Consider the following 71,032-nt stretch of genomic DNA (forward strand, 5'->3'; position numbering starts at 1 on the left):
ATCCATGCAATGCTGGAAATCACTTTGGAGGCTTCGGAGAGGGCACTTAGAGGCTTCGTGAGGCTTCGGAGTTGTCTCGTCACATTTTCTTGAATAGTTGGTATGTCGTCAAATCTTTCACCTTTCATTGTCAATTTGATTTTGGGGAATAGGTAGAAGTCACATGGTGCTAAATCAGGTGAATAAGGGGGGTGGTTAAGCACAGTCGGCTTATTTTTTGCCAAATACTGACGTACCATCAATGAGGTGTGAGCCGAAGCATTGTCATGGTGTAGGTACCAGTCGCCTGAGAGCCACAAATCTTGACGTTTCCTTCTGATACTGTCTCTTAGTCTTATCAGAATGTCTTTGTACACATGCTGATTCACAGTTTGACCATGTGGTAGAAATTCAGAGTGTACCACACCTCTGTTGAAAAACGTTATCAGCAGTGTTTTCACATTTGAGCCAGACATTCTAGCCTTTTTCGGCCTAGGAGAACCAGGAGATTTCCATTGAGAACTTTGTGATTTGGTCTCTGGGTCATATCCATAGACCCAACTTTCATCCTGTCACCACTTTTGAAAGAAAGTCAGGACCTTGTGCTAAAGCATATTTTATTTGAATACAACAGCCAACTCTTTTTCTTTTTGGTCGTCAGTGAGCAGTTTGGGTACCCTCTTTGCAGAGATCCTTCTCATGCCTAAAGCTTCAGTGAGAATAAGATGACATGTACTATAAGAAAAACCCACTTTCTGCTGATATTTCATGTATAGTCAATCGCCTATCTCCTATCACCTGCTGCCTCACAAGGTCTGTGGCAGTTGTGGTCGTTGAAGTTGCTGGTCTGTCCCTGCGGTCATCATCTTTATCACTTATTCTACCCTCTCTAAATCTTTTGTGCCATTCATAACAGGCTGTTTTCTTAAGGGCAACTGCAGGGTTGTTAAAAATTGATTTTTTTTATTTAAATCGATTTTTTTGTTTCTAAAAGATGTTTTGTGTTCTAAATTGCAAGTTATTGCTATCAATTTGGAATTTATGATTTGTTGGGGTATTATGTAGTTTTATTACAACAATTAAGAAATGAAAAAACATTTACACAGTTAACACACGACAAAAAGGACAGCATAATTTATGCGTTGGACATTAAAACCCAAAAACGAAGATGGAGAATCACAGAGAACAGATCACACAACCGAAAGCATCATTACATGTTAACATTGATATTCCCAAGTAAGAAACCAAAATACATAGACTTAACTCCTTAGTTCAATCGCAATTTATCTAGAATGCATCAAGTCTTAAGAATTTAAAGTTTTGAACAAAAGCACTAGTTTTCCGGCCTTCTCGGTTTCAAGCCTATTTTTGAGTTTGCTATGTACCAAGCCCAATGATGAAAAAATTCTTTCCACATTTGCACTACTGCATATGGCACCAATCATTCTCAGAACTGCCGCTTTGTGTTCCTGATCTAAACCGATAGCTGACTTTCACCAAGTTACTGTGTCGACTGCTTCGACAACTCCTTTCTCAAACCGGTAAGCTTGAAATGGCCCAGTTCTGGCTTGGTAATTCATCACCATGGGCAGCAGTGTTGGCCATTCATCAGAAAGAGATTTGGTCACACTCTATAGTACCTCATCAGAAAGCGTAAACGAGCTGGCATACTTAGGAGTAAGCATGTATGCCAAGTAGTGGTAAGCTGGTAAGTTTTTAGTCATTCTTAGTTTTAGCTTCTGCATTTTTGCTGCATCAATAGCTACCTCTAACTTCTGCTCTAATGACAGCCAGATTTGAACACCATCAGCTATGGTGCAGTTTTCGGCTTGCGCTTGATCGATGGCTATCGCTACAGGTTTCAGTAAAATGATGACATCTTCGACATTTTGTTTCATTGACATGTCTCCTACTTTCTTAGCTATCCCCTTTTCAATCTTGTCTCGATGCTCTTGGCATGCTGCTAAGAGCTTTAGCCAGTTTGCGATATAGGCCTCCAACGTATTTATAACACTGTTCCATCGAACATCGCAGACCATGGGCAGTTTCTTTCCACCCGCTGCTTTATACCAAGTATTGGGAAGATGGCAGTTTCTGAAATATTCGACAACTTGAACCACATGCTGCTGTATGTTGGTTATTTCCATACCTTTAGCTAATATATTTAGAATGTGAGCAGTGCACCCATACTTGATAACCTCTGGACAGCTGTCTCCAAGCTCTTCTCTCATCTTTGCCATGTTGGCGGCATTATCTGTAACGAGGGAGCCTACTTTACAGCTGTACTGCTCCTCTATATTTGCAATGGCTTTCTGCGTTACATCTTTTAAATACTCGGAGGTGTGGGCATGGCCAGCAGTATCTATAGTGGAAGCGAGGTATGATTTTCCGTCTGAATCTGTTGCAGTCACACATAGTATTGGCTCGCTGTGAACATTCGACCATCCATCAATTGAAGCGTTGACAGTCTTTCCTCTTAGTGTATCTTTGCAGACTGCCTGCTGCTCAAGGTGAATCTCATCCAGTAACTCGCCGCCTATTCTATGTCTGTTTGGTGGCTCATAACTGGGTCGCAGTTTTTTCATTAGTGTTTTGAATGTTTCGTGTTCAGCATGGTTGAACGGAGTGTTAGTGGCGAAGAAAAATTCAGCTACCTGCAAAATACAATACGTAGTTATTATTTCATTTCATATTTCTGCCCTTAAAGTTAACCTGATTAATCGTAGCAATTATAGACTTTAAACCATTAATGGAAGAAAGGCACAATATAAGAAATTAGAAAAGACTTATTATAATTATATTTCATTTGGAATTTCTTAAACCTTCAATCTTTGAAAAAATAATCTGTAAAATTAAATGTTAGGTGTGCATATAAAATTTAGTTGTTCAATGAATTGATGAGTTTAATATCAATCATTTAATACCAGAAATTATGAGCATGATTTATGCAGGTGAAATATCAAAATTATGAATAACCATGTACCGAACCAAGTTAGTGAAACATGACAGGACAGACCCTGTCACATTTCAATTCTTGCAATTTGATTGAACTACATCAACCCACAGTCACAGGTCCTTAAAATATAATCAAAAATTCAATACATACCAGCTTATCAAGCTTTTTTTTCGTCTGTGGTAGTTGATGATAGCCAGCCGTCTACTTTACGTTGCTTTTTTCGCAGTTGTTGATCAGTGGGTTGAGCCGGTTTTCTCGCTGACTGAGCAGTGGAAGGTTTGGCAGCCGGAAGAGTAGCAGATGGTGTTGCTTCCTTATTACGACTAATGGATGATTTGGAAGTTGAAATCACGTGGGACGAACCTTTAGAAGAAGGTGCTGAAGCTGATGCAACATTATCCACTTCAATAATCTTGGTCTCACCACTGTCATTTTCGATCTTGCTTTATATGAGATTTTAATCTTTCAACTAGCCCTTGCATAACAGTACCACATTTTTTAGATTTGGCTTTATATCCAGTGCCGACTCTCTCCTTGTGAAGCTATTCCAGACAGGGTCTTGTTTCCATCCTCGGCTCATAATTTAAATTTATCACACCGCTGATTAAGTCGATGCTCTATGATTGTCAAGTAGGGTATTAAGGTACAAGAATACTCCGTAGGTGACCAGCTATAGACTGACAATCTATAGCTTAGCAAATGTATTTATAGGACCACTCAGGAACTTGACCCTAAGGGGCGGAGCCTATCCCACAGGCTTTAGATAAATACATGACATCTTTTCTTTTACATAGCAATGATATTAATGAATAACTCCAAAAGCAACTGTTAGGTTTGAACAGGGTGGCCCTGGGTGATTCCTTAGAGGGATACCAGCTGCTGTTTGTGGTCTATCCCTGGTGTGAGGGCTTCCTGATGTGGTCAGAATCCCAGGAGCCAGACCGCAAATTTTCAAAGCGATCGGTCAAGCGGTTCGGGAGATCTTAGATTACATACACACATAAATACGCGCCTATCAAAACATAACGTTCCCCAACAAAGTCGGTGAAGGTAATTAGCTTAATGTGTTTGTCATCAATTGCCCAGACAGGATTAATATAAGTGCTAATTGAAGTGATTATAAAAGAGGTTGAGATTTGGTATTTATGACGCAATATATTGTTCAAATGAATAACTGCAGATTTCCAACTTTTGGAAATGAGAAGCAAAATGTTTTTATAAGCAAATGCCTAGACATCTAGTCTTTTTACTCAAATCAGTGCAGTCATTAAAGATTGAAATAAATTTAATTATCTACCAGACGACTTGTCTTCCTTTCCATTAATTAACGAAAGATGCGATGCAGTTTATACCCTCATCGTTATAAGCTATGGACATTAGCAGGCTTTTAACCCTTCCCTACCCACTGTATTGCTGCACACAATGAGCTAGATTGCTAGAATGGTCTGCAAAAGAGCCATTCTAGCAATCTAGATTAGCCTTCAGTGAGCTCAAGATACATAACAAGGTTTATTTCAACCATATCTACCGCGTTATAGAATAAAAATCAAAAAAAATTTTTTTTTAACGATTTAAATCAGATAAAAATCGTCTGATTTAAATCGGTTAATTTAGATCGTAACAACCCTGGGACAGAGTCTCCAAAAGCTGTTCGTAACTTTAGGAGTGTCTCAGCGCTAGACTTTCCAAGTTCTCCACAAAACTTTACACAAACACGTTGCTCTTCTACATCATTCATTTTGGAAAAGTCCGACGAACGATACAAAATGATCTTGACATTGCCTACTATAACTTCACTGCGCATGTTCTCACAGGCATGAAACTTTAGCTATGTGGGAAATTCCATGCTGCTTAGCAACATAGAATGATCAAAACAACTGCACATGGTCTCATATTTGACTAGGAAAACCATTCCGGGAACTTTATGATCACCCCTCTTATATTGCACTGTAGCGAATCTCCACCCAGACTTTTTACAACCGCCACACATATCTTCTGCTATCTCAGTGTTTGCCAGCAGCCTCTACTTAACCAGCAAAGAACTATACAAACAACGGGTATGAACAGCCAGGCCAAATAGACAATAGTGGGGAATTTGGTGCCCAAAGCGACAGAATCACTAACCAGACTGATCTCATTATTTTTTATGTACTGCGTATGTGTTGTTTTTTTAAGCTACAAAAAAAATTTCATGTTAAAAAGCGGCACCATAAAAAGATGACGGCACTGGTGCACACACCTACCAGCAAACATACACATTGCAATAATACCAGCACAGGTTAGTAGATATTGTTAGTTGCATATAAAATAATTGTTACAAAGACAAAAGAAATATAAGATGAGACAGCAGATATACAAGAACATACTATAAATCCGGAACGCTAGAAAAAACACGGCCGCACTGGTCGAGCAGTCACAATCGAATCAAATCATGAGAGCAGTCACAATCTCATGCACACCTTCAATTGTCGCAAGCAATGTGATTGGTTGCTCAGTATGGCTTTTTATTAGTCAAACTCGTCCTGTTTTTTTACGCTTATCTGTAAAGTATTTCTTTGCTTTGTAGTTCTTTAGTTCCTCGTTTGCAGTTCTTCGTTCCGTTTCACTAGGCTTTGATCTGTGCTTTTCTCCCTCCTTCAAAACACTGGATTGCTGCTGCTTATATTGTGAGTTGTGTGTTGTTTCATTCAATTTCCGTGAAAGCTGGCTTGCAAATTACTGGGCTAATACAGGAAAGCTGGGCGTCACAAATCCAATCACATTCTCCATCACTAGATAGTGTCAGTTTTGAATATTGGATTACCAGCTTTATTGAGGGAGTATAGATGTAGCTCTAATAGTGATAAGAAGTTTTAATCGTTACGTTACAATACCCAAGGCTGGTTCACACTATATCGCCGTATCTCGGTGTCGTCCTTTCGGCGTTCATTATTGATTATGTGAACAGATAGTTTGGACAAAGCAACGCGGACATGTCGAGAAAGTTTGCAGCTATCAAACTCTCCTGATAGTTCCTGGAGCATTGGCGACAGCTTGTATAATGTGAACTATTTCGGCGATGACAATTCGCGGTCGCAAATAGCGTGATTGATTTCCGTGTGAAGTTTATATTTGTTTATGATAGTTGCTGTGGGACTAGTATTTGGTTGGAACACATGGCAACAGTGAGATTCTTCAGAGCGAAATTAAGACAAATAAATATGAAAGCAACAGACTGCGACATACTAACCAGGAACATCAAATCAATGACAAGGCATTAATGAAAATTGTGAGAATCTACAGAGTTGTGTAGTATAGAGGCTGCACAAATTTCAAAATTAAGAATAAAAAGGGAAATGCGTGGAGAGATTGCGCGAAAGACTGGATTGGAATTGCAATTAGCTATTACCAGATATGGAACGCTGCGAACCAAATTGAACCGATATGTAAACAAAAATAAACCAGCAGGGAATCAGCAATATTTACTTCGGAACTCGAACATGTGCGATAGCTGCCTCCATTTATTCAGACAAAGTAACACAGCATTCAGTAATTCAGACACAGCAACTTACTGATGCAACAAAAGCATTAGTTATTCACTTATTTAACCAAGCCAAGGTTTGTTATTAAATAATTCAAGGGTTATGCAAAAAGTGTTTTTGCAGTTTAAACTATGGTATATTACAGTATTAATTGATTCAGCAAAGAAGCATGCAGAAAATTATCAGTCATGATATATTATGAATGGCTACTGGAAAATTTGTGTAAATCATAATTGTACAAGGTATTAAAAAATTTAAGAATCCAAACGAGTTGTGTCAGTATGAGACAAATGACAGATGCTGTTGTTACTATTCGCGGTCTGCATCTACCTGGCCGCAACTGGTTACATGAGTTTCCTACCAGTTTACAGAATCTTCTGTACTATTTATGTATCTACACAAATGATCTCTTTTTGCTTTTAGCTTTATAGCTGTAGTTGCGTGTGGCTATGTGTGGAGGAGCATAGAGAGCAGGTTTAGCATCGTCTTAAACCAGAAACCACCAATTTCCTGGCTGCATTCCATCATTGTTCTCAGTTCAGAGTAGGTAATTGTGCAAGCAGGTCGTAGCTTTTATTATTAACTCAACTAAGGTTAAGTCTGCCTTGATAGGGCGATGGAATATCCTCCATGTTGCGGATAAAATGTCGCAGACATTTTCAATTGTGCGGCGAGACCGAAATGGATGGTAGTTAAATACCTGCCGCTCAGTTGTCAGGCCGGGACTACTATATGGTTTTATGAGCCAGGTTTTTAAGGAAATTATCTCAGCACCCAGTATATAATACAGAGTGTGCACTCTACTAATAGGTGCCGTCAATGGCAAAGGAAGTCCGTTATTCTCTAGCTTGTTAGAAAGCTCACTTTGGATGAAGATACTAGCATCACTGTCTTTGCCATAGTGTCCTATGTCAACATATGCAAACTTGTATTGTGCATCGCACATGGCCATTAGTACGGTACTGTGAAAGTTTTTGTAGTTATAATACATAGATCCCCCAAACTTGGGACACTCCAATCTCACATGCTTCCCTGTAACAAAGTATAATGAAGGTTAAGCAGGTTTATTTGTGCTTCAATTTTTGACAACAGGTTTACACCTAGTGCAGCTCTGTCCCTATGCCCTCAACAGCAACTATAGGATTGAGTCTAACTATCAATACCGACACCCCCACTTGAAGAAGCTGTATGCTTGTAGACAAAGTTTCTCATAGCAGAGGTGTGAGTGATGATAACATATACACTGTACAGCAAATCTCTACTGAGCAAAGTCATACAATACTTTGCTACAATGAGTAGTAAAGATATAGTATAAAGACAAAAATAAAGATGATAAAAACCACGCTTTAAAAAAACTGGTTATATAACTTTTGGCACTACAGATACTAGTATGAATAGTAACAAGGCTTGTTTGTTTACTCCACAGTCACTATAAATCAGGACTTTAAAAAGGCATTTGAGGAGAACTTATGACTACTGTCTATGGTACCAATCACATGAAGAAAGTTCCATGTTTCTTCATATTCGCTAGCAATCTGACTCCACTCTTTGAGACAGAAAGGAAACTTTAGATAAGTCGCTCCAAGTCTACTCCATATAGATTCGCCTGTCTCTGATGCTCTTGGAGACAGTAGAGCGGCTTAGCTGAAAATTTAAAAACTGGCTGTGCTGTGAATTGCCAGCAGCCAGGTAACGCAGTGTGACCAGAAGTTTCTCCTCAGCAAAAATACCTTGCGGAACTTACAGTAGTTCGATTGAAATTTTTTACTTGATTTGTTGCCATACTTAACTCGTTAGACTAGCAGAAACCAGATACACGACAAGAATTTTTTTATACAGATTCGGTTTTTAGTTTATGATAATTTTGTTAGGTTACTCACCGAAAGAACATTTTACTGTCTTCATTGACCAATGTATGATAGATTGTATGAAACTGTGCTTCTTGATCTCTTCTCTTCAAGGCTGAACGTACCTACCATCTTCTTTCATTCCTCTTTTGTGTGTAAAGCTCTGCTGCTTGTTGTTTAAGTCGATTTCTTCGTCTGAGCAATGCTCGGACAAGTGCTTTTCTTAATTTTAATTTTCTATCCATCTTCAATAAAAGCGATCACCCAATGCGGGTGGTACTAGTTCCTACTACTTAACGGAAATGCGAATGTTTCCATTCATCTCAATGGTCTCTTATTAATTAGGCCACATCCATTGCTGACGCTTCAGCGCCAGCGTTGTATATGAGAACATAATGTCGACGACTGTTCCCTGATACAAACTCGGATGGGTTTGTGCTAGTGTGAATATTGTCATTATCGACAATCATCGAAGTATTGTGGCATCAACGCCAAGATACGACGATATAGCATGAACCAGCCTTTAGTTGTCTTAATGATGCAGCTTGTTTTATTCTTTAACTAGGATGTTGTTCAAGTGTTATTTTTGTCAAAGTGGTGTTGCAAGTTATCTTATTGGAAAAGCAGTGTCATGTAACTGCTTTGCGTTTTATTCTTTTCTTGAAAACTACACCAAGGCTCTATTTCAGTGTATACTTCTAGTTAAATGGCGTGTGAAGTTACTTTGCATATTCTCTAGCATCCAATTGATTGGTTGTTAAAGGTGTATGACTAGTTTTGCTAGTTTTTTTACTCAAATACAATGTGCTGCTACCGTCCTTAAAGAGGACAATGCTGCCTACTTTTAAATTTCGGGTTTCTTTCACCCATTTTTGGCGAGATTGGAGTCGTGTCAGGTATTCACCCCTCCAACGATGCCAAAAGACATTAGCCAAGTGCTGGATGACACGCCAGCGTTTCCTGCAAGAGATGTCTGCGTCTTCATATCTACCTGGTGGGTGAAGTATGACATCTGACTTCATTGTCAGAAGCATGTTCGGTGCAAAAGGCTTGTCCTCATCTGTTACTGGAGATAGCGGTCTCGAGTTTACAATAGCCATAACCTCGTATAGCATGGTTCGAAGGCCGCTGGTGTCTAGCCTCTCACCATGGTTCTTCAATAGGCCCTTAAGGATGTTCCTGGTGGCTCTAATCATTTTCTCCCATACACCACCCATATGGCTAGCGTTAGGATGATTAATTGAACTCCAGGGTTCTTTTCTCAGATATCTCAAAAATGGCATCAACAAAGTTTGTTCCTCAATTATAATGTACTACTCTAATTGGACCTTTAATAGCTATGACATTTCTGATTATAAAGGCTGAGGAACTGAGGTCGTCAACCTTTTCTATATGTATTGCTCCGCTTGCTAAACAAGTTACCATTAAGCCAAATCTTTTCAGCTTTGATCGCCTCTCTTTCACAGTGAAAGGATCAAAGCAATCCACACCAACTGCTGTGAAAGGAGGTTGAGAAGTGACTCTGGCTTCAGGCAGAGCTGCCATCTGTGGAGTCATTAGTTTGGGGTGTAACTCTCTGCAAGTAGTGCAGTGGTATATCAGTGATGAAACTGCAGCACAGGCATTGACTAGCCAATATCCTACAGATCTAATCTTTGATAGCGCGATGCTGCTGCCTTGATGTGTTACTTCCTTGTGAAAATGCCACCGGAGCAGCTTAGTTACATGACTTTTTTGTTGGAGAATCACAGGGTGTTTCTCTTCAAAACATTTTGTGTCAGCGTTGACCAACCAACCCCCAACTTTCATAAGTTCAAACTTATCTAGAAAGAGGTTCAGTTTGAAGTGGGGGCTGTTCTGAGGAACTGGCTTCTGTTGCTTGAGCAGCTTAATTTTTTGCAGATGATCTTCTTGGGTCAGTCTAACAATTACAGTGAATGCCTTCTGATGTGTAACTGTTTGACTAGCAACTGTGTTCTTTATAGAGAATAGCTTGTTTAGGAAAACAGAGACCACCTTGACAGCTTTCTTCTAGTTAGAGAGTCTCTCTAAGTGTTTGGCCAGACTTGTGTAGTCCTTTTGGGCAAATAGGCTGTGAGATTTTACTTCTGGATCCTCAACCTGTACAGAAGGTTGTGGCTGTTCATGGAACTGGACAGGCTCATGCCACAAGAAGTCAGGTCCTGTAAATCAGTTAGAGGTGGTTAGTTGGCCAGCTGATAAGCCGCGAGAAGCATGGTCAGCAGGGTTTGCAGATGTTGGAACATAGAACCAACCTGAAGGGTTGCTTCGATCTCTGATCTGTTGTATCCTGTTCGTCACATAAACAAAACTTTTTTGTCTCATTTTTGTTATAGCCTAAAACTACTTGAGAGCCAGTCCAAAATGTTTCAGTGACATCAATGCCAAGTTCACACTAAATAATGGCACTCATCTGTGTAGCTGTAACTGCTGCTTGCAGTTCAAGCCTAGGGACAGTCACAGCTTTCAAAGGAGTGACTTTGAGTTTGCTGATGAGAAGAGTGCAGTGAACCTTACCGGTACTGTTTACTAAGCGGATATAGCTGACTGCGCCCTAGCCACTGTTGCTAGCGTCTGAGAATTGATGAACTTCAGCCTTTGAAACCATTCCAAAATCAGTCGGCTTATAACGTCTAGCAATGGAAACAAGTGGTAGACTATCAAGACTGGATTTCCAGTCCTCCATCGTGTCAGAATGTTTGTTGTCAAAAGATCATCTCAACCTGCAGATGTCCTACATATGTATGGTAGGATCCCTTTGCCTTGTAGAATGTAGGGTGACACAAATCCTCTCCTTGTGTTTGCGTTTTCATTGATCTGTGAGGTAAATTTGAAACAATCGGCCTTGATGGACCAAATGGGACCAAGAGTTCTTTCATTTAGCTGAAATTCACCATCTGCATCAAGCAGTTGTATTTCCTTTAAACTTCTCTCTGTGTTAGGAAGTGATCTCAGAATGACTTGTCAGTTTGATGCAAATTTATGCGAATGTAAGTTTCCCTCTCTGTATATTGATATGGCTTCATTCACTAGTTTTACAGCCTCTTGCGGTGTGGATACGCTAGTGAGTTCATCATCAACATAAAAATCAGCGTTAATAAATTGCTTAGATGGGGTATTGGTATTAGAGCTTTTATTGAACAAGGCTCTGAACCCAAATATAGCACAACCCAGAGAAGACTTTGCACCAAAAAGGTGCACTTTCATCCTGTATGTGGTTACTTCACATTCTTCATCCAACTACAGAAAGCGTAGGTAGTTTCTACCATAGTTTCTAGTTCTTTCATTTTTATGAACTCGAAGCATGCGTTCCACATCACATCCTATACTGATCTGTTCCCTTCGGGACCTAATTAGTATCTCAATCAGACTCTTGATGCAAGGTCCTGATCAAGTGATCAGGACCTTGCATCAAGAAGTCATTGAGACTTGGCCTCATACTTAAGCACTTTCATTAAAGACTATACGTATCTTCCCGGGTTTCTTTGGGTGGTACACACCAAAGTGTGGTATGTACCAAGAGTGAGGATCATCTAGCTCACAATCTGGAACTAGTTCAGCGTTTCCGTTTTCCAAAATTTGTTTCATGAATGAATGGTAGTGCTCAGAATATTTAGGGTTTTGGAGTTTTCTCTGTAAGTGTTTGAAGCTGCTTGTTTCCAGCGCTTTGGAATTACTGACAGGTAGATATATTGCTTAAAAGGTGAAGGCATGGTCATATACCCTTCCTGGTCTTTATAGATTTCCTTGTGCATAACTTCCAGAAATCTTTTGTCAAGGGATATAGTATTGTGATGGTTGTCATGTTCATTGATCTTGAAATCAGAGCTAAGAACTTTCAAAATTCTGCTGGGCAAATCATCTTGAATCTCTCTAGAATTAGCCTGAAAGGTGACGTATTTTCTCTTAATCAGTTCGATGACAGCCTCGTGGACCGTAATCAGATTACTCTTTGTCTGGACTGTGTTACCCATGATACACCAACCAAAATCTGTCAACTTGGCAAATGGTTCGTGATCTGCTCTCGATATAACCTTTTTAGGTATGAAAGCTTGTGTAAGATTATTGCCAATCAACAAACCAAGGTGGACCGACTTGCTTTCCTCTTGCGAGCTAAGTTCATGTGAGATGCACCTGAGATGGGGCCAGTCTTAAACGAACATGGCATTAGGGATGTGCTCCGGATTGACTGGTATTTCTGTTTGAGAAATGCAGGCAGGAAGTTCCAAACAATTGAAACTGCTGTCCAAGCTGTTTGAAACCTCAAATTACTAATTCATTAACTTCTTTGCAATGCACATGTGAACCTTGAACATCTGAGAGTGTACTGAGTTTGAGTTTTGTGTCTGAGACTTTTGCTGTGAGATTAACCAGTTCTATTTGTGATAAAGCTAGTGTTAGACCCGTGTTGCTGGAAATACTCTTCAACGTTTTCACAACCGGCTAGTTAGTCAGGTAATCAACTAACATTACATAGTGATCGTCATCAATGCTAAATAGGTCAATTCCAACAGTTTGAAATGGATACTCAAATGGATGAAACAGGATACGAAATAAGTGGCTCTCTTTTTCCCGCTCTCTCTCTCTCTACACTCATGCAAGCTTCACAAGACGTACACCTCTCTTCTACACGCTTTTGGATACCAGGCCAAAACACATAAGATTGAGCACGCTTTAGGATTTTTGTAACCTCTTGATGTGCTGCATGTAAGATATCAATAACATCAGCTTTCAAAGCAACACGAACAACCACACCGGACCCATACATAATAATGTAAAGGTCTGACTCCGGTAGCTGAGTCAGCTTTACTTCACTAACAAAGGAGACGTAATCTGAGCTACTGGTATGCCTTATCCGAGGCCTGCTTGACGCGCCCAAGGGTGGTCAAGTCAGTCCACAATAAGTTCCTGATAGTCAGGCTTACTCCGCAACCAATCTGGCCTGCCCTCTAGGTCCCTATATCAGGCTAGTCTAGACCCACTAGCAGCTCGCTCTAGGACTTGATTTCTTATGCCATGGCATACCCTATCAAGTCTAGATAAAGCTGTGGATCAATCCTTAGCCCTATAGAACCACCCTGGCAGTTCCGTCTGACGTTTAGAATGAGCCTGCTTCTGCAACTGTTGAGCCAACCAGGCAAGCGTAAATATAATCAGTTCTGCGAATATAGTAGTTTTACTTATGATAGCTTAGAAACATGCGTACACAAGATCGGGTGATATCAAGCACACCAGTGCAACTCGTGCACTGGCTTATATAGCGGTATGACTCCGCCCGCTATTCTACTTATGTCACAAAAGAATTGCACCAGGTTATATAAGAGTACATGTGTATGATAAATATGAGATTACATAATACAAGGGAAGTTCGGGCAAGTTCTACCAGTAATATGAAGATAATCAGTATAAACAATCGATGTGTACTAATCTTCGTCCTCTACACTCTCCCCCTCCCAACTGTTTGGCCCAGGGGTAAACAATTAAAGATACCTGTTCATTTGTACTGGCGAGCACGGGCTTTCAGTCGCTGGGCCTCTTTGGCATTCGCCGGCTGTAGCGCTGATAGTGCTTTTTCTCTTGTTCTGCTCGGCGGGTATAGGTTTCTTGTCTGCGCCGTTGGTTACTACTGTCTCTTCTATGAGGCGCTCTGTCTCTCTACCAGCCAGTTTGTGGATTTCTGGTTTGGGGTCTGAGTAGATGCCCGCCGTATCGTCAGCACTGGCATGGACTTCCTAAGCGGGGCCATCGGTTCCTGGTACATCCTGGCTTCTCGCAGGAACTCCCTTGAGTGAAGAGTCTACCCCTGGGCTGGTGGATCTAGCTTGTTCCTGGCATACCTTCCGGCTCAGCTTTAGAATCGTGTACCCGTGTGGGAGTGGCCTGTTGGGCATCTCTCCCCTTTCGGGCGATCTGCAGCTATTGACGTAGACTCAAAGACTAGGGTGGCCACTCTTCTCATCCTTGCTGGTCCCTTGGTCGGCGTATACAGTCCTTGCTGGTAGGGTGGTCTTTGTTATTTTCTGTCCGGCCTTCCTGCCTTTTATCCATCCACTCCCGTCCTTCACGGGACGGCAGGCTCCGAATGGGGGGCATTCTTCCCACTTCATGTAGGTGCAAAAGTCTGGATACCATTCTTGATCGACCTGGTATATGACACAAGGATGAAGCTGGTTATTTCCTGCCTTCCTCTGGTGTTTGTAGATGGTAAAGAATGAGGAGGAGCTTTTTTGACACTTACACCGGAAGCGCCAGTAGTGTTGCTTTATGTGCCTTCTGACTACCCGACTTTCTTTGTTTTGAAAACCGCAGAGCCGGCATTCTCTTCTCTGGCGGTCTTTTGCGGCCTCCATTTTTTCGTAGGAGGCGGGGAATACCAGATGTCCTTAGCTATCCCCTCAATTGTCTCCTTTTTTCCTGTGCCTTTTTGGTGGAGATCAGCTTGATTCTGACTGAGCAGGCTCTCATCGGCATTGGCTTGTTCATATCAGTCATCAGTGGAAGCTTCAAGTGATGTTTCCCTCTGGTCTTTAGTGGAGAGTTACCCTTGGGTGGCTCACCCCCACTCCCGACCCGAGAACTCTGTTCCACGGGATCAGGCCTGCCTTTATTTGGACCGACTGTCCCGGGGCTCCCTGTTCTCTGCCAACTGTATTACTCTAGTGGTGCAGCTGTGGTAAAATGGAAGATACAGTTTCCTGTATATCTACAGTGCTACTCAGAAATAGGAGGCGCTCATAGTATGGCCACGAAGGCGTATACACTTGAGCTGCTCCCGCGCCAGAGCGGCTGCTCTGCTGCACCATTTTGTATTTCTTTACAAAATAGGTTCTGATATTAGCATATTTAGCTTTCATTAGTTGTACTGTAAAATACACAGAATGTTATATATAGTGACAGGGATAACAGTTGGTGAGTAGCCATGTAAAGCCTGACAGAACACATGGTGATAGGGTTGCTATGTCCATGCCACATCTACACAACGTCATTATGAGGAAAAGTGAATAAACAAATTTTATTAAATGCATAATAATTCAAGGAATGAATAAAATACCGAGCAATGAATGAATGATGAAGCAATGAAAGAATGATGAAAGTCCGAACAAAGAACTGTACGTACAGTTCTTTCGTCTGAGTTATTATAATAAATAAAATGAATAATGAAGAAGAATGAATGGTGAATGTATATTAGTGGTAGTAGTGTGGTGGATGCCGGGCCAATACTTTACACTTGTAATTGTATGTTTGTATATATTTTATGTCTGTAAATATTTTATTATATGTGTTGTCCTTTTTATTATAGAGCTAACAAAACATTGAATGAAATCACACGCAATTTATTTCTGTATGAAATAATCTAGATCGTGCCAAGTAAAGGCCGGCAAATTCCTTTACAGTAGTTCTAGTAGTAGAACTAGTAGTAGTATTAGTAGTAGTCGTACAATTGGCTATTCACTTTTAATCAATTTAAATAAAAGTTACAGCAACTTACCAGTTGAATTCATTGATTGGGCCAGCGAAACATAAGATTCTTGAGCGTTCTGTTGTATAAATGTGCGTACTCACATGTGGTTGAAGCAAAGAAGAACTCCGTCTGGATCTCCCCCACGCTTATGTACTCGCCTTGAAACTACCGCGTCCTTGACCACTCGTAACTTCTCGTAACCTCTCGTTACTACCTGTAACTACCATGACCTCGGACTTTAGCGTAGCCCGCTGTCCAACAACCCGATTATACAACATGCCCTTTTTCTTTTCTTTTTTCTGTATGGGCCACTAACTAGAAATGCACTTGAACTCATTCAGGAACTCACCTTGCTGGTGGAGTTTACCTTACTTTTTACCCCTGGTTCTGGTCCATCAACTCTTCCTGTGTACCATCGCTCTCGAGCAACTCGGGGCTGCCGTCGTACTCGGCGGCACCACTCTCCTCACTCTCCTGATCCCCTCCACCTCCGTCACCACCACCGTGACCGCCGTCACCACCACCGTGACCTCCGTCACCACCACCGTGACCTCTGTCACCAACAACACTGCCTCCACCGCTACCGCCACTACCCTCAACTGGCTCGGAAACTGGTGGTTGGGCCGATAACGTCTCTTCGACCTCAGATTCCGCCCCTTCCTTCTTGACCCTGCTCTCCCCAATGGAGACGGGCCTAACAGGCATCCTGTGGGAAGTCTCCCCCTGGGCCGTAATCGGCTGCTCAGGGGATGGCGCCACAGAGCTGGGAGTTGGTATAGGCCCAGACCTATTTACCTCGGCCTGACCCTCCTTCGGTGCAAGCCTACTACCCGCAATCCTCCTCTGAACCTCAGCCAACTGCTCACCTTCCTCTGAGGCGCTGGTACTTACCAGGGCGTAAGCAAGGTATTGCGCTGCAAGCATTACCAGGGCGATTCACCGCCAAGTGAACTCTACAGATCATGCACCAAAGCTTACCACTACTGCCATATGCCACAGGCTTCTTAGCCTCACTACCGTCCTTCCTCTCCCCACTCTCTCCTCACTGCTCTTCTCCAGTCGTCCGTCACCTCTAGCATCACCACCTGAACTGCTTTCCGTCGAGATTGTATAGTTTTGGTTTAAATTTCTTTACAACAATCTGCAACATGGCAACAATCTTTTAACAACGGTTAATAGTAAAAACTATCTTTATCTTGCCGGGGTTTACTGACCCGACCACTCCTTGTAACTGTGCCTTTGGCTATTGCCTCATCTCTAGTACCCTGCGAGGTTTGGGTATCTCGACTACTCACATCGAGGTCCCCACTGGCTAGGCCACTTCCAACCGTGGCACCGGGTGGTTCATCCGATTCATCATTTAAACCACCTATTCTCTCCCCACCCCCGCTAGGCCTAGGCTGGTTGTCTACCCAGTACTGTGTTTCACCTTCCTCACTATCCTCAAACAACTCACAAAAATCATTAGGGATGTTATGGTTAGCACCCTGACTACCGGTGTTAGTATCGTTAGGGGAACCCCAGGAGAGATTGTTATTAAGAGGAAACAGATGTTTTCTATTTCTCCTGATCTCACCCGAACCAACCCGTATCTAATAACTCTCTGGTGTACTGTCCCTTCTTACCACCGTACCTGCTGCTCCTGTGTCAGTAGGCGCTTTCACGTAGACGACCTGTCCTGGTGCTAATTCCTGCAATTTTGATATCCTATGCTGGATATCCCAACTACTTTTCAATTTCAACTTTTTTTCACTTTCTCTACTTTCGAACTCCTCGTAATTTACTTCCCCTTTACTGCTCACACCCAAATTCGATTTAATCGCTCTGCCAAACATTAGTTCCCTGGGTGAGTACCCAGTTGGCAAAGGGGTTGTTCTATACACTAACAATGCCATATCCTTTTCCCGCTCTTTTTTCCACCAACTTTTCACTGTTTTAACTGCACTTTCTGCCAAACCATTACTCTGCGGATATCGAGGGCTACTAGTAATTACCCTGATACCGTACAAATCTGCAAACTTTCTAAACTCTCTACTATCATAACAAGGCCCGTTATCTGACCGCAGAATGCTAGGGATACCGAATCTAGCAAACACTTTCTTCATAACCGTTATTACCTCCCTAGATGTTTGAGCGTTGATGTGCAGTGCCTCAATCCACCTGGAATAGTAATCAACTATCAACAAATATAACTCGCCATCTAATACAAACACATCACTACCGAGTACTTCCCAAGGCTTTGTTGGCAACTCATATTCAACCATGGGTTGGTGCTTGACTGTCCCATGGATGACACAGGTATCACATTGCCCTATGAACTCATAGATGTCTACACTAACTCCTGGCCACCAGAAGTGGCACCTAGCTCTCCGACGACATTTATCAATTCCCTGGTGCCCAACATGACACTTCTCTAAATACAACTTTCTCATAGACCTAGGTATGTATACCTTGTCTCTAAAGAAAAGTAGACCATCCCGTACAGTAAGCCATTCCCTTGCACTATAAAGCTTTAGAAGCTCACTGCCCAACCTTTTGCCGCCTCTCGGCCAACCTTCCGTAACAAATTTCAAACATTCAGCAGCTTCATCATCTTTCAACATTTCCGACCTTAATTCTATCGTTAAACTATCCGTAAAATTGTCAGTAGTCACACTGCTAACCACAGCAGTATTTTCATCCTCACTCCTAACCATTTCACTTTCGCTGTCCAATTTGCCATTAGGTCTGCTCAAAGAGTCGGCCAAATACATTTGCTCTCCGGGTGTGTGAAATATCGTGTAGTCATATCTCATTAACCTCATTTTAAACCTCTGAACCCTGACTGGTAAGGCTGACAAGTCCTCACCTAACAGTGAAATAAGGGGCTTATGGTCAGTCTCAACCTCAAACTTTCTGCCTACTAGATAGTAGTCGAACTTCTCACATGCCTATGTAATTGCCAATGCCTCCTAATCTATCATCACATACCTTTCCTCTGTCTCAGACATTTTTCTCGACGCATATTCCACTGGCTGCCACACATTACCCTCAGTCAATTGTAGCAATACTGCCCCTACTGCATTTCTACTGGCATCTGCAGACACCCTATGTCTCCTACTCAAATCAAAGGCACACAAAACGGGTGCTTTAGATAAAGCTATCTTAACCTTCTCGAAAGCCAGTTCCTGATCTGGACCCCAATACCACTGTGATCTACTCCCTGACACCTTGTAGATAGGCGTGCATAACTCTGCTAACTCTCTACTGAACTTGCTCAAATAATTTACCATCCCTGTAAACCTCCTAGCCTCAGTTTTATTAACCGGCGACTTCAAGCCTAGAACTGCTTCTACTTCACATGGGTCTGGCTTAATGCCAGCCGCACTAACCAAATGGCCCAGGAATAGTGGCTACTAATGCACCATATATGGCCACTCACGACCCGTGAGATTAACCATCTCCCGCTTCGTCATCGCTATCCTCTCCGTGATCGGAACCAGCCCCACTCTCCACTTCTTCCCCAACATCCTCCACAACGTCTACAGCCCTCTGCCTTATAGCAGGGAGAGCCCTTTGTTGGGCCTGATCGGTACGGCCTTCTCGATAGTCAGCAATCATCTTCTGTCTCATTGCGCTGGCAAGCACTGTGGCTAAGCTCTCGGTTATTGGACAATTGTCGGCCTCACGTTGTAGTGATAAGGACCCAATGAGTGTGCTCTCTCGTGCAATCCCACGATATAGTCCGAGAACGACACTGCATAACTTTCTGAATTCTTGCAGGTCCAACACCTCTTGTTGCATACCATACAGTGTCGTCGCATTGATGCTGTATCGCCACCTTCCATCTCGGCACTCACGGATCCGCGTTTCTAGGACTCTGGAGAGTCTTCTAACATCGCCTATGTTCAGGGAATAGACGCCACTCAGGAGATCTTCACAGTCGGCTAGACCTGCTTTTAGTGCAAAGACGGCAGCAGTCCCTGCGGCTGCAGAATGTATCCTGGTTGATAGTGTTGCAGCAACGTGCCCTTGGGAGACACAGTACCTCCAATAGTTGTCCAGTATTATAGGAGGGATCGCATGCAACGCTGTTGTTGCAATTTGGCTCCATGAAGCTGCCAGGAGGTTTGCACAAGAGGCATCGGATATCTTGGCCCAGATTCTTTCGTACACTTTCGTGTACCCGTCCATGTAATGGTGTCCCCGTATCCGGAAGACATATGCAAGAAGGTGCACTATATTGGAGAAGTTTCTCCGAAGGACGACTAAATAGCCTGGGCATGACTGATTGGCACTTGTCATAGCCGTTGTGATGGCTGCCTGAAGCTGTGCAGGTAACCCATCACCCAAGGCTTGCCCATCGATGCACTCTTCATGACGAATGAACACTGCCCGAACGTTCGTGACTCGTGCAATGAGGCGATGAGAGTAGGCCAACAACCGGATCGTGCAAATGTCTAACAACTGTCTGTCAGGCACAGCAGCGGCAGTTAGATTTCTAGCAGTCCTTAGGTAGTGCCAGTTCTGCAACATGAATGAATGCTTCTGAGCTGCTGTCAGCACAAGTAAGGGCACAGTGGTTGAAGTGTGGTGTGGGAAGTGTCTATAAAAATGATGTGCAGCAACAACATTTCCAGCATTTGCTTCTCTTACTACATTGTGGTATGCCAATGGAAGGTATGCTTCGCCTGTCTGATTTAAAATGTATGCGTCACCATCAAGATCTTGTAACGCCAGCGGTAGAGCTGCCATAGTGTCTAATAGATGTATAGCAAACTAACAGAGGAATTGCACAGCTCACATCACATCCTCCAATGGTTGGGAGTGTCTCATGTGGTGATAAAGGTCGTCAATGACTTTGATCCCTCCTCCACCTGAACTTGCCAAAACCCTGAATTCGCATCTAACTTCGAAAACATCGTTCCCTTAGACAATTCACTGAGCAGATCTGAAATCTTAGGCAAAGGGTAAACCTCTCGCTTGACAGATCTGTTTAGTCCAGTTAGATCTACACACATCCTTATTTTCCCCTCTGCCATAGGCGCTATAGTTAGCCCTGAGCACCACTCAGTAGGTTCTTTAACCTGCTCAATCACTTTATTTTCCAACATGTTATCTAACTCCTGCTTAGCCTGCTCTCTTAAACCTGCTGCTATAGGTCGAGGCGAGTACAGCCTCACTGGCTCTATACCTTCCTTCAACTTAATCTTAAAAATACCTGGCATAGTGCCTAGACCTTTAAAAACTTCCCCGAACTCCTTTACTGAGTCAAACTCGCTGTTGCTCACCGCGTTGACTACAACCAACAAATTCAGCTGCCTCAACTCGGTTATACCCAACAAGTTTGTTCTAGATCCCTTCATCACGTATACCTCTGTCTCCATAAATCTATATTTACTTTCCAACTGAACACCTGCTTTACCGACTACTCTTAGTTTACGACCATCTATTCCCGCCAAGACAGTAGATGGCTCCTCTAGCCGTAGGTTCAGCCTTTCGGCCGTCCCCTCGGTTACAGTCGACACCTCTGCCCCAGTATCAAATGTAAATTCAAAGTTCTTCCCATTGACCTTTAAAACCGGTACAATTCTCCTTCCTAGTCAACTGTCATCCTCATACTTATCCCTAGAACCAGAGAACCTAACACTTCTGCCCTTACAGCTATCTCGGTACCCTTCATACCAGCTCGTCGCGCGCCTCTCCTTATACTTCTCCCCCTCAAACCTATCCATACTGGTGTCCCTGTATCTGCTAAATTTGTCTCTAATTTCGCGGGGGCTTTCTCGGCCCCTGTACCTCTCCCTACTACTATCCCTGCTACCATATCGCTCATAGCTATTATCCCGACTGTCTCCTGACCTCCTGCTACTACCTCGCCTGTCATAACCTACATCTCTCCTATCCTTACAATAACGGGATACATGTCCTCGCTGTCCACAAGAAAAACATTTAATGGAGGGACAACCCCTTATCTTATGGCCACTATGCTTGCAATTGTAGCATACTCTATCTTCACTGCCTTCTCTACTGCTTGCTCTATATCTAGAGACATGCCTCTCCCTGCTGTTATCTCTATACTTCCTACTGTCACTGTCCTTGTTATACTCCCGGCCTCTTGTCCCATATCTACTAGTATCATGCTCCTCACTACCATAATACCCTCTACTACTCCTAGGGCTACCCCTAGGGGAAGATCCACCCGCTGAATCATAACTTCTATCTCTGTCATTATTCCTGTACTGCACTCGGCTATCAAACTCTGATACCTTTGCTACTTCTCTCTTAACCTCACTTTTTAAATCAGTACTTCTACCCTCATTTCTCAAAAATCTATCCAAGTTGTTGGCCATTTCACGAGCCCTCAATGCCTCATGCAATAACGCCCAAGTAAGATTGGCGTTCTTCATCAAATCTCTACTTCTCTATCTCTCAACCCGTTTACCGCCACTATAAGGGCAAACCTTACTCTATCATTGTTATTAGCCACCTCAGCATATCTGCTCAAACTCTCTACCCGTTGTAAGTATTCTCTATCACTTTCTCCAAGGGCCTGCCTAGCCGTAAGAAACTTATGCCCCTTTACGAACATACTCTCTTGTCTACCATAATAATTCTGCAAAACCTCCACTGCCTCTTCATAAGTAGAATTTACACCATCTACGTTAAACCCTGCACCCCTCAATACTTCTCTACCATTGTGCCCAATAGCTCCCAATAGTGGCACTAACCTAGCTCTACCTCTCATAATAGGTACTCTATTGCCATCCTCGTCATTCACATAACCTCTCCTCTCGACAGCACTCTTAATACACAAATTCATCTCCTCTATAAATCTCTCCCACAACCCATCACCGTGCTCACCGAACACCAGCTTCGGAAAACCACTCTCCATCCCTATACAACACAATATATATCTCTCCCCACAAATTTACTCTACCCCACTCGATAAATTTAATGTAATTCTCACCTCCGAATACGTGATAAATATTTACACCTCACCAAAACCGCTACAACACCGCTGCAACACCTCACAACACCACCCTACCTCACGTCACCTCACCTGCACGCCCGTGAAAGGGTCTAATCAACCGTTTAAACTTAACCCCGTAACCAAAAAAATGTTCGCTAATGATAACAAAAAAGGAAAAAATCAGAATTTTGTCAACTGCGCCATGTTGTATAAATGTGCGTACTCACATCTGGTTGAAGCAAAGAAGAACTCCGTCTGGATGTCCCCACGCTTATGTACTCGCCTTGAAACTACCGCGTCCTTGACCACTCGTAAATTCTCGTAACTACCTGTAACTACCATGACCTCGGACATTAGCGTAGCCCGCTGTCCAACAACCCGATTATACAACACCTTCGTGTGGGCTCCTGGAAGCTGATGGTTCCAAATAAACCGCCTCGATTCTAGTTGCTCTATAAACAAGTCTGTATCGACTTGTTTTATTAACGAACTCACTTGAATTTTTGGAACTCTCGCGTTCACATCGTTGCTAGCCATGCTGGTTAACTATCATAAAGAGAGCGAATAAACCTAACCCTAGACCTCTCATTAAAGCCTAGGCTCATTTAATCAGAGGCTCCTAGCTTTTGATTGGCTGATGAGCGTCCGAATTGTCGGTGCAACCGGGCACTGCTGGGTTTTACCGACACCGACTTTCAGATCGGTGCCGACACCGATCTTTCTGTTCACACCTACCGGCACCAACTCATAAAATTTGTCTGTGCACGACAAAATCGGTGACAAAATTGGCCAGTGTAAACGCGCCATTAGAGCGAGTAGTTAGCTCTTATTAGTAAGCTGACTCAAATTATCCATTGGCAATGTGTCAGGTTAATAGCAAGTGGCAGGCAACTACATTAATTCTCATTGTTTATAAGCTAATTTTTAATACCTGGGCAACGCCGGGTGTCCAGCTAGCAATAGCAAATGTTGTTATACGTTAAATACAAATAGATTTTCTGTCCAAGGACTTTTTTATTACCTGGGAAACGGCGGGTAGTAAAGCTAGTAATAATATAAATATAAGTAGTAAAACTGACTTTTCTGATCTTCCAAACATGAAAGTTCTTAATATATAAACAAGTTTGTTTATTTTACTACATTGTTTATACTTTCTAATACATACTGTTCTGTGTTAAGTATGTAAACTAAACATTACTATTATTAGAATATATTAGGATAACAACTACTGATAATAATAAATATTACATAGCTATATGGAGTAGAACTTCATCAATCTTTCAAGTTGTTAGTGTATAAAAACAAGTTTATAATCTTAATATATTGGCATAAACAAGGTGTCTGATACAGATCTGTGCAAATAAGTTTCTGATAAATATTTACTACCCTGCTTGCCATAGACGAATAAGGAGTTCTTCATCAGCCATGACCTACTTGCTTGTAAACTTCTGCTCGTACCACCGAAACTTAACTTTTTTACTCAAATATTGTCCTGGAAATACTTCAACATCTGATTATCTTATTTACACTCTGCAAGTCTTATCACATAACAATATTTATGTTCGTATTTTCCAGCTTTTAGTAAAGGTTTTACCAGCTGTTAAAACATTCAGACATTTTATATTATTAAATTATTTGATATTCTTTATTTATTTCTGCTATCCATTATTTTTTAAGAAACCCTCTTTTTAAGTAAATAACCATTTTGGTCTATCTGCAACATTAGTATCTCTTTAAAGTCTCGCTCAACCACGAAATACATATTTGAAGCTTATAAAACGGGTATGTTTTTGAGATGCTCTTATTTTCTGTTGCTAGATTTGTCTTCCTTCTGCAAGTTGAGTCTATAATTTTAGGTTGTACAAGTTGGGTGAATGCGGTATCAGAGAAATGGTTAGAGGATGGTAGTATTGTGTCTATACCAATCTGGTAGACTGAGGTCAATGAGGCACAGGAAACATGGCTTTAGGTAGTGATGGGTTTAATTGATCCTCTGAAACAGTACTTTCTCCTCGCAATGTTGTTTTTTATGGTGACTGCAGCACTCTGGAAATGAAGAACTTTGGAATAGACACGATACAAATAATGTCATCACAAGAAACATGCTAAATTATTTCAGAAAAACTAAGTCATAAACCCGAAGTGTTTGTCATAAACTAGTACTACGATAAGTTTTATATTGAGCTTTGTATTGGCCTTTCAATTCACGTGAGAACATACGTGACAAGACAATAACCAAATTTTGTGGTTACGTCATCGAAATAAAGAGATTCTAATCTATGGCGGCTTCTCATTTTTGAGCTTTTAAGAGCTCGTAATCACATTTCCACATATTTGGCACTTACAACACAACAGAGTAAGACATGGTGAATCTTTTGATACCAAATAACTGTAATGTGAATTTTTTTGCAAGTCAACCTTTAACATAATTTATATGAAGTGGTATGTTAGACTAGTTGCATGTTCAACAGTGATTTCTCTTGATTGTGTATTTTAATCATCTTCAACTGTCAGTATTCATGTATTGGTAATTCTGTCATGCTTTGTGCTTCTACAGCTCTTGAAGGCAAGCATTAGCGGTGAGGTGATTCAAGGTTCTCAGAGGTTCTTAATTGTGCCTAAACCTACGTCTAAACCTAATGTCTACCATGTAGAAGTCAATCACAAGTGGTAAATATTATATTGTCTTAAATTGATAAGTTTAGAATAAGTAATGCTAAACTGCCAGTTTCAAAATTAAAATTTGCCAGTTGCATTTACCAAATTGGCATTGCCATGAACTATGACTAGGTTTGAGGCTGTATTTGTCATGTTGTCTAAAGAAATCAATCGCTCAGAGCAACTCGCCTGCCGGAAGTTTTTATTAATGCTAGGATAGAATGAGACCATTTGTGCTGGCTACAATTGGGATGGGTTTAATAGCTTGCTATCTACCTAGCTAAACTATAACTAGCTACATAGTTGGAAACCTATGACAGAGTTGTGTACTCTTCGCTTAGCGAAAGTAATAGCGAAAAAGACTAATGCTATTAAGGTGTGACAACTCCTTTCAACTTTTTAAATTTTTAATTGAATATATACTAAATTGGATTAGACCATTTGGGTGTGGTAGGATTTGTCTGACAACAATTAATCCAAACTGATGTAGTCTTTCCAAGAGATTCCAAACAACCGCGTTTTTGTGATGGCTGCAATTAACTGTTTGTTTTTGAGCTTTCAAGAGTTTGTAATCACATTCCCACATATTTTGCATCTACAACACAGCAGAGTAAGACATGGTGAATCTCTTGATACCAAATAACTGTAATGTGAATTTTGTTGCGAGTCAACCTTTAAAGATATAAATATGAAAACTGCAAGCCTTTAATTATAATTAGACTATGGACATTTACCACAATATGACAAACATTATTATATACTGCAAGCTCAATTTATTTAGATCATGTACCAGCCCTCATAGAAACTTTAAAATATTCGTTCGGTATATGTTCTCTTGTGCTCAGTATTAGATTTCTTTCTAGCATTCAATCTGCCATCTGGAGCTAGTTTCTTCTTTCTCTTTTGGATGACACAATTGCCATTGAGAAGACCCCATGATAAGGCTTTATGGGATAACAATAAAAAATGGCAGTTAAAATAACGAAATTTGGCACGTTAATTAGACTGATCATATATCTGGACCAACTAGCTTTAGATCAATCAGTATTAGAGCAAACTATTTATGATGGCTATAACTAGAACAGGTTTACATAGACAATTGGACATTTACAAAAGGAGTCGCCTGCTCTTGGTTGTGTGATAAAAACAAGAAAAGGATAGTGCTGTTAAGGTTTGACAACTCCTTTCAACTTTGCGATATCTCAACTGTAAGCAGGCATGTGAACTTATAATGCCATATCGTTTTGTAGTATTTAAAAGTGCTGATGGTAGCTGGTCAACAGCGGTAAAGGTAGCAGGACTTGTTGCCGTGGGATATGGGGCGTACCGCCTTCTGCGGAAAATGGGAGCAAGCGGAGAAGAAGCAGTCCATGTATGTTTGACACACTGATACACCTACTATGAATACCACTTCCAGATATTGTAACAAATAGCAACTTTTCATGAAGATAAATAATAAATCCATTTATTTCATCACCTAAACCTTAAATTGTTATAATCTTGATAACAGTGTAACTTAGTTCAAGTTTAAATTTGAAGATGGAGGAACGAGAGGATGAGAAAAGCAGAGTTGCGGAAGGTCCAGCAGAAAAAATCAAAAAGTTTGATCCAGGTGTGTAATACATTGCTACGCAAACACTCGTGTTGCTTTTAGAGTTGCCATAAAACAAATCCAAATCTTGGCTTGCAACATTCTAAAAACTCTATTTGTCTCCTAAATGCATTAGGAAGCCAAAGGTATCTGTAATGTAGTACTGCATTCGGTGTGTAGTATCTCATGTTATCATGCAGTACTTGGTATATTCTCTAGTGTGTAGTATCTGATGTTGTCATGTAGTACTTGGTATATTCTCTGGTGTGGAGTATCTGATGTTATCGCATAGTACTTGGTATATTCTCTAGTGTGTAGTATCTGATGTTATCATGTAGTACTTGGTATTTTCTCAGGCGTGTAGAATCTGATGTTATCATGCAGTACTTGGTATATTCTCTAGTGTGTAGTATCTGATGTTGTCATGCAGTACTTGGTATATTCTCAGGTGTGTAATATCTGGTGTTATCATGTAGTACTTGGTATATTCTCTAGTGTGTAGTATCTGATGTTATCATGTAGTACTTGGTATATTCTCTAGTGTGTAGTATCTGATGTTATCACGTAATACTTGATATATTCTCTTGTCTGTAGTATCTGATGTTATCACGTGGTACTTGGTATATTCTCTAGTGCGTAGTATCTGATGTTGTCATGCAGTACTTGGTATATTCTCAGGTGTGTAATATCTGGTGTTATCATGTAGTACTTGGTATATTCTCTAGTGTGTAGTATCTGATGTTATCATGTAGTACTTGGTATATTCTCTAGTGTGTAGTATCTGATGTTATCACGTAATACTTGATATATTCTCTTGTCTGTAGTATCTGATGTTATCATGTAGTACTTGGTATATTCTCTAGTGTGTAGTATCCGATGTTATCATGTAGTACTTGGTATATTCTCTAGTGTGTAGTATCTAAGTTTATCATGTAGTACTTGGTATATTCTCTAGTTTTTATTATCTGATGTTATCATGCAGTATTTTATACTTTTTCTGCATTGTTGTGTGATCGGTATTTGCTACGAAGTTTTTGCATACTTTTCTAATAATAGGCTGTAATATTACATATGTTAGCAATTACGCTATGTAGCTCATATCTTCATATGGATGTGTTTCAACATTTATGAGTTGTTGTCTTATTATTTTTAGAAAGTACAGCTCCTTTACGTTTGAGTTTTGAAGCCATAAAGGAGACTGTTAATTTTATGCCATCTGATCCTGTGCTTACCAAGTTGCCAGAGTTTGCCCAAGCTAGCAATAGGTAACAATATATTTGAGTATATCAGCGATGTATTTGATATATTTCCTATGCTGACCCTAGTCACTCGGTATGAGATACTGTTTAGATTTTAAAAATTTTTACGATTTTGTAACTATTTATTGTAACACAGTAATTATTAAAAAGGATTATCATTAATCTTTTTTAAGCAAAAGTCAGTAAACAACAAGCGTTTTGTTTTTGTTCATTGTCTAATTTGGAATTATCATATATCACATACAGTATAGTACAGGGGTCGACAACCTTTTCCACTCAAAGAGCCATTTGGTCTCGTTTTCCGCAGGAAAGAACACAGTTGGAACCCTTTGATATGTTAACTTTTAAAAAGAAATATTACATGTAACGTTTTTGTTTAGCTTTTAATGCTTTTATACCATGTTTACACCGTAAAACGAAAATGTGTGGCATGTATAATGATTTAACTGCTGAGAAAGCAAAATTACACTTTTGCAAAGAACAATTAAATAATTTTGGCGGTTTTATTGGCGCATAAATTGTTCTAAGCTGTACTACCTGTTTTAGTGTTGTTGTTTGTCAGTAGTCTCGTTGAAGATATTGTGGACCTAAGTGCTGGCCAACCATAACCCAGTTCGCTGACATAATATCAGAAGGTATCTCCTAGCGATCTGGTCCTCCACGCGAATCTGGAAATACGTTTTTCTGTAATTTCATGTTAAAGAATAGAGAAAGCATAATATTATTATGCTTTATTATTTATCTTGAGGTGTTGACTGATGTTCTAAAAAAAGAATCAAGGAGATTGACCAACCAGAAGCTGAGATATAGCCAGCCAAACACAGGTCTACCAAAAAACATAAGTGTTTTGGTAATCATCATATTAGCATCAATATATGACGTATGAAATCGACTTGTGTGCCATTGGTCAATCAAGCCAACTAATGCGCTTTCCTATAACAATCATGGCGTTTTAATTGGTTTAATCCCTGGAAGTATAGAACAATCAAATTGAGCCTAACAATCATTGCTCTGAGAATTCCGAACCAGTCCCTCTGACGTGTAGATTAGTTTTAGAATAAAATAATTACACGCATCTATTATTTCGCAACATTCTGCTATCACTTTCTACAAATTATTTTAGTTACATCATTTATTTATTCTATACGCAGTTATACTATTATTTTGTATAATATGCATTATGATTATTATATTAATCATAAAAAATAATCATAGATAAGATAATAGATCAATAGAAAAATCAAATCAAAAGTTATCGTTTTCTTTTCTTACAGCAAGAGCAGCACGGTCAAGTTATTCTTTTTAAGATTATGACTGTAGTGAACTTAAAGTCTGTTAATAGTGACGATAATCATGAAAATCAACTGAATGCTGCAGTAGATACACAGTAGAAAAATGATGAATGAACAAAAATTCACATTCCATTTCTTATTCTAAACGAACTGCAATCGCGGATGTCGCATATAGACTATACACGCGCCGTTCGTTGAACAGAGGATCTTCGGAGCATATCCGTGGAGATCGAGTTAAAATTTGAAGCACAATAGTCAAAGTCTGCTCTTCTGTTTTGAAAAATCACGGCGAGGGGTTGTGGGCAAATGCCTTTACCACACAATGTTTGCTTGATTTTCCTGAGAAACCAGAGCTAGTCTGTAAATTATTTACTATCGCGAGAAGCGTTTCACATCTCGTAGCCAAAACAATCATTATACATAACGGCGGTAAGGGTGGGCAACTCTGGCACATGAACATTAAGTCGATTTTATACGTCACAGTTTTCGGAATTTTGGAAGGGTTTTCCTCTGATTCATTATTAGGTAGACCTGTGTTTGGCTGGTTATATCTCAGCTTCTAGTGGGTCAATCTCCTTGATTCCTTTTTTATAACATCAGTCAACACCTCAAGATAACTAATAAAGCATAATAATATTATGCATAATAATATTATGCTTTCTCTATTCTTTAAAGTTAAAGCCGCGTGACGATCATGTAATAAGGTACTAATAATAATATAACATAAAGAATGACGCATAACAAGCAATAATGGTTGATCTATTACCATAATTACAATTTTTTAAATTATATTACAAAATCTAGTGACAAAACTTCTATTTTTATGAATTACTGAGCATATGGTAAAAAAAGGAAAAGATATCCAAAGGTGGAAAGAGCTGTAGCGAGAGGATGAAAGAGCCCCATTCGGCTTCGGAGCCGAATGCGGCTCCGGAGCCGAGGGTTGCCGACCCTTGGTATAGGACAACATTTGTTTCTAGCCTTTTAAATTCTGTGTTTTCTGTTTAATAACGCAATATGTCTCCCAGCATCACAGATTTCTTGTTCATTTATTGATACATATATCAAGTAATGGTATAACTGGAAATACATTGGAACCTCTCTTTATGAAAGTTTTTACATATGATATCTCCAAGTTTTTGGCAGAAATTTTGCTTTGACTTACCAAAAATGCTTCTAGACACAAAGAGCCTTTCGTTCCTTCCTATCTTTGTCTGTTTGCTCCTCTCAGGTACGATGTATGACATATCTCACCTAGTTTGATTTGATAGCGAAAGTCAGTAAATAACAAGCGTTTTGTTTTCGTTCATCGTTTAATTTGGAATTATCATATATCACATACAGTATAGGATGTAACATTTATCTCTAGCAATTTAAGTTCTGTGTTTCTTGTTTAGTAATGCGCTTTTTGGTTCGAATCGATGTAAATAAATTATTCAACGTGAGTTTTAAAAGACATTTGTTCTCAGCAAAACTAAACCAAGACAGCAATACAGCACCATCTTATGGCCCTCGTTATCCCATACTTCATGGTCCTCACTCAGCCTTGTCTAGACGGCCAATGCCAAAAGCAAATAAACAAACAAGTAGCCTATACCGTTCGCATTTTTACTCATAATTTGCCTGTTCTTCTTCCCATGCGTAGCTATTAATGGTTTATGTAAAAATATGATTCTAGCTAGTAGTTAGTTAGCTAGCTAGTTCTAGTAGTTGTTACAGGTTTTAGCTACAACATGTATTTATAATTTATATCAATGTTGTGTCGGAGTTTTGCAGGAGCTTGGAACAGATTAGAGCATTTATATGGTAAAATTGGTTTCTATTCACGAAACGTCTTTTGAGTTAATTCCGTCGTTAAAAGTTCCACTATATTAGTATCTGCGGCTATTTTCTTACAGGGCATTTCAGAGAGCTTGTGCAAAGTTACTGGCAGCGCAGCCGATTGCTGCTATTCTGGAAGACCTGAACAAAGACCTACGAGATGAGGAGAGCATTTTCCACCCAGAAGCCTTGTACTTGCGAGCCATTGTTTATTCTATCGGGGGCTACCCGGGGAAGGCTGACCAAGACTTCGAAGCTCTTCTCTCTTCAGCTGCAATTACCAATAGAGTATGTTTAACAACTATGTCAAGTATTTCTAATTTGTGTCCTTGTATATGCCTCTAGCTCCTTGTTTGCAGACAAATTCACTTCATTCACAAAAGAGAAACATTAGCTCTATAGTTAGGCTCTGGTATATTCCGGTGAAAATCCTTCACTAAGCAAAGTTGTATTAAAATCGACCAAATACATTGAACGTACCGAGTTAGATGGTTAAGTTTTGACAGAGCGTACAACATGCTATTGTTAAAGGCTGGTGGCTAGCATGTCTTTTTACTGTATACAGCTATTGCTTTTTATGTTTAGCTCCGTTCAACTGTCTTGCTTCGGAAAGGTGTAAGCCAGGTGACAACAAAGTATGCCTTGGAGTATGTGAGACAAGCGGTGATGGCTGATGAAACTAATCCTGACGTTCCTTTTATAAAAGGCCAAGTAATCCTCTGCAGTTGTATTATACAACTCAATCCTCGCTATGCCTTTTCTACTGACACGTAGGTCTTCTTTTATCGGTCATCTTTGTAAATGATAAATGCTACTAATATCAAGTATGTTGATCGACAGGTGATATACTAACTTAGCATTTCATGAGAGATATTAAATTTTATAGAACTTAGGCTTGAAGGATTTTGTAGCCTTCACATCTCATAAATGGCACCAAAGGAAGCCAGTACAGTATTCTCACAAAACACGCTGTCTCTTTAGATCTCAATGCTAACTCAGAAGGTCCCATTAGCAGCGGATGAGTTCTGGCAAGCCAGTGAAATATCGCCTATCTGCCATCCAATAATAAGGATGCATCAGCTTGTGTGTGGTAAGATAATCTTCAACTTATATTATCTCCTTATAGATGCATTAGAACTCCCTTGCACCGTAGACCTAGGATACGGGTTTATTGAGTTACACTGTGCAATACATGTACATGTAGGATGATTTCCCTACCCTCCGTTATATTTTCTGCGACTTATGTTGTGTCCAAAAAATTACTAAGTTGCCAAAACGTTATTGGTCGAAATCTAAATCTCTCCCACAATTCCCGAGAGATCTGAGATGCTGGTTGTTTTCAAAAGCTGCCTAAAGTTCAGCGGAGGGTTGACCCATGTTTATCTCATGTGAGCGCTTATAATATCGTTTTACCTTCTGCTTTTGACCGCCTTTACCAAAAGTTAATTTGTTAGCCGTGGGTCTCAAGTTGCTAGCGATGGTAAAGAGTGAAGTGAAAAGGCTATTATTATGGAAACAACTGGAAATAATAAAGAAAATCAAAAGGGGAGAAATTCAGAACTAATGTCAGCAGCAAAAGTAAGGAAAGCTGTCGGTTGATTTGAAAACCTTGCTAGATTTATTGCACAAAAACACCCAAAAAATCTCCAAAGTCCTTTAAAGGGCTAATGATAGATACGGGGGTAATTTTATAAATATTTTTAAGCAATAGAATTAGACATGACGTATTTCTCCAAAATAGAATCATTGGAAAGGATTCCAAGAGGCTCTGACATATAGCTATTTCACCTTAGGATCCTAACCCCAGAATGGATTAATGCCGTATCTCAGGTTTCTAATGGACTAGAAAACACACATTCCATCTGATAGTTGTTAGCAGTTTAGCAGAAATATTTTGAAATTGTTTAACTTAATTATTACTAGTCAAGTCACTCGACTATTTTTTTAGACTTCCACTCGGAGGATAACTTAGAGGAAATAGAGCAATTATGCTGCTTCAACTTAGCATAAACTTATGTCAGGTTTGATCAGACTGGGGGGGTGCTGCAGCCTAGCATAAACTTCATCAATCACAGCCTCGGCTAGCAGTAAGCTGATGAATGTCAAGTTGTGGAATTAGAGACCTACATGTTTCTTGATCACTCGCTGTACAAACATCTTTTACTCTGTCTCTTCATAGAGAGACACGAATTGTATGGATTAAAGCTGCTGAGACAGCTTAAATACATTATTTTATAATAGTTTTCATGTACTGCAATAATATCAATTTCTGTTTTAGAGCTTTAGCTCTCAATTGGAAAGGCGACAAAAAGCGAGCCTATGACTGCCTTCTCAGGGCTAAAGAAATAGACGAAGATTTGAATCTCGTATATGAAAACTTGGCAGCTCTCTTGCTTCAAGAGTGAGTACCAATATTGTACAAGTTAGTTTAATACTAGCAATAAATAGTCCAAGATTAAATTATAGATTTTCATCTGAACTCGGTATACAGATATGTATACCGAGTATACCTTTTTTTTCTGACCGAGCCTTGTCTGGTTCTATGAACAACCCAAGTTTTTATAGTATAACAGCACACAATGTTATGAGCCAGTCAGTTTTACCAATTGTTCTATGTTTAGCTTTTTCCATGGAGACTTCTTTTTAAATTCATGTCTGTATAAGTGTAAAAAAGAGTTCTTTTTTGTATTTTTTAATCTACAGTACATATATATTTCTCAAAGTATGTCTGTCATTCCGGCTATAGACATAGCTATAGCGCATGCTGATTATTTTACCGATGCGACCACGTGTTACGACGCCCCTGTTGAGAAAAATTTTTCAGAAGGTTCAATTACTCTATCTGGGGTCATGGCCAATTCTTCTCACACGGACAATTATATCGTCTCTGTGGGAAAGCCTCAACATTATCACTCTGTTCGCTCAGACAAAGACAGTACAATATCTCATTTTTACATTTGTACAGGTATCGAGAGATGCCAGTATCGACATATTTAAAGGTTTGACGGATAGCTTCTGATGGAACAGTAACCTATTTTATACACACACTCTTCTATGCAAGAATTGTTATTATTAATTCAACATATTCAGGGTTTTTATTTTGTTTTCTCAATTCATATTAATTGTATCATTACCAAATCATCTTTAATTGTAATCGTAACAAACCGACTCGGTTTAGCTCTTGCTAACTATTTCACATCTAAACCTTTTTTTGGTCGTTTTATTTTTTTTAATTTATTTGACCTGCATAAAAAATTTTTCTCATGATTTTAAGTTTAAAAGTTCTTTGACAAAGTTTGAAAACCTTTACAGTTGTTTTTATTTTCTCTCTTAATTGATTTCAATTTTACAAAACACTTTTCTCATGATATCTAGTTTGAAAGTTACAATGGCAAATGTTGTCATATGTTAAATGCAAATCTATTTTGTGACCAAAGACTTTTTTTATTACCCGGGCTATGCCGGTCAACACAGCTAATTTTGTATATAAAATTGTGTCTCCACTGAGGCTTGCATGACATTTGGCTATAAAACTGTTGCGAGTGTATTTCATGGTGCTATTGCTAAGGACATCACATGTGTATACGGCAGTTGGTTTGTTTGTTTGACCAGTACAACATTTTCTCTACACACTTGGTAATTAGCCAATCATAGGCTTACCAATAAATTTTATTTTCATAAATCTCTTGTTAATATATTGGTAGACCCATTGAACTTAAAACCCCTGGAATGGCAAGAGGTCACTCGCGAGTACGGAAATCCGGTCGACGCCATTATCAGTTAATGTTCAAGTTAATTTCATTGCGTTCAATGTGAGAAAGAAATCTAATTTCAGATTTAACAGCTATGGAAGGTCACGAATACACCGCTCAATCAAAGGAACAGACTACTGAGATTACTACTAATAATTTATGCACGAGGGATAAGGGTGTAGGTGCACAGTGCTATTGTTATTCCATGAACTGCAAAAACCGCAAGAATGGACTTTTAAAGGAAAAGGCATGACATTTCACAAGTGAGTCACTTCTACTACTAGTTCTATTACTATTGCTCAAGTCTACGACTACTAATAGTTGTGCTACTACTAGTTAGTACTGCTACTAGTTAGTTCTACTACACTAGTCACTGGGTGAGTGAGAGTCGATCAGTGTCACTACTGATTGTACGAGTTTGACTGTATTTTGTCGGTGACTAGATAAATTTATAAGCTAGTGAGTGAAATGCTCTTCCTTCAGAACGAAGGTTTTGTATTATTTAAATTTTGATTTTTTTTATATTAATATTTTAGAACTACAACCCATTAGGTTATTTCTAAATATTTATATTTGAAGGAAGTGTTTGTCGTGCTTATAATATTATTTATTGTTGTACCTAGATCTAGCTAGCAGTAAGGAGATAAGAGTAATAATACTATTGTAATTACTACTGTTGCTAACTAACTACAGTTTCATTTTTAGATTTCCAAACAAAGCAACTGAGAACTCTCGTTATTTACAATGGTATCGCAACCGCAGAAGAGTGAATAAGCCTGATCCTTGAGCACTTATCTGCAACGAACATTTCAATGATCTATGTTTTGACAGCAGGTTAAAACGTTCGACTGAAGCCATTTAAAGGTAATATTTTTCAATGTTGAATGATACTTTTCAATGATTGAATTTAAAACCATATTGTCAAGCACAGTGCTGCAAGGTTGCTCAACTTAAAGTAGCCATACATATTTGAAAGAAATTTAGAAACCTCAAACAGCACCCAAAACAGTGACAGCTGCCACAGCAATTGCCTATGAATATGTCTGCAGCTTAGCAGTTGTGTGATCTGTTCTCTGTGATTCTTCATCTTCGTTTCTGGGATTTAATGTCCAACGCATAAATTATGCTGTCCTTTTTATCAAATGTTAACTGTGTAAACGTTTTTTCATTTCCTAGTTGTAATAAAACTACATAATACTCCTGCAAATCATAAATTCCAAATTGATAGCAATAACTTTCAATTTAGAACACAAAACATCTTTTTGGAACAAAAAAAATCGATTTAAATAAAACAATAGAAATCGATCTTTTTGATTTAAAAAAAATCATCGATTTTTAACAACCCTGCCTACAACACAACAGGGTAAGACATGGTGTATCTTTTCATATCAAATAACGGTAATGTGAATTTTAGTTGCAAGTCAACCATTAAGCTTTATGCCTAAGATGGGTGTGAATGACTTCCAGTGAAAATTGCTACATTTTCATTTTACATAGCGATATGGTAGCATTTTGAGCTGTTTTATTTTCATTTATTTTATTAGTTGTATTGTTGTTTATTAAGGGTACTATGTTTATGTGAATAAGACATTCATTTTTGTTGATTTTATGTAATTGTTATAATTGATGCTTTTGTTTAGGGGGTTGGAATAATAATCCTACTGTTACTCAGTTTAAGGCTACCTTCACAAACTTATCATCAAATGTGGTGCAAAATCAGATGCTAGTAAGACAGGTAATGTTACTGCTCAAAACGAGATTCTCATCATACAGGCTACTCCAGAAGTTGATCAGTTTGTGGAACTCAATGATTTCAGATGTCAAATTTCTGTTATAGGTAACAGTATAGTCTATATAGCTGGCTACATTGTGCAAAAGCTAACTAAAGTGCTGTCGTGACATTGGCCGTCAGTCGCTGGTTACGGACTAAGTCAAATATCCAGTACCGACATCTCTATACTCTACTCAAGCTACAAAACAATGGAGGACTGGTGCTTCCATCAGACGATGTCATCAGGATCCTGCTAGTTGCAGATCAATACTTTTGTATTCATACAAAGCCAGATCCACTCCATTGTGTGGTGTATTTTATCAATAGTGTAAGGTCTAGTGATGTGTTATGCTTTGGGAAACACCTTACGGATATGGCAGATGGCATATCCAACCACTGCGTCATTGTCAAAAACCTTATTGAGTCGTTTTATGATCTCCGACAGCATCATTATGCTAAAATCCTACACTCAAACTGCAAGGTGCATCTTTGTGGCATACAATACTAAAGTAGTACTTTTTAAAGGCCAGTAACAATATAATCACTGTAATATTCATCTGCAGCTGTTGTTGTGCTGTTATTCCTAATCTAATTTAGTTCTAAGAAACTGATGCACCTTGGCTCAATATTCAGTGGTATACAAATCTCCTTTTACACAGTTTCTGTAACGTGTATGTATAAGTTTAATCATCTGATTACACTAATTCCTGCATTTCCTTGTTTGCATTATTTTGATTATTCTCTATTACAACGGTTTTTAATTTCCGTTTAGTTGTTGCAGTAGTTCATTTTATCTTTTACAAATACTGTATTATACATATCATGCATTCATAAGCTATTATCACTTAAATCTTGAAAACAGTTTTTGTTTTGGCAGCATACCTCTGTGTTGTTTTTATCGAAATACTTCATGTGCCAAGTTTTTCCATATGCATTTATGCATATGTAATATAAATTTTAATATAATGGAACAGTTGTTATTTGCCTGAAGATATCATTTGCTGGGTTTATGCATTTGTAATACAACAGTTTGTATGAGTAACATGGTCCACGCAAATCTATTATACATCTACTTATCATTTGATATATCCTACTCCATATGTTATAAATAGGTTTTCTTCTGTCAGGGCACTCTAAACGTTGTGTAGGAGTAGCTTTCATTAACACCCAGCTGGAAAATAACTATTCAATATGTACATTTCTGTCATTTTTCTCCGTTTGTTTACAAACGGAACTAGCATTCGATTAGCTCTCCAATATGGCGCATACGTTTACGTATTATTATCAACGTAAAAGTCACGTGATTGCCATTCCAGGGGTTTTAAGTTCAATGGGTAGACCTGTTTACCCATTGAGAATACAACTTCTAAATAAATCTTGGCACATGTACCTACCAAGTTCATACGCTTATTGGACCATTTCAGTCGGCTTTATTAAATAAAGTGTTTGCCTATTTTAGTGGAAAAATCGAGGAAGTTGTACAAATGCTCAAAGAACAGGTTCGCACATCAAGAACTGTGGAAGAGCGAAGATTTGGTCTGCAGTCTTTAGAATCCGCAATGGCGAAGCTACAACCATAAATATGCTTCCCTTGCCAGCTCAACCAGCTTGATTATAATGCCACTCCACAGCTGAAACCACAGCTTCAGCTGACTTCTTTTCCACTATTTTTTTCTTTTTCATTTCAAATGTTCTACTCTCAGCACATCCACCATATAGTTTTTGTTATACGTGTAATATAAATTTGACTGCTACATGTCTGTAGCGAGTTCCCAAAATCTCAAAGTCTGTGTGTATGTCCAGCTGTAGCTATTAAAATTTAGCGAAAAAGATCCGCTTTATGGTGGATTTCAACTCGGAGCCTCCAGTTGTGCAGCCAGGAGTGCTTATCCATTGGTTAGTTACTAGTACGCTTACTACGTTAAGATTGCTAGCGTAACGTAACAACTATAAGCATAATTATTAGCACAAACTGGATTCTGACACGTATGATGCTAAAGTAAAAGTTTAGACTAGCTTAAGTTACTCAAATTCATTGGGTAAAGAAACTTAGACTCTGCATAACTTGTCACTGTTTATAAACTGCTTTAAATCTTGAAGGAATGTGTGGCATATACCCATGCAAAGCCGGACATTCAACTAGTCAGTATATGTGTACAGCTCATCCTCTCGAGTTAGTCATAGAATATTCTTTAAATAAAAGTTTCCGAAGCATCTTAACCAAATTGTTGGTAATAGATGTGGGCCAGATTGGCATGTGGGATTTGAGAGTCAAATATTGTATACAAGTAGCATACCATCTCACTGTGCAAAGGGTTGAACTGTGCATAAGAGCCATGTTTTCCTTAAGAATATCGAAATGCTCACTAATTTAAAACCATATTGTAGAAACCAGCAAATACATGGTTAGACTTTTCTGTGTTGTAAGTTTAAGCAGCAATCGTAAGTATTTGGTACACCTCATATTTTATAGAAGTCACTGTAACCTTTCATGGATATCCCACAAAGTTAAAATTAGTTTAATAAAGTGGTAGAAATTTTATATCGTCTTTTAGCTTTCCTTAACTAATCAACTACCTATTATATTAGGTTGTTATGCGTGGTTGTGGAGAAATTATGTTATGCATAACTAATCCGAATCCACACACAACATCAGTGTTGAATTTGCTTGTCATATTATTCTATTTTGACTATGTTTAGTTTGTGCACTTTTGCTTAGCTTGTGAGAACTAATTTAATTATTACTGTTTCGGGTATAGTCAAGGTGTTAAGCTATTGTAAGCAATACTAATATCTACCAGTCAAACTTATTTCTTTATTTTATAAGTCAAACAATAAAATACACAACTAACAAAATTCTAAAACAATAAATAATATTAATGACAAACAATTAGAACAGCTAATAAAAATTATAACTTTACTCAAACGGTCATCAATGGTTGTTGATCAGTCTTGTACAGCTGTGAGTTTTGACAGTCAAACGAGAGTCGTGAGAGGCCATATGTAGAGAGTGTCAGCAGTTGAGATAGTGGTGTAGAAGAGGCTCAGCTGATGAAGGAGAAAGAGGCTCCATCGGTAAAGAAGAGAAAGAGAGGTTCCTCAGCAGGCAGATGAGAAAGCGTTCAAGGAGGCCTCGGGAAGAGAGAGCGAGCGACAGCCAGAGCTCAAGCTAGAGCAGGTAATAGAGATGGGGATAGAGATATTGAGTCATTGGAGCTGTTCTCTTTTATAGATGTCTGGCATGTGGGATGGTTTGCCTGTGGGTGTAGGTCTAGTGTTAAGGTTTAATACTTTCTGTTGGGCGTGTGAAGATATCTTGTTTGCATAAGTCTTCAGCTGGTGCACGTGATGTTGACATGTAGGGTAAAACTCGTGACTTACTCCTGGTGTCTAGGTCATATTTGACAGGAGTGGCAGATCTGTATGTGACTCATTTGACTCGTCTCTAATGTTTCTCTGGTGGCTTTTTGATGATGGTGGTTGGTAGGTTTTATTGCTTCGACTTCTCTTTGGCATGTTCCCCATCTGGTGTTCACGCAGTTTCTATGATTGATTTCTTCCAATTCTGAAGTTCATAATTTTCTTTTGACGTTTCCAATTATCGAATAATTTGATCTCTTTTAGGCGTCTAGCTGCTTGTAGGTATTATATGCTTATTCTGTGGTTTGGCTAAATTTCCTCTTGGTATCTTGTTTTTGCAGTATTTCCATACAACAAGGTACCAATGATATACAGCCCCCATGTGGGGGCTGTATATCATTGAAGGTACTCAATGCAGCAAGTTTATTAGAGATAAACAGAATCCTAAAAAAGTTTTCTATGTTTATGTTGGCATATAGTATTACGAGCATGTAGTATCCCTGACATACAGTATTGACCTTTGAATTTAATTCCTAACACGACCATGCTATAATAATAATAATGGAACGCTCACATACCCGTGAGCTACCCACGAAATGACTTTTATTTTAATGGCAAAGTTATCTTCTCTTGTAAACAAACATCATTTCATTTCTAGATATCGGATTTGTCTACGCATAGAATATCCTCGTTTATTTTAAGCCTTAGGTTCAAACAATAATATTAGTTTTATATTTACTTGTTACCTTGTAAGAAATAGCTAACATAATCACATGCTTCGTGCCGTTGCCATCTTGCGTTTAGTTGCAAAAGCAGCTGGACGTACCTTCAAGTTTCCTTAGTAATTTAATAAGCTGTCCGACGAAAGTCCGGCGGACTCACGGGTCACTTCGGCCCTCATTATTTCAAGAAAAACTTAAACAGTGATATTTTGAAAACAACAGTCATTGTTTGAATTTGCTTTTATATCATTGATAGTTGCAATCATGGCTTTCTAAAAATGTTTGTCCAGCAAAGTCAAACACCAAGCAATCGTGCTTTGTCAAGCGTGTGTGGGAGCGTGCTTAGAGTAAAATCGATACAAAACGGCAGAAGAAATGGAGAACCAGAAAACAAATCGTGTTCAACCCTTTTCCAACAACTCTGTCAACGTTTATAATCAGCATTCGTCTGTACCTTCTTCGAAGTCAAGTTTTGCTAATTCTGCTAGTGGCGGATCGTTTAGCAGTAGTCAAAAAACCTTCGGGAATCACTCATCTGATACCTATCGAACAAAGTCTCGAGGTAATAACTATGCATTAATCTATGTTGATTTGTAACTGTTTAACTTATTTGTACATGTTGCAGTTCGCAATAAATTCAAGTTGTAACTAGTGTTAGATAATGTTCATCTATCCGGTAATATATGGGCCTTTTGTATTGACTGATATATTTGTTAATTCTCTAGTAAACAACTTATAAATGATTGCAACCTTTTTTGCGTTATTTAATTGAGCAGACTTTCAGCTGTTATATTGTTTTGATAAACATGAAACAGGCTAGCTGCTAAGTTAACTTTCCGGTAGTTAATTGAAATTATTTACGACTTGTACAAGTTTTAGCGTTTTTTAACAGGAAAAAGCTATTCTGGAGATAAAATACGTAATAGTGGTGGTAACAGGTCTACGTATCATGGCCATGGTAGCAGTGGGCACCAGCGAAAGACGACATCATACCTGCAGAGTAATGAGGTACAACCTTTCATTTGACTTTTCCCTTGTCTCCTCTCACTGTATCACATATAGCAGCTACCGTAAAACCTCTAGGAGAAGGGTTCAAATATGGAGGGCCACTCTTTAACTGAACACCCTCATTATTTGACTGCCACTTTGACACTTTTTGATCTTTACGAACCCATTATAGTAAGTGATCAGTAGAAAAGTGTCCACAAAATCGTACTAATAATCACTCAGTTACGTCAACAACAACTGTTTTCTAACTCCATAATGCTTTGTGGTTTTTTTCTTTAAACCATCAAGCAACAATATAGAAATAATATCGGTTCTTCGTGGAAGGCGGACCTCAAAGATGTGTGTTCCATTGTAAACCGAATGTAAAATAGCTGCAATCATGAGTGAAGGTGGTAAGAAAAAGAAGAACAGTTGTCAATGCAAACCAATAATACTGCAGTTACGAATTAAATGCCAACAAATTAAAAAGGTTGACTCTAGTTTTGACGAAAAGGTTGAGTTTGCAGAGATCTTGGAAATGATTAGGCAATTTAAATGTACTTAACAGTTGGTAAAACATAAACTCCCTATCCTTCGTTTTTTCGTGACGTCATTCTATCGTTGTCTGCCATTTTTATGGACAACTTTTATCATTAAAAACACGAAGCTTCTGCAATTAATTTGCAAACAATGCTTTTGTTTGCAAATTTTTTATTTTAGTATCAAAACACCGAAATATACTATTAATCAAGAGAATGACGATCGTTTTCTACAAAGATGGCGGCTTTTTCGTTAAAAAAACTATGGATAACATGAATGTTCCTGGAACGGATTATTTACATTGTAGGAGCGTCTACAGCTGTAGTCTGATTTAGACTAGCTTCCAATTGTTATAACTTCTATCATCTACTGTATGACAACGGCTGCACCTCAATTCACCGTGACACTGAAAATCTCTTTGTATTATTATTTTAGTTATATAGCTGGTTATTTACTTTGTAGGAGGGCCTACTGCATTAGGCTTGCTTTATTGAGTGACGTCGGCTAGCTAATTTACTAATCGTTAATTACTTTGTTTTGTATCTCTTTTGTTTTTGGCAAGGCGAGTTGGTTTATTTCTCAAGGTGAAACAGATAACGGAGAGAAATGGCAGTAATCGTTCCAACGAGAAAGTGTCTCGACCAAAAGAAAGCGCGAGCCATCTCCTCAATTTCACATACACTCCGCTACGAAGTCAAGAGAAAGGCAGCCGGTCATCTGCATATGGTTTGAGAGGTGGGAAGGCGAGGAGACAATTAGTTCAAACCAAAACTCAGTTTCTGCAAGCTCACTGTCAATTTGTGGTGAAGAAAGCAGTGACAGAGGATGCTTATGTTGAATATATGGCTGACCCTGACAAGATGGTTGAGTGGGATGATATAGAGCAAGTGGTGAGACGATCATATCTGTTGGATTTTTATTCATTGAGGCCTATAACATTTTCATATATCGATTAAATTAACTCAAAGTAAATACGAAAAGGAGAAAATAGTATATTTTGCCAGTAAATTCAACCCAACAATTCAAGGAGTCAATTCGAAGCTCAGTTTGAGATAGCTCCTAAGAATTAAGGGCTTTACGATTTGCTTGCTCACTTACTTATTTTCGCTTCTGGAAACTAAAATTTTCAAATATGTTGAGATGTACATACGCAGCTTTGAAGTTTGTTGCCACGGTGATATATACTACTCACGTAAACATTGTAATGCATGCACGCAAAGCAATTCATCTTTTAGCAAAGCCTAGGTTTTATTCAGCATATTTCAAGCTGCGGAGGCATCACGGCTTTAATGGTTCAATTATTGTTGACTTGTGGAAACATCCCTTGTAACTGCCATTACTTATACTAGACAATCTATGGTAGCAATTCAGATTCCTGTCCAATACACCTACCAGCCTTACAATACATGACTATTAATAAGGTAGGTAGGTTGGTAAGACCATTAATAAATAAGAGTGGCTGAGGCGTAGTCTGTAATGGCCTTTTAGAACAAGTATCTCTGACCAACCCTGAGCAGTTGCTGCCATCCAGTAGAGATGCATTTGCAAATTAATTGTAGAACTATGCTCTGTATTTGTGGCAAAATATTGCCTTACTTGTATAATTGAAATATATGGAAGCTCGGCATGGCTCAGCTCTGACTGAGATGAAGCATAAAGTATTGTAGTTCTAGAGAAAGAAGTAGATAATAAAGAGTTCTATTAACTCATTGCGTATCATGAGCCGTATAGTGTGGCTCAGCTAAAATAATGCCAAGCTCATTCTGCGACATACTTTAATCTTATTTTTACGGCAGCTGATGTAAAATACTATGCTGATTATTTGATATCAAGATCTTTTTTACAGACCTTGTGGTTCAAATGTCATGACGACTTGTTTGCGCCGTTGTCGAGTATTAGGTTGTACGGATATAATTATGTTGCAATAAAATATTAATTGGACAGTAAAAGAGTTGAATGGTGGCAAAATAAGAATATCTTTCTATGTTACTGTTGTGTGACTACTATGTGACAACAGCCAGACTGCTTCAGTTTTTCTTTCATTATTTTGAGTATATTTTAGGAAATTTAGTTTTTAAGATGTCATTCACTATAAAACATCATTCAATATAATTATATATATATATATACTAGCTTTAATAAAAGAGTCAATAAAAGAGTCTTTGCACAGGAAATTTATTTGTATATAAAACATTTGTCATTCTAAGTTTCAAACTACATATCATGAGGGAAGTGTTTGGTGTAGTTGAAACAAATTAAGAGAGAAAATCAAAACAGTTGTAAAGGTTTTCAAACTTTGTCAAATGACTGTAACTTTCAAACTTCATATCATGAGGAAAAGGGTTTGTGCAAGACAACTAAATTAAAAATAAATAAAACAATTGTAAAGGTTTTCAAACAACTGTAAGTTTAAAATTTCATAACTTGAAAGAGGTGTTTCGTTGAAATAATTTAGAAGGAAAAATGCAAATGTAAAGGTGTTTAAATGTAAATGTGAAATCATTAGCAAGTAATGGTTAAATATAGTCTATTTCGCTACGATTACAATCAAAAATTATTTGGTATACAATTATATAATTTCAGTTCATTTCAGTGTTAGCGTGCGAAAATTGGCTTGCCAATTTTCGCACGCTAACAATTTGATGTTACAGCGTGCGAAAATTGGCTTGCCAATTTTCGCATAACGAATTCTTATAACGAATAACGCTGAACAGAGAGATAGCGAACATCATATATCTCTTTCAGGCATTGTGGGAGGGATTTAGGTAAATAGCATATCGACATTTTCAACGGAATCAGCACAACGACTGCCAAATTTTAATTTCAAGAGAATTTTTATCGATATCATATGGCGGAAAAAATTCGCCTTAGTATGGCGAGGATGAAAAAGCATTGTGCTTCATAGAGTAAGGCGAAAAAACTTATAACGGTGTCATCATAACCCGTGGGCACACTGTATTAGTTTATAATTTAGCATGTGCAATTGCAAAATGATATACATAATATGGTGAGAGTGATGGGTGTGAAAAGAATGGCTTAGCCTTGTGATTACGCAGGCTTGCGATTTGATCCAGTAGGAAGATGATTTTCATTGTTAAAACTTTATCGCCGTAGCTGGACAGACGAACAACGGAAAACAGATTTGTGTATATAGATTACCTCACCTAGTTCTACCGTAGCTGTGTATGAAGTCATATTCTGCACTATTGTTACAAAGCAAGGATGACTGAATATGTTGGTTTTATTCAAATATTACTTGGCATACTCGATATCATTGTTATGTGAATATCCACACTTTGTTACTGATTGTACAGGTACTAAGAGATGAGCAGATCTCATCCTGTCCCATTTGTATGGAGGTGCCCATCGCTGCTAGGATAACAAAGTGTGCCCACATTTATTGTTGGCCTTGTATTCTTCACTATTTGAGTCTCTCAGACAGGGCGTGGGCGCGCTGTCCCATCTGCTTCGACAGCGTTGAAGGAAAGGAGCTCAAGAGGTGCGTCATCTTTAAGCTATCTGTAGCGATTAACCCTCTGGTGCCTCCAGCTATTCCCTCTATAGCCATTTGTTTCCCTCCAAATATTTAGTTATGCATTGCAGTGAGCCAAAAAATTTTGTTGTATTTTTTAGAAAACCTATCATAATTGTATGTCCTGATAAGGCAAGTAGTATTCTACTACATTTGTCAGTTACTGTCATAGAAATAGCCAGGAAATTCCTAATTTTGTGTATTTTCAGTGTGTTAGATTTGGAGTTTTCTCTCACTCGTTTCACACTCATTGTTTATACACACATTTCTGTCAAATTCTCTATTTGTCCTCACATTACCTTGGCTAAACCAAGTGAGTACTCAACACTTGACAATACTTTCATTGACAATTTTCTCTTTTTTGTTAAAAAACCGCTTAGTTTTCATGTATGCACGATGATTGCAAGAGCGTAAAGATGTTTACATCAAGCATGATCAACTCGTTTATAATTATACATGTAAAAGAATGAATTTAAATGAAATTAGCTTACTAAACGCATACTTCAAGCTAATTTTTAATCATTTACTAATAGTAACTTTAATTTTGTTTTTGTCTCAATTTTATTATTTTTTCCAGCTTGGCGGTTTTTGCCTCACTTTCACAATTTCTTTTAGCCAACCTTTGTCAAACCCTTTTCAAACATATTCAACGAGAAAAATCAAGCAGTGCTGTTCTTGAAAACGGCTATGAAAAGTTACTTGGCCATCGAGAACCGGCTCATAGCTCATACCTCAAGTTTTCTCGTATCTCAAGGCAAAAACTTGCTCGAAATTTTACTTGTATCTCGATTTTGTTCGTATTTTTAGGGCACTCGAATGTCGAGGTATGACTGTACTAAAAAAAAACATGTTAATTCAGGGTTCGTTTAGGTTGAACTATCTCTATATCATTCTACTCTTCTACTTATCTAGTCCCTATTCTGCGTTTCTAAGGCTACACCGCAATTCTCCTATTCTTAGCATAGAGGCCCTTACAAAAATTTTTTCCAATTGACTAGATTTAACTTTTAGTTTCTTCTATAGTTTTATATAGCACACGGGTTCAATTGCTGCATGTACAGTGGAACTTCGGTTCTCGACCAATTCGGTTTTCGACCAAAAAAATTGAGATTTGTTTGTCTCAGATCTCGAACATAAATTCAGTTCTTGACCAAGCTGGAGCATGCGCATTAGAACTAAACGTTTGGAACAGCATGGAAACATTCGTTAACAAAAGGAGAAGCAAGTTACGCTTCATAAATTCTTTGCAAAAAGGAAGGAACCATCTGCGACGACGTCCCTCTATCGAAGAGATTTGCTAGGGAGACAATTCCTCCAGTCGAGTTATCCTAAATTGTTTTGGAGGAGGATTCTCCTTTAAATATGTGAAGTAAGCATGCCATTGCTGTTTATATTTTCTTTTTCACATGATTTTTCATGTAACTGATCTGTTGCATTCTTTGCTGTTTCATTATCAATTTCTGCAATTTTTGGTATTATATCTTAACCTAGAATGTTTTCGATGTTTTAAGAGCAAAGCATACGAAATTTTTGCTTTTTGTTTTCTGTTTTCATCATCATAGATAAAAAATATTTTATTAAAAATAAACACAATCTATATCTACTTGTTTTTATTTACAGTATGTAATATACAGTACAGTTTATAGTATAAAATGTTTAAAAAATATTTTACCGAAGTTGTTTTCTCGTCTTGGAACAGATTAAAATTAACATACCAATAATACATACAATTTCCCATAATTCTAATGGAAATAATTGTTTCGGATCTCTAACAACTCGGTTTTTGAGCAACCTTCTGGAATGGATTATGTTTGAGAACCGAAGTTCCACTGTATATGCAGTTATCTGAAAATTATATTGGAAAGTTTTTGAGTTACGCAATGAAAAAGATCAAATGCACTATGTTCTTATTAGATTCTTCGCTCTAACATACGACGGTCTTGGCGTGAATGTTAATATTAGAGAGGGGATTAATCTTGTATGACAAGGTTTGACTGTATGCGCAAACAGGTTGTCCATCCATACATTATCATCATAAAACGGTTTGACTAACACCTGTGTATGTATCTATGCAGTGTAAAGACCATTGCTCTTAGGAAGCCTAAAGTAGGTGAGGAGATAACCCTCCGTCTCATGAAGAGGGAGCGAGAATCTTTGTATGTGAGGCCGAAGACGGTTTGGAGAGCAAGCAAGGCCAGCTCATTGTTCAGTATATTGGGTGAGTCCTCACCCCTTTTTCTTATGTCAGTCGATTATAAATAACATATTTCGTGGAGGTCATTTGTTTAGATCTTCCCGTGTCACGCGTGTTTTGGTTTAAACCTGAGCTCAAGGTGGGTTTACACTAGGAACTCATTTGACAGATTTCCTAGTACAGTAGACATTCCTATAACGTATACCTCCTATAATGTAAATTCCAGATATCGTAAAGAATTCATTTGAAGTTTTTGCTTCCTACTTCGTAAAAAATTCCGTATAACGACAAGTGTCAAGTTGGGCGAGTTCTCAAATTCGATTTGCGCTTGCGAGAGAAAAACTACGCGCCTATTAATAATAAAGCTATAGCTATTATATATACAACTTTCGCAACATCTATTTCGTCATGATAGATCGTCGTATGTGTCAACAAAACAGAGAACAATTGCTGCGCAATTGTTCATAAATACAAAGTTGATCGACTAGTGTAGGTGTTACAGCGTCGGTCTACCAATCTGAATGTAACAAGTTGGAGCATCGTCGAATGTTCTCTTTTATGCTAACCTTGACCCCTGGATACAGATGGTCGACGAACAGGTAGTACCGCCTTTTTATAGTAAAAATATTTTGTTTTGCTTTATTGTAGATGTATAAAATATTTGTTATTAGTTTTACTTTGCAGAATATACTTTGCTGTTTAGAAAAAATAAGCAAATCCTTTTAAATGAACGTCGAAGATGTTCGCTCCCCATCAACGTATTGTAAAATTACTGCAATCATGGTCTATAAAACCTGTAAGATTGATCAGAAAAAAGAGAAAAGTTGTCGATGCAAACCAATAATGCTACAGTTACGGTACAGCCTACAAATAAGAAAAGTTTTTCCATTTTGCATGGCCAAAGGGGTGAGTTGGAAAGATCTTGAAACGGATTAGGCGATTTACATGTATGTTACTATTCTTATAACCTAAATTATCTATAACGTAAACGTTCTTGGAACAGGTTATTTACGTTGTAGGAGTCTCTACTGTATGTCCTTTTATGATATAATAGCTAAAGCAGGGGTCTGCACCTGCTGCTTCTGGCAGTTGACAAATGACAACATTTAATTTGTGTTGAGTTCAGTCAAGTTGTCACAGTCATGAACAATAGCAGATGCACGTTTACCATTTATTATTTGCTTCTCACAGCGATTTGCTTTTGGCTGATGATTGTCTTTCACAAAATGAATGGAACAATTATCATTATTTAGTTGTATTGCTATTTGTTACCATTCGCTCTATGACATCTAATGAATTTTATTGCCCAACCCGAAATGAACAATCCAGCGTCACAACCAACTGCAGTGCTCTTGCATACTTCAGCTTGTCATTCACACCGATTTACTTGCATTTTACTTTTTTCTTTTATGTTATTCATAATGAAATGTTGCAAGCGTATACACATATGATCAAACCTTTGTATGTGCAAGTGCATGCCCCAAAATCCTCAATTGGGTTGTCTCATGAGATCTGAGTGTAGCGATTGTAGATATCCATGCCCGAACTCACCTTTTAGGGCCATAGAGGAAGGTATATCGAGATATTGCGATGCGCACATCGGGTTTACATGTTTGTGTAGCCTCAGAGTTTATATATTGCAGATGATGGACCCGATGCGGAGTACAGCAAACTGCTCGTTGCTGCCCCACAGTATCTGGAAAGTGTGATTGCTGAGGAGAGACAGCAGCTGCTGGGCCTTCTCCAAGAGGAGGATACTCTGGTATGTACAGATTTTCCTCGTCTTCAGTTGGTGTTGACTGTACCCGACTCGTTCCTGTCACTCTTTTTTAGTCTAGAAAATCGCCATTGTAGAGTCTGGAAGCATCTTTTGTCCAAGCTGCTTTGGATAGCCTTACCTCTCGAGAAGAGAGGATGGGCTTGAGATGGAAGACCCCTACTGTAGTTGACACCCCTACTGTAGTTGAGAAAGTGGTTGCCGATGAGATGGCGCCTGTTGTTAACGCTGCTGCTATAAAATCATCTCCTAATGTGAGTCTTTCATCAGTTTTTTCCAGTATCACTCCTTTTGACCTTCCACAAACACAATGTTCATGATTTATAATAGTGTTTTACTAAGAACATGATTTGTTGTGCTTTTCTCATTAAACTCTGTCATCTCCGTTTGTAGCTTCAGGCTGTCAGCTATACTGATGCGTTTGCTGAAATAACGGAAGAAAAGTGCACAGGTGACGGTGCTATGAAGGGTCAGGTGCTGCCTGAGACAGCTGAAGCTGATTGCACAGATGACTCTGGCAGCTCTGGGAAAAATAGCGCTGATGACATGCGTATTGGCTTGCTTCAAGAATCAGCAGATGTTTCTAGAGACAGGTATAGGCAACATCCCATCTCCTTTGCTCACTCCCTTTATCTGTAGAGCCGAGTAGAATTTGTGTTATCAGTCTTTTTATTTCATTGCTTGGACTCGATATATTTCATATGAAGTTAATCTGTTCCGATTTTTGCTTCATATGTTGGAGCAAATGTTCTTATTAGAATGCACTCTATATTGTTTAATTCATTCCTGAGTCCAAAAAATAATGAGAAGTATTTTAAGTAATAACATATATTGTTTAAGCCATAACTGCCACGAACAAATTTTATTGTATTTACTAGGTAAATCAGACATGCTGATTCCGATTTCTTAATCAAAATAAAGATTAGGCCACTAACTTTCAGTGTAATGAAGGATTTTTTATAACGTTTTAATATCGGTCTCGGAAACAACACGATCGGCATAACAAGCTCCGCCCATAAATACGTGACGTAACCTAGCTTTTTAGGGACAGAAGTTACGTAGGTATGTTTAGACCGATTTAGAATAATAGAGATGGGTGTTTTAAAATCCATTAATAACTAAATTCAGCCTTAAAAATAATTTCAGTCTTTTCTGAAAGGTAGATAAGCTATTTAGCATTGCATATTTAAAAAGCGCGATATCAACGCTAGCTCGTGATAAAACCGCACTTTTTGAGCTCATTTTTCTCGGCGTCCAGCCCATTTAAACGTCATGTAACAAGCTGCGAGCAATTTTAAATAGTTTATATCCCTTTCATAAAAAACTGAAATTATTTTACAGGCTGGATTTAGATAATAATGGGTTTTAAGACACCCATCTCTATTATTCTAAATCGGACTAAACATTCCTAACTTCCGTTTCTGAAAAAGCTAGGTTTCGTCACATATTTATGGGCGGAGCTTGTAATGCCGATTGTGTTGTTTTCGAAACGGATATTGAAACGCTTTAAAAAAGCCTAAATGACTTTGAAGGTTAGTGGACTAATCTTTATTTTGAGTACAAAATCGGAATCAGCGTGTCTGATTTACCTAGTAAATACGATAAAAGTTGTTCGTGACAGTTATGGTTTAAACAAATACTTTATGTAAAAACTACATTTGAAAGCTTACATATTAAATTGATAAATAATAGGTGATAAAAATTTTCTTATCGGTACCAGTTTTGAAGATAACTGAGCCGAGGTGTGGGCTTGACGTGTCGCTTAGATGGTAACGTGAGTGATAGAAATATGTGGTGTAACTTGCTTTACACTAAACATAGTTAGAAATAACTAATTTATTTATGTTAAAGTTTTACATTTTGTCTTTTATGTTTATCAGCCTTTTTACTATTATAAAACTACAATGTTCCCAAAAACATTGGAGGTGGTTTGTTAAAAATTACTTCGTACGCTGAGACAAATTTTGTTGTCTGAATGATTTGCCATGTTGTGCTGTTTGATCTCATAGAAACAGAGTATCAATAACTAATAATACACTGAAAAAGGCGCTTGGTTGAATGTCATTAAATTTTACACTCTTAATTCAAAGAAACTGTCAACTTCCACATGACCAGTGGGATCGTTAGTTTTGTTAAGCTCAAGTGATTCAAGAAGCAGAATGACAATGTCTAAGATGAACACGCTGTACTTGTATAAGATTATTCTGCATTTTAAGGTGGAGCTAAGATTAATACTAAAATGGAGTCAGAATAGGCTTGATTTAGTGTAATATCACTTCTATGGCTGAATGTATGACCTGAATATAAAATCAGTGATATGGTGTGATGCGAGAAGTTGTCTTTTGGCATTTCCCTTTGGTGGGATTGAAGGTATATGTGTATAAGCCAGTCTCAGTTTGATGAATCTTTCCAGGTGCGTAAGGATATATGCTATTATAGAGGTATAACCACATTTATAGTATAACTCCACAGTTATTGTGTATGAGTCATACTGGCACTTGATATACAGTAGACGCTCCTATAATATATAACCCCTATAACGTAAATTCCAAATAACATAAAATGATTTTGAGAAGTTTTTGCTTTCTGCTACGTTAAAAGTTTCATATAACGTAAAGTGTCAAGTCGGGCGAGTTTTCGAATTTGATGGTAATGTTAGTTTATCTCGATGCATTTGCAAAAGACAAACCGCCGCGCGTACAGCGTTATATATATCTTTCACGACATTCAAGTTCGTCGTAATAGATAGTAAATGTGGCGACAAAAAAGGAAAATAGATAGCTACGCTGTTCATAAATACAAAGACAATCGATTGGTGCAGGTGTTACAGCGTTGGTCTACCAATCTGAATGTCACTAGTTGGAGTATCGTCGAAAGTTATTTTATATTGTAATCTTGACCCTCTGGATACAGATACACAACAGCCAGGTAGAACAGCTTTTTATAATAAAAATATTTTGTTGTGTTGTCTTATTGTACACCTACAAAATATTTGTTATGAGTTTTACATTGCACAATAGGTTTTGCTGCTTAGAAAAAATAAGAAAATCGTCGGAAATGTGCAGTTTTTTCAACTCGTTGTAAAATTATCGTAATCATAGTCCCTAAAACCAGTGCGATTGATCATGAAAAAAGAGAAAAGTTGTCGATGCAAACCAATAATACTGCAGCTACAGTACGGCCCACAAATTAAATGAGTTACGTCAAGTTTTCCTTTTGCGTGGACAAAGGGGTGAGTTCAGAAAGATTTTGGAACGGATTAGGCAATTCACATGTATTTTATTGTTCTTATAACGTCTTTGAACGGATTATTTACGTTGTAGGAGCGCCTACTTTATTCATGTATAGCTTTATGGTGTCAGGTATTCAGATATAACTCATAAATAGTCTAAGAATATCGTTATAGCGCCATCTTCATGATGTGTTTTGAGAAGATGATCACTGACTTGCGTATGGTTATGCTAGGAGTTTGTCTTCTTATATTAACTACAATGACAATAAATTATTTTACGATATTTTCTTCTCTTTTGGTATGTTGACACAGCAGAGCAGGTGAAGCGCAGTTGTTTAGGAATTACCATGTTAGGGCTTGACCAAAGTGTTTGCTAGTAGGCAGATAATAGATGAAGATTTATAAACATGCCATTCAATGTTGATAATTAACCAATACTACCTCCTCCTGCTAGGGTGCGAACCATCAGCTCTGCCTCCAGCTCTGATGGGGTGGAAGCCGAGCAGCTAGTCGCTGACCTTGTCCTTCCTCCTACTGGCACTCAGCCTGGCCATGCCAGCGGCTCCAAGAGAACTGAGGTCTACTATTTCTACCAGGCTGCTGATGGTCAGCATGTCTACCTGCACTCTATTAACACCAGGTGAGTGAATGGCTGAGTTTGTGTTCCATTGATTAGAACAGGTTTTACCGAGTTTACAGATTCGTTGAGCGCAAGCGCGGGTGTTTTACTTGAAATGCTCTCATCGCACATTGCTTACACGTATGCATTTAATCGTTTGAAGGTATTGTCGAGCTATGATGGTGTGAATATATCGTATATACTCAAGTATTTGTGAGTTTTTTTGCTGATGTATGCAAAAGATAGGTTTTCACACTGTACACAGGTGACATTTTGGAAGGGTTACAAATTCATGCATTATCAGCGACCATGGCTTACCTGGTAGGCCTATTACACATTCTCATGGTACTTTCAGCATACCATACCATTACCAGTAAACTTCTTAATAGAACATCATTACTGTGTACCACCTATAGTCTACAAGTACCTTGTATAAATGAAGACAACAATGGCATATTTTCTCTCTAATTCAATTCATTTATTCCTTATAGTTACCAAGTATTATTTTCTCTTAAGTGGTAATTCTCTGTTACATACCACCATGAAGTTGATTTCTATTTTGTATCTCATAATTTGTATTTGAATATAGCTAAAGATTCTGAACGAGACAGAGGCGGGTTACCATAGGTCACATGCGTGTGCTGGGTACTAGCTAGGTCAGTTGCGCAGTATCAACTATGTATATCCTACCTGCTTTAATGCCATTGTTTGTTGACTATTTATTTAGTTTGTATTTTGTGTGCAAAACATACAGTATTTTAAAGCCTGAATCGAATTATGCATGTAGTGTATGAAATATTGGGTTTCTTACAAAAACAAGGTACAATAAAAAAGTCTGCACAAAAAATTTATTTCTTGTTACATACAGCGTTTACCATTTTAACTTTTAAACTTCATATCATAAAAAAATGTTTTTGTGCAGTTCAAATAAATTCAGAGAATAAATAAACAATCAGTACATGGAAGTTTGTATAAAAAAAGGTTGCTGTTGCTGCAGAAGCTCGTTGTATTCAAAGTTTTGATGGACGATACTGGTACAAACATCAAAAGGAGATATCCGATTTTCTTTGTCTGATACTTTGTTAGACCGAACGCAGATAGAATGTAAAGGCAATTCCTACTCCATATAATACCATTGTCCATCTGAAAAGCATTTTACTTTCACAGATTTGCCAAAACCAGAAATATGAGTGAAACTCACATTTGAAATTGAAACGGCGTATCTAAAAATTACATATGAAAAAATTTACTTTTTCAAAAAAATAATAAACCCAAAAGATAGTATTAATTAATAATAGGGTACATTTGGCATAAGAATACACAATATATGGTAAAATTTTTTACAAACTTCAAACACTTTGCCAACGATATCAATAGTCGTATTTTGACTGTCGCCTTAATATTCGATTATTATTATAATTTTCACATGAAATACGTGTACATACACTAGAAGAGTCAGAATCACTTGATATAGAGTTGCTGGAGTTCCAATGGCTAAGAATGTTAGAAGCTTCTACAGCTTAAACTATCGCCGTATTCTTTTTTGTCCGTGTTTTTTCCGTATTGAACTTTCTGTTTGATAATCAGGGAGTCGCTAGTGAGAGGCCTGCTGATCAGTCTATATCATTAGCAACAAGCTTGTTTTCATGGAGACCAAATCTTATTGGTCTATCTAACGCGGAAGCTGAGTAATCATAGATAAACTAACGCACTGTCCAAAAGCCGATGTATTGGCTTCCGATCACAAAGAGAAGGTAACCCGAGCAGATACATCAGCTTGCGGTAGTAAAAGAGTGGAAGTGAAAAAACAATTTTTCAACTACGATACGCTTGTCAAAATCCTGATGACATGGAACAGATGAGTAGTAAAAGTGTAACCAGAGGTTTTTAGAAGCATGAACATCATCACAGTCATGTTATATCAATTTAATTTATGTAGGATACTGGCTGCAGAATATGGGTCGCTGGAGATGGCACCCACCATGTTGAGCGCTACCATTGTCGAGGCGGAGGACAATAGCATGACAGCTGATTTGAGGAAAAAGTTGAAGTACCTGAGCCACCTGCCCCTCTACAGCCAGTTTTGCGTCTGTGAGGTTGCCCTCCGCCCTCCTGTTGTCAGCTCAGCTTGCCTAGCGCATTTTAGTGATGAAATAAACCAGCGCAAGAGGATGAGGAGCCGACGTCAGAGGACGGAGACGCGACAGTACAATCGGGCGCAAGCTGAGGAGAGACGACGCATGGGCAAATGTAAGTCCTGGGAAGCCATGTGAAGATGGGTGTTATAAGTATTACAGTGTATAACACATTGTCACATCCTGCATGCATATAATGAAGGAGTCTTAACCCTTTGGCTGGGTTAAAGCCCCCCAAAAACAACCGAAACTGGTGTAATTTATTTTCGAAAATTCAATAAAATCGATATTTTATGAACATGCATAGCTCAAATCTTAAATTTATTTCTATGAACAAAAATTTTTGTATATAAACATTCATTCACATATCTACTACTCAAAAAAATACAACCATTTGTGATTGTCCCTGTATGAAATGCTTGGAAGCATTTTTTTTCGGTAGAGTCAAACGCTATAACGTAGCCGTGCGAGCCACCATGACGATCGTTTTTTCTACACATTCCAAGTATATTAAAAGTCCAAAAAAGTTTACATCACTTCTATCATTTGAATGATTTTTATTCTGATCAGACAAAAAATCACTAACGATCGCAGGATCAAATAATCTTTTATTTTACCGTTTTGAAAGTCGAGCCGATGTTGGTTTTTCCAACTTTTATTCTTTTCCAATGGGACGCGATTTGTTTAGCTTTTAGCACAAAGCAATGCCTCTCAGATAATCGTTTCATATTGTAAATCATCGACCGATATCTTGTTGATGATATTTAAAACTTACTAGTGTTCATATCCTTTGTTTAACGTTACTAGGTGACAGCTTTATAAACGACTACCGAAATCGACATAAATGTCGTTTCCCCACGCAACCGGTAAACGACATTTTGGTCGTTTCCCCTGCCAAAGGGTTAAAGTTTAACAGTTTCTGCAGGAGAATGAAATTTTGAATTTCTCATTTGCTCCTGCTATTTTCATTATCATAAACACAACATTAGTTAAAACTTTATTCTTGTAAAAAGCAGAGGTCGCTATATTTCTTCTAAAAGTCTTAAAACAATGTAGGACATAAAAACATTAATATTCTGCGCATTCGACTTGGTAATATCTGTCATCTACATAAATAATTTTCTATGCTCTAGTTTATCTACATGAAATTTACAATTCGTTTGTCTGGTGCTTAAGAATAAGTTAAACTCATTTAAATTATTTGTTATGATTCTGAATAAAAATAATTCGTAATGACCTCTGAAGGAGACTGGTCAAGCTGCCATTAAATGTTTGTTCTGGCTGATGTACAACAGGATTACCTTTCGATTCACTATTGTCTCTCAGTCTCCTTTCTTTTTAATCTTTGTTTTTTAAAAGAGAAAAAGAGCAGCCGTAGCAAGAAGCCTGCCTGTTTCTACATGTCATACTTGACATATGGCTTGCAGCGTACACAAGCTTAATTGTCATTAACATAGTTTTAATATTTGAACTTTTCGTTGACTGTTTATTTGGAACTGTGGGATAGTGTTGTGTCTATATTTCATTGTTTTTTTAAACCAGTGATCAGCCCTCACAGCGTATCATTTTTTTAGATCCAGACATGACTCTGCCTCTAGACTCTGATAGGCATTTTCCGAGTTCATACCAGGAGTCCTCTCCACCATCTCTCGCAGAGTTTGCTCCCCTTGTGGAGGTCCAGCCTGTGGAGGCACAATCACAACTGGAAGATTGTGAGCATGCTGTCCCATCAAGACAACACGAGGTGCCCATCACCACCCCTTACTCATTTGCTCAGGTTGGTTTCTTTTGATTAATTGGTGTCGCTTGTCACCTCATCAGAACATTTCAATACTCTTTGAGCCCATTGTCAACACTCCATGGGATAGTACAAAGTCAAACATCTACATAATATTATGATGGTAATTTGTTCCCAGGTTTGTGTCATATTGTTAAACATAGATTCCCATAAGAATGCATTGTCATTCTTTCTTCCGTCTAAAAATTTGTGTACAAGCACTGCAAGTAATAGTTACACAGATATCTAAAATATATTCTATCTACGTATATATACATGCATATAGATTGTATTAAAATGCGTTCGCGCTACAATGATTAGTTTCCTACTTGTGCGATCTTTCTAGCGCGTCATGATTAAACAGGAAATGGCTTGTGTCATCGTCAGGCTCTAGAAGGATGTTAATTTTTTACAGTGCTGCGGTGTGATGTCATAATCTCGTAATCAGTCAATGTTGCTTGTTGGGACTGCGCCTGTAACTGCGAATGCGTGCACTGATATGTTAATTGACTTATTTTGTTTCGAAGACATGCTTCGGCTTTGAAAATTATAAGTAATTTTGTGTATATGAATTGGTTGCATCTTTTAAAAGATTGCAATCTGATTGCCTTTTTTATAGTATTTTCTATTTTATATTTTACTGGAAGGGTTTGTCAATAAGTTTCCGTGTTTGCCCTGATGTGTTCGATTGTTTTTGCTGGATAGTTAAATAAGCATTTTTTGTTGGTGAATCTTGTTTCCAATTTATTTTTATATAGACCATATGTTTTTGGATTGGGTTGTTGCTTATAAATAATTGTTGTCCAGCGGGCAGCCTGTTTTAATTTTGCAATTACAAGCTTTTTAGTTGATTTGTTGTTTGTTTCATTACATTTTTATTGTATGCATCTTAGTTAATTTTGAGATGAGGGATGAATTAATAAATAAATTTTAGTGTTTAATAATTGAAGATCATGCTCAGCCGTTTTCAGTTTTTAGAAATTTTTTGTCTTTTTTTACATCAACAATGATATCAGTGAGATTGCATCAGGTTATGTTTCTTGGTCTTTGATGATTGTCGAAGTTTAGCTTAAACCGCAAATCCACAAAGGTCTATTGCTGCACAGGACTTGTTGATATGATAATTATAGGTCTGTCAAATTCATTTTTCCTTGGCGATAATGAAGGATAGCCTTCTGCTTACATTTTAGTTATGTTTTTAAGTATGCTTGGAGGGTGATTGGTATTTCTAGTAGCATACATGCGAGGCATTTCTTTTTCAGGCTATGAAAGGCAACACTGATTCCTGTCCTGCTTGGCCCAAGATGCAGACGAGCTATGCGAGATCATCTGGGCCTCGTCCTGCGATCGAGACAACAAATGATGAGGCAGAGGAAGGTGCAGCACCCTCTTTCCAGCAGTCATTCAGTGCTGGGTTCATGCTACAAGACTTGGCAGACCTCTCCGTCACAGAGCATGTAGACTCGCAGCAGAGGCCTGGTAAAGACTTCCAATCCTTCTCATCACCATATCTCCTCAACGATTAGTTGTGCTCACAAAGCCTTGTTTTTATGTGTTAGCAGGGGTGTAAAATAGCTGGTCCATCATTAGCACTTGACGAGATGGTTAAGTGACCCTCAAGGTTTTCTAGTCCTAAACTATAGTCTCTAAAAGTTCCCTTTTCAGTAGTTGTCTTATTCCAACCACCTATCAGTGAACTTGAAATTTATGGAAAAGTAACTGGCTGGTCAAACAATCTTTGTTGATCACAGCACGACAAAAGAATTGAGTGAGCATCCATTTTCAGGTTGAGTTAATAGCTTCATTGCCTCATTTTCCTACAGCTTGTTATTTTATGTAAATGTTTCACTGGACACCTTCAAAGATCCCGAGTATTAAATTCATTACAATGGGCATCTAGTGTTTTCCCACAGTGCAAGCTTCCCTGGTTTTGTACTAGATTCTCCATATTGTCTTGTATTCAGGTTATACAGAAAAATGTGCTAATACTTTTCATGCTACAAAAGTTTATTGGTTAGCATTACGAGTCATTTCAAGGCTGTTTTGTCATCTCGTACGGAGTTGTTTTACTACAATGGATTTTGGCGTTCATCTTGCATCAGACTGACTTTTTCTTGTAGGAAAAAAAGTAAAGGGAAAGAAAAAGAAAACTCAAGTCTTATTCTCAACCTCTAGTCATAGAGGCAATCTCTAAACCTTCGAGACACCAATACAAGGAGCCAGTTACCTACAATACAATTTTAACACAAGTTTTTCACAAAGGTGCACAAAAGTGCTGATTCCTGCATTACCATTCTATAGAATAGTCATGTAATTTTGACCAAACTGCGTATGTTCATTTAGGCTATTGTAATATATTGACAGAGACTAATAAATATACAACAATAAAGTAATATATGGATAACTTAGTAATAATTGGCTTCCAGTAATTTTTTTGCAAACAAGACTTTTGTATACTTTGAGAAATCCTTGTTTAAAATGGTAGTAGGCGGGTGACCTTTTGTGGGTCCCATATCTCCAAATATTAGCTGCTGTGTTATATGCTATGATAAATTTTTATATCAATTTTGTGTATTACAGTACAGCTACTGCAGGTGGTATATCTATTTATTAACAATGGTGCACACGAATATAGGCTGGGATGGTCAATGGCCAATTGTTCAATAATATTGCTCTACTATTAATCATCAAAGCAGAAATAGCTCTAGCAGAAGTTTGTCTCACATTAACTGTTTTGTATAATATATTGCTAATATTATTTTTCTGACTTGAAACTATGACCAGCAATTTTTTTCATGATAGTTCACTGTGTGGTAGCTTTTTTGTTGAATCTACTGCAAGAGATATCGATGAAGTACATCACATATATCTGATGAAAAATACATGATTCTGTGCAACTAAGATAATATAAGCTACATGTAGCAACCTGCTAGTGGATGTATTGCTTTGCTCGATCACACCAAGTGGGATTACTTTTCAAAATCAAAGGCTGTTGTTGTTTCATCGGATTTATTAGTTAATCACTAAAATTACTCAAGTCCAACTTGAAAACATTATACGTGAGTAATGGCTAAAAAGCTGATGAAATTCACAACTGTATATCATGTATGATCCATACTTAAAAATACAATTTTATGATATCCTGGCCGTATGGGCTTGATTGTTTGTTACCTATTATGCACTCTGAAGCAGTTTATGACGGAGTGCAACTTTTGTCAGAACAGAAAAGTTCACAGACACTAATTATTCAATTCGTACACAAATAATATGTAGTGTAGCGCAGTTTGAAGTCGGTTAAAACTAGTTGGTCAAACAGCATTAATACAAAAACTGGTTTTGCTAAGTCCCGTCAAACAGCTTTTCCATACAAACTCGGAAAATTTGTAAAAATTGACCAACTCGGCGTTTGAAGTGATTTCCAACGTGCAATGCCTAAAGTTCCTCCAGACATCTTAGTTTTGTGAACCACTGCCCACTCCTACATAGCGTTTAATAGCTTGGATCGATCACCAACACTTAGTTATAATATTGTTCTACTTAAAGAACAAAACTGAACTATAGGGAATTGTTCAATCCCATCACCAGCAACTTCCTCAAATTTTTATACAGATTTTTATAACTTGTATCTAGAGGAATATCATGTTTTAATGAATCTACTGAAAACTAGCTGGTGTCTCACTGTGAACAGTTGTATCAAGTCAAAATCTCAGTCTTAAATATTCACATTAAAAACATAAAGGATGCATACATGTACGCATTAATGTTTACTATTTGTTTTGTAGAAAATTCAAAATGTAATGTTTGAATTTATGGAAGATAAACCTTGAAATGCTATGGGTATTAAATTATTAATGTCAGCGTTTGATCAGTGTTTTTAATTAATTTTGCATTTGTCTATTTGTAAATAGTAGCATGAACCTTTCTAGAAAATTTATACTTTGATATGCATTTTCAAAATATTAATGTAAAGTTTAGAATTCTCTGAATGGTAATTTAAACAACAAAATTTAAAAACTGGTTATTTTCCATGTTCAAATTGTAAATAAATCACACACTAGTCAAATTCAAATTTGTATCGAGTAACACTAAAATGAATGCTGTTCTCCAAAAATGCTTTATTGAAGTAATGTACACCTTTCAAAGCTACAAACTGAAGCAGTAAAAATATAAATTTTGGAAGATATATAATAATCAGATGTTATGAGCTGCCTTCATGTTATATAAGTACAAACATTAAGCAAGTTAACCAAAAATGTCCCTTAGGCACCTCCTACTTCAAAGCACAGACCCCACAGAAATTCAAAGGGTTCAATAATAATTATTATTGATTTGATAAAGAAGTAGAACTAGACAAAGGTTTCCTAGCTCATGTGTTATACCTGAGCCAACATCTTAGCGGACAATGGCTACTGGCAAGAATATAGCTATCTATCTATTATAAATACTCCGTTTGCAACTTGTAATTGTATAATTATTAACTTATTATTATTAGTGTCAACAAAATCTTTATAGATGCCATGTTGATGATGTCATGATGTCAGCATTCTTACATCTATCTGATACATGCTAAAACAAACCCCAAAGGCAACTATCTCAGCATACCATGCATTCTTTTGATGTTGTGTTAGTAAATCTAGTAGAAAAGTATAATGTAGCTTCTGTAGGGCATTAGATGGTATAAGTATGGGTGGAAGTCCATTTGACATTGAAGATGCAGACCGCCCTTTGATTGCTCAAAGGTAGGATTTGTCGAGACCTTTTAATATATCCGATATTCTTTAAATTGGATTTGTTCCAAACTAGTCATAGTACGTCATGTGGAATGGTTTATCAAGCCATGATTCATTGAAACTATATCTACTTTTGCCAAAAAACTGGTTGCGCAGTGTGTTGTAAGATAAAACTGGTTTAGTTTTGTTTTTATTTCATTTTAAAAACTTCAGTTCAACGTCAGGAAAACTAAAGTTCACTTATTGCGGCTTTTCGGAAGTCGAAATAAGTGAACCAAAATTTATAGAAACTTTGAGTTAGTGGTGGACACAACATTGAGTGGCAGCAAAATAAACAATCAAGTCAGTTGTCGTTGACAAGATCTTAGTTCTGATCATGAAGTCATAAAAGAATGCATTGAGCTGAGTCTCAAAATTCACTCAAGAATGGAGATGCTTTTGAAAAAATAAAAAACCTGTCTCATGTCACCTCATTTTGGCATCAATGAGAGACATTGTTGCCACAAGTTGTCATCTACAGCACACTACGTTTGAAAAGTTCATGATGGTTTATTTATGTTTAATAGTATCGAAATGATGTGCATATTTTTTAGATACCGACTTATGAAGCAGCTTGGTAAGGGGTCTTTCTGCGTTGCCTATCTAGCAGTTCATACAAAAAAGCCTGCATCTCACCCACATCTCTGCGTTAAAGTTGAAAAAACTGACAATGAAAAACAACGGTTTCGTCAGCTTCATTTTGAAGCAAAACTTTACGAAATGCTACGGCATGAAGATGGGTTCCCACACGCGAGGCATTTTGGTAAGGAAAAAGGATTCAACTTCCTAGCAATGGAGTTGCTCGGGCCAAATATTGATGACTTATACACAGCCAATGACAATCATTTTAGCTTACGATGCGTCTGCGGAATGGCGATGCAGATGATCACGCGCCTAGAGTCGCTGCACAAATACGATTTCATTCATCGAGATATCAAGCCTGAGAACTTCATGATTGGACGATACAAGAAGGCATCCGTAGTCTATCTCAGTGACATGGGACTTTGTAAAAAATTTCGAGATAGCACACTCAACGTACACATTCCATTTCAAACCAACCGCTCATTAGCTGGCACAGCTCGGTAAGTGGCTAATTAGCTGATAACTTGTACAGCATATAGGTATGCATATTGTGATATAACATAACTGCTTGTTGGCAGACAAGGTGGGAGTAGGTAATCAATTAGGTAATGCTTTGGTTTAGTTGGTCTTTTGTTTTATATAAAGCGCATGTTACTCAAAAAGATTTCATGAGGTGTTGCTACATCAAAGATTCAATCTTACAATAGTCCATCGACTAGCGAGATGAGTTTTTATACACAATTATTGGTCGATGTAAAGTCAAAGCATAATCGCTGTTTAGCGTGACGGAATTGTTGCAGCACTTTTCCTATTCTACAAATGAAAGCGTCTTCATCTCTCTAATCGATGATCAAAGAGATTTAACAATCAAAGTGAAACCTAATTCTTTGACATTCTTTAGTCCACAAACTATAGTAACATCAGCGACCCATGCTTCAGCATTTTGATTCATTTTCATACACGGATCAACTAAATCTTTGACCACCATCAATTCATGGAACCTTACTAAATGAAGTTTCTCAAATGATTTTTGATATTGATACGGAAAACAAAATGAAACCTTTTACGACATAAAGAGCTATTTAATTACAAGCCATCATTCCGTAAGAATTATAGTCATGGAGCAAAAACGTAATACATTTGGCCAATTAGCATATGTAAAGCACCTCACTATGCATTTCTATTTTTTTAAATCGGCTTCAAGTTTTTCAGACGACTATGAATCCCTTAGTTCCTTGCAGGCAGTTTGTTGTTTTTTTTTAATTGGGGTTTCCATTCTCATAATTTATAAGATGCTACATAAGGATACTTTTAGCAAAATATCAAAATACACCATAAAACCTCTAATGGAATGCTATGACGTTCTATTTTTCAACCCTTCTCCCATAGTGGCTGTCAAATAGAGGTGGCGTTCAAATAGAGGTGGCATATGGTGTGATATTATTATGGTATCTATCATGGAATGGGGTGCAAATTAATCACACTTTTAGTCCTATGCATATTCATAACTCGGAGTTATCTTTCCTAGGCCGCTTTCAGCATTGTGGGACTAAAAGGGTAATTATTCTATTTGTGATCTGTGGTCAAATCCAATAAGACATTTTCGTCATACACCAAGCACCTTTGTTATAGTGCAATCGCATGGTTATCTTAGCCTAAAATCAATTACATATTTATAAAGATCACAGACTATTATCACGTACCTTCATATATTCCAACCGAGGCAAAACATACGCTTACCATAATTCTCTCATAATTGTGATTTAAATGTAAACGCTTTTCATTCACCGTAACCAAGTACCATTTACATGTTCGGAGTGCTAAAGCAACCTAAATCAAATTAAATCTTGTAACATTTGTCTTACATAATCTACCCCTTTGACAAATTCACTAGTAATACCTTCAAGCCTAGCCCCCCCCCCCCCATATCAGTCCTGATACTCTAGCAGCAATATCCTAGGATGTCAAGGTTGTTTGGATAGAAGTGGCTGCTTTCAAGATGGCTGAAGTTTTTAGAGATCCGTCATTTGAGACGAAAACCACGAAGAGTTCTTACATTGCATCTAGCTCGGAAATATTTTCAAACATCGAACATTCAGTCTCATTCGTGTCTTGCTCTGCGATAACGATATGAATAATAAAGAAGATGTTTCTACCGTACTCACCTTTTTGTAGACCGCCGGGTACTCTTGAACCAGTAAAAACCACTGTGATTTGTCGTCAGCTATGCTGCTCTACAGTACATTTAAAAAGGTTTAATATTTTGTCCTTTGCGAAAATTAAACGACACCTCTTCCAGCTTTCGGGCTTCTATGAAAACAAGGCTTCGGTTGTCTGTTAGGATTTATGCCAAGATCTTGTAGACAAACTAATAAATTGTATTTTTTTTCAAGCCATAATGAATCTCACTTTTATTTATTGGTTTGCTGGTTTGATAAGTGCATGTAAATCATTTTATTTGGGTTTCTCAGTCAGCTACTTCATTTTGAAAATTTAAACAAAAGCAAAACAAGAGATTCTCACGAGATGGACATTATTCCATAGCATGGCAAGGTGTCTGCTAAGTAGTGCTCAGTGCGTGGTGTAGGGGTTAGCTCGCCTGCCTGCACAACTGGAGTTCCCGAGTTCAACTCCAGTGGGAAGTTGTTTGTTGATCCTAAAATGTTATCGCTATAACTGAACATCTGGGTGACAGTCCAACAAATGAGCGCTTAGCTTTATATACATAGACTAGCTGAATGCCCGGCGTTGAACGGGTAATAATATTTGCACAAAAAAATTTCCTTTTAGTCAACATATACCACATTTATAACATTCTACAACATTCTAACTTTTAAATGAAGATGTTGGTTTATTTCTGTGTGTGTCCGGCCAATGCATAATTCAAATATTTGAAAACTTGAGGCATAGCCAAAACCGGCTATTGGAAACATTCCTTACTTTTTATGCGACACACTCATTCACAGTTTAAAACAGCTTATAAACGGTGGCAGGTAACGCAATTGCCATTGGCCAAGTCTTAAGCCAAGAATGAATTTGAGTAACTTAAGCTGGTCTAAATCTTTATTATAATGAGAGCCGTGTCTGTCTTTCCATTTGAACGTTAAGAAAAAGAGACTGCACCTCACTAGAATCGAACCCACACATTTGGTGAATGTATAGTCAGACCAAGTGCACAACCACAAAACTATGCAATCAGCTTACTACCGAATGGAATAATTGTTCTTATAATGGTTATGCATCATGATTTCTCACACAATCTTCAAGCATGAATGACTCAATAATTAAATAATTAAATTGAACTAGAATTATTAAACCATGCTAATTATTCCCCAGTGTAGCAGCTAGGCCGTGTGGTGTAGAAGATAGCACGCCTATATGTGTAACTGTTGTTCCCAAGTTCCAAGCCAGCGCGATGCTGTTTTTTCGTTCCTGTAACATTATCGCTATACCTGCACATACACACAGCAGACAAACACTTTGAATTGTATATATAGATTTAGACTAGCTTAAGTTACTCAAATTAATTGGGTAAAGAAACTTAACCAATGTCAACTACACTTCCCTGCCACTGTTTATAAGCTGTTTTAGATCTTGAACGAATGTGTAACATAAAAAGTAGTAAAATTAATGTTTTCAACAATCTGTTTTAGCTATGCCTCGAACTTTTAAATATTTGAATTGTGTGGTGGCCGGACACACACAGAAATAAATAAACACCTTCAGTTAAAAGTTAATAAATGTTTTAGTTGGTAATTGAAAATAAATTTTTTGTGCAAAATTATTTTTCATTACCCATGCAACGCCGAGCATTCATCTAGTAAATTATAAAACTGATCGATGAAATACAAGATATTTTGAAATAATAACAATTAACAAATTACTCTATATGCTTAACTGTAGAAAAGTCTAGTGAAAATTTAGCGACCTTTTAAGGTCGGAGAAGGGAGGTTAGAGTGACCCATCAACGAATCATGCTGTACTGGTACTATGAACCTAAAGGCTCTAAGCTAACAACATACAACTGTTCAAACTATTATAGGTATGCCAGTGTGAATGCTCTGACAGGAAATGAGCAGAGCCGAAGGGATGACATAGAATCACTTGGCTACATGCTTGTCTATCTTATAAAAGGCCAGCTGCCATGGCAAGGCCTCAAGGGAGATGACCGCAAGCAGAAGTACAGCAGAATTTGTGAATGCAAGCGACAGACAACTACCGAAGCTCTTTGCGCGGTTAGTAAGCCTGTTGTTATCTCATATCTTATCATGAATACATGTAGTTTTGTTGGATTTATGGCTAATATTTTGATGAACTCATCGTCATCATGCTTATGATGCTACAGGAAAAAATGAATTAAAAATATTTTAAGGTTCATATGTTATTATTTTTCAAATTTAATAAATTTAGTAAGCTAGAAAAGTATATGACCTCAACAGTTGTACCGGTTGTATAGAAATACGATGGCGTACGTGATTCTGTAAAAATTATAAACATATCAAAGTTTCCTTAATCTCAATGAAAAAATTAATGAGATGAGTAAAGCCAAAAAATATTTGGACTACCCCTAGGACACTTATATCTCGCTAGTATTTAGTTTCGTGAGTAGCATACAGAGTAAAATTTTGCTGCAACTTAATTTCGCATCTTTGATGAGTGCGAAAATATAGTGATGTGAAAATAAATGCAGTGGAACAAACATAATTAGATTCCTCAGGTTCGGTTCACCGGTAAGAAATTTGGTTCAATTTAGAACTAGTTTGTAATTGTGAACTGCAGGTAGAGTTGTATGGACGAGATCGATAATGCAATTTGATCGCTTGCTGCCATTTGTTTCTTCGACTAACAATGAACAAAGCTATTTAATTCCGCATTTTCGCTCGTTCGTTATGATACTTTAGTTTTGCTCATGAAATTTTCGCGAGAGGATGACTCCGCGAAAATGCGAAAGTTAGATGAGGCGAATACATAAGTGTCCTAGGATAACTCAATTTTCTATAAATTTCTTATTATGCTGATTTTGAAATTTTTTGTCCCTACTGCATTCAGGTTTTTTATAAGTAGTAATCATTTGATATCAGCCTGCTAATCTTCATATCTAGTTTGAAAGCAATACATAAAATTTCAACTTTTGATATCTTAAATTGTATTTTATGAAATATTGTATATTATTAAAAGCTATTCAACACTTTGATAGAATATACAATAAAATAATATAAAAAATCAACTTATTATCTAAGCAGCTATCATGCTTTGCAAATTTCCTAGGGTCTACCTTCTGAGTTCTCACAGTATGTTTCATACGCTCGCAATCTCAAGTTTGAGGAAGACCCCAACTACAACTACCTCCGCGGGCTCTTCACAACACGCCTCACTTCACTTAGCAAGGAGACTCCGTCTAGCGGGCGGCATTTTGACTGGATTTCTAAAGTACCCCAAAAGTTTGCTGACATAATACATCCACCAGACTAAAACCATAACACGATACAATATGGCTAGACTGTATCGAGATATGCAACCAGATTTGCTTTGACAAATATCTCACATGACACAGTATGCACTAGAGACATCAGTGAATTTTAGCATGCCTTGGTTTGTTGTTCATCACCCAGTAGGTGTGAAATACAATAAACATTTGATTCTGTTAACTTGCCTGACTTGTTTATATAAGAATTTACGTGTATAATTGTTTATCATGCTAAAAGTATAAGAACAAGTTCTATACACTACTCAGTAGCAGGAGTACAAGTTCTGTACAATACGCAGTGGTAGGAGTATAAGTTCTATACACGTATCAGTGGTAGGAGTACAAGCTCTGTACATTAGTCAGTAGTTAGGAGTACAAGCTCTTTGCACTAGTTAGGAGTGCAAGCTCTCTACACTAGTCAGGAGTCAGGAGTACAAGCTTTCTACACTAGTCAGGTTTTAGTAGTAAAAGCTCTGCTCCAAATAGAGGAAATGAGTATATTCCCATCAATACAGATACATAGATAAAAGATAACCCAGCCATTAATCTCATCAATGTTTTTTATTCAAAGCAAACTTGAATTCAAAAATGTTCAAGCACTGAAAAGATCTCAAGTTTTTTAACCTTGTAGCAAATATTAGTATAGAAGTCCTCATTCTTCAGTCTAAGATCGCTCAGTTCAGATTTTAGCTTCTGCTCCTCTGATTGCATTTTCCAGCTTTACAAATGACTTCTTGTTTATGCTTGAGACACTCCCTCAGTCTAACATCTATATTACATAACAAAAGGCAATCTCCTTTGCCATCAAGTCCAGTCTTCACCAATCAATAAATTTCCATTCACTCCAGTATAGCTCCACTCACGCTTTACATATAGGCATCAGCCACGTTAAACCATGCTAAAATTAGCTTGAAATATTTAATCTATTTTTAATTTAATAAAAAATCTCATCCAGGTTTGTGCTTTTAATGTTTGTACTTGATAAAATAACTAGCTGCCACTAAAACCGTCTGCTTAAATCATGATGCATATGCCTCGTTTAAATAGCATTTCAAAATTATTTACCAAGTTTCCATACGGTGATAGTGTATGACACCTGGGTGCACCAGTGCTAAAGGGCTACGCTGGGTCGACAAGCAGTTCATGTTTTCATAGGGTGCTATCATGGTAAAGCGATGGTTGTGTGGTACATATTAAGACACAGGAAAGCAATACCTATGCGCCCATACAAGTATGTAAGACACTGTCATCATTAAGGCCATTTCCATGGGTGAATGAAAACTGAAAAGTGGACAAAGATGGCGCATCATACGGGTGTTTCGCTTCCAAACAGCAACACTGAACCATGGTGAAATGAGGATGACACCGCTTTTTCCATGATGACACTGCAGCGGCATTGGGGGTGTGTCACTACCCTATCACTGTATGAAACTTAGTATTTGTGTTACAAACTGCATTAACCACTATAAAATCTTCTTGTAACATAGCAAATGAGTATAGCTTTAACAGTTCCTACCTAATGTACAAACAAATACATACAGATTTGGTAACGCTTTGTCTCGACTTTTGACCATAGATTTAGCATAAACAAAATATTAACTCCATTGAACTTATGAAAGTATACTTTTCAATTAATTTAAACAATAAAAATCTTAATATTAAAATATGATTACATCCTTAACCAATAACGCGAACACCTTAGGGAATGCTGACATCCCTTGATGTCCATAATTAAATAGGAACAAGTTTATCCGCTGATGCAAAGATGACTTCATTTCGCTCCAGGACCATTAGGCCTTCGAACAACATAATTAAAATTTTACGTTATAAATTAATAACTAATAAGAGCTGGCATCATTAGAGTCAGAGAAATCAATACGATGTTATTCTACTGGAGACTTAAGCGGCTGTATCTAGCCAACAGGCACTCGAGTCATTTCTAGTACATCCTGCATCGTAAGCAGCTTCTCACACTATCGCTGTCCGTTCAAAACTGACTTCTTCCGAGAGAAGACATTAACAACAAAAATACGCAAAAACAACATGTTTTAAAGGCTGTAAAGTCGCTGATCTACGACAACAATAATGTCAGTCATCAAGGATTATCAGATGCCTATCATCTTTGGCTTTTCGCTCTTCTTACTTTTCCTACCTGGAAACCACTACCAACTCTTCTTTCAGAATCAAGCCTACTCTCTGAGTAGTCAGATGGCTGTTGAGGGTGGAACATTGCAAGGAGTCGTACTAGCGTGGTTACTTACCATTGTTCTACATAATAACGTTTCAATGGCTATAACAGTTCTATTTTGCTGCGATGCCTATACGGCTCTGTGTAGCATTTTTTTACCAAATGCTTCCTTCACAATTGTGGCAGCTGAACTTGTGAAAGGCTACAGCAAGTCTGTGCTGGTAATCCTTATCACCCACATGGTAGCTGTATCAGCCGAGCAGCTCTGT

At 38.0% G+C, this 71,032-nt stretch overlaps 3 protein-coding genes and 1 long non-coding RNA gene across 5 annotated transcripts; all 4 read left to right on the plus strand.

Moving 5' to 3' along the window:
- Positions 1–25,325: 25,325 nt before the first annotated feature.
- LOC137391541 (uncharacterized) lies at positions 25,326–38,652 on the plus strand. 2 transcript variants are annotated; one of them, XM_068078046.1, is made up of 9 exons: positions 25,326–25,408; positions 26,647–26,768; positions 26,936–27,008; positions 28,141–28,252; positions 31,437–31,647; positions 31,945–32,129; positions 32,341–32,449; positions 33,638–33,760; positions 38,342–38,652. In XM_068078046.1, exons 2-7 carry the CDS (start codon positions 26,739–26,741, stop codon positions 32,351–32,353), a joined length of 624 nt encoding a protein of 207 aa, XP_067934147.1. In that variant the 5' UTR covers positions 25,326–25,408; positions 26,647–26,738; the 3' UTR covers positions 32,354–32,449; positions 33,638–33,760; positions 38,342–38,652. The 2 variants fall into 2 exon arrangements, with proteins under 2 accessions (XP_067934147.1, XP_067934146.1); XM_068078045.1 differs by having other exon boundaries at positions 31,945–32,070.
- Positions 35,278–37,577, plus strand: LOC137391643 (uncharacterized). The gene is made up of 3 exons (XR_010978142.1): positions 35,278–35,374; positions 35,817–35,975; positions 36,949–37,577. It is a non-coding gene; the product is annotated as an uncharacterized lncRNA (long non-coding RNA).
- A 2,398-nt stretch (positions 38,653–41,050) lies between the features above and the next one.
- On the plus strand, positions 41,051–60,514 carry LOC137389715 (E3 ubiquitin-protein ligase RNF10-like). Its single transcript, XM_068075794.1, has 13 exons — positions 41,051–41,526; positions 41,857–41,972; positions 43,076–43,381; positions 45,806–45,990; positions 48,099–48,241; positions 49,861–49,979; positions 50,072–50,248; positions 50,388–50,587; positions 53,681–53,866; positions 55,785–56,095; positions 57,555–57,757; positions 59,020–59,236; positions 59,878–60,514. The coding sequence occupies exons 1-13, from the start codon at positions 41,340–41,342 to the stop codon at positions 59,949–59,951; spliced, it is 2,424 nt and encodes an 807-aa protein (XP_067931895.1). The 5' UTR covers positions 41,051–41,339; the 3' UTR covers positions 59,952–60,514.
- A 1,926-nt stretch (positions 60,515–62,440) lies between these two features.
- On the plus strand, positions 62,441–68,580 carry LOC137390389 (casein kinase I-like). The gene is made up of 4 exons (XM_068076721.1): positions 62,441–62,496; positions 63,081–63,608; positions 67,151–67,343; positions 68,377–68,580. Exons 1-4 carry the CDS (start codon positions 62,441–62,443, stop codon positions 68,578–68,580), a joined length of 981 nt encoding a protein of 326 aa, XP_067932822.1.
- Positions 68,581–71,032: the final 2,452 nt, after the last annotated feature.

Source organism: Watersipora subatra, chromosome 3 (assembly GCF_963576615.1).
Source record: "Watersipora subatra chromosome 3, tzWatSuba1.1, whole genome shotgun sequence".
Classification (NCBI taxonomy): Eukaryota; Metazoa; Bryozoa; class Gymnolaemata; order Cheilostomatida; family Watersiporidae; genus Watersipora; species Watersipora subatra.

What these genes read in the sequence shown, in the direction of transcription:
- LOC137389715 (XM_068075794.1), top strand. Translation starts at nt 41,340, where the DNA reads ATGGAGAACCAGAAAACAAATCGTGTTCAACCCTTTTCCAACAACTCT. An exon ending in GAAGGAAAGGAGCTCAAGAG is followed by an intron (nt 45,991 to 48,098) that starts GTGCGTCATCTT and finishes GTATCTATGCAG; the next exon opens with TGTAAAGACCATTGCTCTTA. An exon ending in CTGCACTCTATTAACACCAG is followed by an intron (nt 53,867 to 55,784) that starts GTGAGTGAATGG and finishes TAATTTATGTAG; the next exon opens with GATACTGGCTGCAGAATATG.
- LOC137390389 (XM_068076721.1), top strand. Translation starts at nt 62,441, where the DNA reads ATGGGTGGAAGTCCATTTGACATTGAAGATGCAGACCGCCCTTTGATT. An exon ending in CGCCCTTTGATTGCTCAAAG is followed by an intron (nt 62,497 to 63,080) that starts GTAGGATTTGTC and finishes CATATTTTTTAG; the next exon opens with ATACCGACTTATGAAGCAGC. An exon ending in TCATTAGCTGGCACAGCTCG is followed by an intron (nt 63,609 to 67,150) that starts GTAAGTGGCTAA and finishes AAACTATTATAG; the next exon opens with GTATGCCAGTGTGAATGCTC.
- LOC137391541 (XM_068078045.1), top strand. Translation starts at nt 26,739, where the DNA reads ATGGGAGCAAGCGGAGAAGAAGCAGTCCAT. An exon ending in GCGGAGAAGAAGCAGTCCAT is followed by an intron (nt 26,769 to 26,935) that starts GTATGTTTGACA and finishes TTAAATTTGAAG; the next exon opens with ATGGAGGAACGAGAGGATGA. An exon ending in AATCAAAAAGTTTGATCCAG is followed by an intron (nt 27,009 to 28,140) that starts GTGTGTAATACA and finishes TATTATTTTTAG; the next exon opens with AAAGTACAGCTCCTTTACGT.